Below are 72,089 nucleotides of genomic sequence, written 5' to 3' on the forward strand. Positions count from 1 at the left end.
AATTTTTTAAAAAATTTAATTCAATTAGTCGTTTGCTTTCTTCTTCTTTAAATGACTTCGATACCGAAATGTTGATTTCGATTATTAGCAAAAATTTGTGTGAGATGGTCTCACGAGTTGTATTTTGGGAGACAGACCTCTTATTTAGATCATCCATGAAAAATTATTATTTTTGTATAATAAGATTACTTTTTATTGTGAATATATGTAGATTTGACCCGTCTTATTGATAAAGATATCAGAGACCGTCTCACAACTCTTGATTATTTGGATAAATTTTATATTGGGTGAATCTCAAAGCTATCCATTTATGCAGAAGTAAATGATATTTACGGGTGAGCATAAATCAAACCAATCTGCTGATTTAGATGGATTTTCAATCGATCACGTTTTGGATTGGTTTTAAATTTAGTCAAACGGAAACATTGGTTTGATTCAAAGTTTTGATTTAAAAACCCAGACCCAATCGAAAACCTGATTTTATAAATATAAACTATTTTAAATTTCGTCCAAACCATATGTTAATTTCGAATTCATTTTTAACTTTGAACATTAAATTTAAATTTTCATTATCCCCTAAACATTAGATTGTATTGAAGAGTGATGTAACATGTCCGAAAAATGATTTAAAAATATTTTAAAATGAATCTAGGTAGATGAGATCATACTTATGTGGACACTGCCTTTACTTCATTTCAACGGGTAAGATCTTGTAACACATACAATTTCAAAATAAAAAGTGGATCCTATATATGCTTGTAAGAAAAACATACAAAAAAATTAAATTCGTTTAAATAAAAAATGACTCAAAGACAACAAATTTATAAATAATCACCCACAAAGACCAAACTCAAACTAACAATTCTAACCGGACATAAACTAAATATGTACTTTTCTGGTAAAATGAGATTTTTTAAGGTAATCTCTAACCCAAAACTCTATTTTAAAGCAACTCTATTTTAAAATAGTAAAACTCTATTTTAAAGCAACTCTATTTTAAAATAGTACAGTTTCTGCACCAAACATAATATTCATCCCCAACCCATTTACTTCAAATCTTACCCTAAAAAAATATTCTTTTTTATTTGATTTATTTAATCATTTTAAATATATTATTGAATATATCATTATTTAAAGATATCTAATTATTAAAATAATATATTATTATTATATAAATAATATTTATAATTTTTAATATTAATATTTATAATTGAAAAAAAAATAGAGCTCATCACCAAATTGGCGCGCGCTATGCGCCAGCCAGGAACGTAGTCAGAAATTTTTTTGATGTAGAGCTGAATGACTCGATAAACAATAGTGACATTAACTAGATATAAGCTACTGCTCTGCGGTTTTTCATCGAATAAAACTCATCGATTATTGAATCGGTATCTAACCTTGCACTAAACTTTCTTTCAATGTAAATAATCATATAATCTGCTAATAACTCTTCTTTTATCTTATTCCAGACTGAGGTCTTAAGAAATTTCATAGCTGAGAATGATCGTTCAATTGTTGCCGTAAAAACATGAAGCGTTAAAACAAGACAAATCAAATCTTTAAGAAAAATGCACCGGAGCCGCGAGGTAGGCATGCTAGGGCGGAAGATTTTCCCCGTCATGGGTGAAATTTTCTGCTCGAAACTCGTGTTGGGGCGGAAAATTGAAAAACATCCACTAAAAATATACATCATACGGAAGTTAATCTCAATATCTATACATACCAAAAATCTAATCTTCTATGACTTCATCAATACATAAGCAGAAAAATAACTACAAAATCAACCAAGCCATAGTTTGAATCTTTCTGAATAATAAATGGAATAAACTAATTAAGTAGCAAAAAACAATCATTTCACTTCGTGCAAACTCAATCGAGGCCCTCTCCCGCACAATAAAAATTAATATTTTTAGCATAAAAATAATATTTTTTCATGGATGAACCAAATAAAAAATCTGTCTCATAAAATATGACATGTGAGACTGTCTTACACAAGTTTTAACCTTATTGTTGTATTCAAATGTATTTGTTTCTATATAATTCAACCAGCTGTCTTTGGACATTGGGCCCACTATAGTAGTATCTAATTTTTTTTTCCCTGTGATGATGAGTCGACCAGATATGAACATAGTTTCATCATTCGGGTCGCATAGTTGACTTTGTTATATTTGTTTTTATCAGACGAAAATTAATTGTTCCACCGCTGGCCATGGTAAGTGTAATTTGAAAAAGGACTCAAGAAAGTTAGGCACACCTTGATGGCCACCTCTGACCAAGAATAGAAGCAAAATACGTCAATGATCACTCATAGGTGAATCACACGAGTGAATCTCAACATCTGATCCTGAGAATCTGTCAAACAGATTCCCAGCACTAAACATGCTTTGAAAATTGTGATTCTTGAATTATTGGAAATGGGAATGTGTGCATATAGTCATTTTCATATCCCTTTGGTCAGAACTGCACAATTATTTGATTTTGCTTTATTTATAGTACAATTGGAAACATAGTCTTATCCCTTCCTAACTCCAGGTTTTTCATTGGCAAAAAGGGCAGAGTTCCATTTTTTTCCTCGTTTTTTGCTCAGTTTGTAGGGAATCTTTGGATATAATTGTGAAGTGGACTTCGGTGTTTGTGGATGCATATCTTCAAACCTCTTCTAACTGGTAATGTTCTGTCTTTTCCTAGTTTCTCTAGAGACAGAATTGAATTTGTTTTATGGGTTTCTCGTTTTCAATGATTTGAAGTTTCATCAGATGAACATATTAATACAGTTTGAACTATCGTGTTTTCACTTTCTTCCAATGATTATAGTTAAGGACAAAAGCAAGATATTATAATCTTTCGATATACGTTTCTTGATAGGATTGTTGTGAAATTCTATACTAATATCCATTCCATCCGAGAGATCATTATTGTGGATCCAACATGTATGTGGTGGAGAGTAAAGGAGGTGCAATAGCATGTATGCTTTTAGCATTAACTTTCTTGGGTACATGGCCTGCACTTCTGACCCTTCTCGAAAGGCGTGGCCGTCTCCCTCAACATACTTATCTTGATTACACGATCACTAATTTGTTGGCGGCTGTTATAATCGCTTTCACGTTCGGTGAAATAGGAAAGAACACCATTGAGAAGCCCAATTTTTTGAATCAGCTATCTCAGGTGAACTAGCCCTGCTGATTGTTTAGTCCCTTTTTTAGTTCCATTTGATTACTATCTAGTAAGATTTTTTTGAGTAGACTGGAAATCGATATCTCGATCATTATTGCTTTCTGAGCCTGTTTTCTACCATTTAATGCAGGTTAACTGGCCTAGTGTATTATTTGCAATGGGTGGTGGGATTGTGCTTAGCTTAGGAAACCTGGCGACTCAATATGCTTGGGCATTTGTTGGTTTATCTGTAACTGAGGTGATCACAGCAAGCATAACTGTTGTCATAGGTACTCTGTATTTGATACGGGGCGATGTTTCGATCTTTTTGTGTCTTTAAGGTGCCTTTATACTTGTTTCACTTATTGCCTTACGGATATACGAATCCAGGAACAACGATGAATTACTTCTTAGACGATAGAATTAACAAGGCTGAGATTCTCTTTCCCGGTGTCGCGTGCTTCTTGATCGCTGTCTGTTTGGGCTCTGCTGTTCATTCATCCAATTCTGCAGATAACAAGACTAAGCTCAATAGTTTGTCAAATGATTATAAAGATGGGACAGAGTAAGTTCTTTAGATCAATAACTCGAATTATGGGCTGAAAATAGATAACAAGAGTTGGAAATAGACAGCCCTCCGAGAAATCATATGATTATCAGCATATAATGTTTCTGAGGTAATATGATTTACAACTAAATTCAACTGATGTGAATTTGGATATTTGTTGATTCGGACAGACTGAATGGTTCATATAATGTCTCCGAAGAAACTATTGCGAAAAAGGGTAAGTACCGAGCTTACATATATGTATGTAACAACTCATTCTTTCTGTTTTAAAGTACCGAGCTTACATATATGTAACAGAAGATCTGGAGAATGGAACAAATGGTACAAAGGAGAAGGCGAAATTCGGGACAGCAGATTTTCTCATTGAACTTGAGAATAAAAGGTCGATTAAGGTTTGATGACACAATGGTCCCCCGTTCTGAAATCATAATTTTGTCCATGCATATATGCTCAAAATCTCCTTTTAACGTTCTGCTTGCAGGTGTTGGGGAAGGGGACTTTCATTGGCTTGGCCATAACTTTCTTCGCAGGAATATGTTTCTCTCTATTTTCTCCAGCTTTCAACTTGGCTACTAATGATCAGTGGCATACATTAAAAGATGGTGTTCATCATTTAACTGTATACACTGCCTTTTTCTACTTCTCGGTCTCTTGCTTTGTGATTGCTATTATACTTAACATCAGTTTCTTGTATCGCCCTGTGTTGAATTTGCCCAAATCATCCATAAAAGCTTACTTGTCAGACTGGAACGGTCGCGGTTGGGCGTTTTTAGCCGGACTCTTGTGTGGTTTCGGTAACGGTCTTCAGTTTATGGGAGGTCAGGCTGCAGGATACGCTGCAGCAGATGCTGTTCAGGTTCGTTTTTCGTCAGCAAACATATGAAAAAAAAAAACTTTTCTTTCAAGTGTAAAAACAAGCCTGCCATTAGTAAATCATATACTGATTCTTGTTTGTGCTCCTCTTTCAAATTCATTGGTGATCTGTTGATCGCAGGCACTCCCACTGGTGAGCACTTTTTGGGGTGTACTTCTATTTGGAGAGTATCGAAAATCATCGAAAAGAACGTACATACTTCTTGGAGGCATGTTGTCGATGTTCATTGTGGCAGTTGCTGTCCTTATGGCTTCATCTGGTCACCGCAAGTGATCTTTGTTTCCCGAAATCGACTCGAGGTTTACGGAGGTCCGATGGTCACTGCAGCTACACACACAAGTTGCTGGTAAAATGATGATGAATATCTATCTCTATTGTGGTTCAGCAGATGTTTTAATAAATGCAACTTTCCAATGTTAATAGGCAAATAGATGTATAAATTCAGAAGTCCGATGTATACAATACAAGCCAGGAAATTCTAAAAGATTATGTCGTACTTTCATTTTTGTGTTAACAAGGCGCACATGCGACACATGATAATTAAATTTTAATAAATTAATACATAAAATTGCAATCAAATATTTGATGAGATTAGATCACTAAAATAATCTGATTAGATCATATCAAACAAACCAAATATAATCTTTAGATATTATTAATATATTAATGTATCAATCTACTAATATATTTTTTGATAACATAAAAAATTATGTTATACTTTGATGATTATTACACATGATTGGCTTGCGATTACAAAAATTTCTTCACTATATTTATATCTCAAATGGCGACATGATGGTCATAGCTTGCGGTAAGCTATTTATTTTTGTCAACTAATAAGGCACGTCACGCACATATGTTGCACGATAGTTAAAATTTTAACCAAAAAAATTAAAATATTGTTTAACAATTAAACTTGTACTAAATTAGTAAAAATAATAATTTCTTGAATTTCGTTATTTTTTTCATTACTATAACATAATTATTCCTTTAAACATCTTCGTTTTCCGATTGACTTTTTCATTTAAAAAAAACGAACAGTCAAATTTATGAACGCGAACGAGTATAATTTATTTAATCAACTACGTCGATAATCTTATCTCACCGTGATTATGACAAACAAAAATTGAAATATTTGTGTTCTCAGGAATTCAATTCAGATACCCAAAACAGCACAGATTTTGCACTCTCTTTTCATTTTAACGGCTGGTAGACGCCAAACTCCTGCGATGGAAAATCAACACCAGCATCCATCGATGGGCCACTGGATGATCCTTCACCCAAGTTGGGCGTATAAAAGTCATCATTCATTGGACCGCTTAGCCCACCCTGAGGCCCAGGATCCACAGCTTGTTGGGCCAGGGCTTGGTCTTGAGCCTGGACAGAGTCGACGACATTGGGCCAAATCCAAGGCCTGACACGCATGAAGTCTCGCGCCAGGTCTTCCTCCCTCTGCCTCCTCAAGAACTGAGTCAGAGTTTCTGCATAGTTGTGGAACTTGGTCGTCTCCATGGCCTAAAGCAAATCCTCAGGAGTGATGGTCTTCCGATGTTCTCGGTCGCATATCGCGTTGGCCTCTCGAGTGATGTGGTCGATGAACTCCGAGACACATCCTTGAACCGTCTCTTTAGCGTACGATGCTATCTCGTTCACTGACAGCACATTGCGCATGATTTGGTTACTTTAGCCATTGGAAGGTACAGATTAGCGTCACATTTCAACATATTCTTGCGGGTTTTGAATCTGGGCATGGATCGATATATTATTGTTCTAAATATTATCATCTTGAATAACTATACCCGAACAGGAAGTTATAAAACTACCTAGTTCGGATGTTATCTAACAATATTTTATATTTCAAATTCGAATCATATTGATTTTGAAAATATATCTATTTTTGTCTTACTGAAAATTCTAATATGACGTGTTATTTAAAATATAAATTTAAATACAATCAAAAGATTTTATTTTATCTAGATTTCTAATTTATAAAATTCCAAAAACTTTCATTCATTATATTCTTATATAATTTTTAGTCTTCATGATACGATGCATCTAAAATATCGAGTTACAAATTATGGGAGATATACATTGCGGTCACGTGCATTGGACCGCATGTACGACTTGGATCTAAGGTTGGGCATAAGATCTTTCTATGCACAACACTATTTTTAGATCAACTGGAACACATATGACGTCAACATGATCCGACGACTCTACTGTGCACGATATATGCACAGTGATGTGCACAGTAGAAGATCTCTATTATGTTACTTAAAACTATTAAAGCTTACTATACATAAATCTCAACATATTTTAGTGTTAAATACGGTCCAGATCTATTAGCCAAAAATAAAAAAAATTATATTTCAAAATTTGTAATGTAAACCTTATCCTTTTAAACACAATATTTTTATTTAATTCTTTCAGTACAAATTGTGCCTTTAAAAAACTCTATTTCCTAATCATAAAAAAACATCTTTGGTATTTTTTTCAAAAAAGGGAACTTCAATAAAATGACATGAGAAATTCCAACACAAAAAATTTTGTGAGATGGTTCATGATTTAATTTTGTGAGACGAAACTCCTATTTGAGCCACCTATGAAAAAATATTATTTTTTATGTCAAAAATATTGTTTATTATTATAAATATGAACATGATTGACTCGTCCATGTAACCATCTCACAAAAGACTTACTATAAAATTAAATCGACCCTTCGACGCCGATGATTTATAACTAATATGACATCAATGCTCCAAATTTAAGATGAAGTTTGGGTTCAAAACTCAATTATAACAAGTATCTCTCCCAATTTTTTTCTTCAAAAATCCTTCACCGGAATTTTGTGGCGGTTTTGTGGAGTATCGAATTTGAGACTGAGATCTTAAAGCATGTTCCATCTACGTATCTTATTTTTCGCTCTATAATTTTTTTTCCAAATCTACGTAAAATATAAAAATTTAAGTTGTATTTATAAACGCAAAAAAGACTCCGAGAAACGCCGTCGGTGGCAAAATAGGACAATGTAGATTTTAGGCATTCCTTTATTGTACATTTGGCATGTAAATTTAATTCTTTTGTTAAGTAAAATAGTAGGTAATAATGTTCAAAAAATAATTGGTGATAAAAATTTTCCTGCGAATTATGATAATATTTATGCGGGTCGCAAATTTTATAGTGAGAATATGAGGAACAATCATTGTGTACTTGCTAAATAAAAACAAAAACTTATCATGCCAATATCCATCAATAAATAAATAAATAAAACTTATAGTGGAAGCAAATAGTGAATATTAACCTGCTAAAATTTGAATTATTTTGAATAAGTTATGAATATTTATTAAATTGTTGAGAAAACTAAGAAAAATATTAAATATAAAATATATTAAACATTATAGAAAAAATAACAAAATATAAAAACAATTTATTCTAATGTAATTATCCTACAAAAGTAGCATCAACTCTATACTAATAAATTTTTTATTTTGCATTCAATTAATATTATTCAACAAAAGCATATTAAAATTAACATCATAACCAAACAATTATATATTTATACTATTATATACATGTATATTAATATATTTGGGCTTCAGAATATAATTTATTTTGGTTTCGAATCGAGTATTGGTATGATTCTTTAACACAAGCCTCTATCTTGATACCCAAAAATCCACATATGTCGTTACTCATTTATTTAATCGGGTAAAAAATATTCTACATTCATTCTTTCATCCGGGCAATTATCCGTTGGGTTTGAAGGAAATTGTCATCACTTCTTCTGTTCGCTTATTATTGAAAATTGATTTTCTTATTTTTTAAAAAAAATATTAATGAAAATTTCTTTTTAAATTTGTCTCGGTAATTAATTTTTTAAAATGATAGCTCAGCTATTATATATATTGTGGCTGGTGCACACGTATTGCATGTGTAAAATATAGTTTTTTAATATTATTTGTTGTACACATATAACATAATTTGAATAAATTATAATTCTTCATAAGAAGTTTTAACTAATATGCTTAAATTAAAATTCAATGATTATAAATATTTCATTTCGAATGTAAATTCATATCCATAAATTATTAAACAAAACTTAGAACAATGATTTTCTTATGATGATATTGCATGGTGAAATAAAAAAAAATTGTGATTTTATTTAAGGACTAAGAAACAATACCATATATTGGCAAATAATTGGAAGGAAAACAACATGCTGCATATCTTGTTTAATGTTAATGATTTTATTTTCTAATGATAATGATATGTATTTCTATTATTTAGAAATAGGGAAAATTGCAATATGGAATTTTAGCACACTCAACTATGAAGCAATGAAAATTTAATAAATAAAATTAAATTTGCCAGAAAAAAAGTAATTGTTATCAATAAATGCGTCAGCGATCTGGAATCCAAATCTGTCAATTTAAAATCGATCTCGAATTGAGAAAACTCTTAAGTTAGAATCTCATAAACGTTCAAAGTATTTGATAGGTAATTGTACACAAGTTATGTCTATGTAATAAAGATCATAATAACACAGAGTTGGTGAATATTTTACTAATATTATGAGTTCGATTATCTATATCAACAATTTATCAGATGCTATAATTTACCTAAGTTTGCAAGTTATTATATTAACCCGAGAGTTTACATAATACACACAAAAAAAAACAACTGCGAGTTCCATTATCATAAAAAAATAAAGATCATAGCATAACAAAAAAAAATATTATTCTCAATAATATATAAAAATATATTATATTGCTTACATTCCATTTTATATATAAATAAAATGTTAATGGTTTTGTAAACGTAAATAATAATTAGAGTGTAAATTATATTATCATATAATATATAAATGTGATATTGAGAATTTTTTTACCTTTGTCCCAAATTTTAGAAAAAAGATTTAAAAAGGATTACAATAATTTATTATATAATTTTATAACAATTTAGATTAACCAATATCCTTAAGTAGAGAATGAATACAAAACCGTCGCTACAAGAATTAATTGTGCATTTGTGCTTGAGCGGGCCTAGACTCGGAGCATGATAAAATGATATCAGAACTATAAGTAATATCGAAAAATAAGTTCTATGCAGAGCGAATAGTTACGTGTCAGCTAGCTACCTTTCGAATCTATGGAACACAATGCGACATCAACGAGAGTCCTTTCTAGGCTCTCAATGTTAGTGGATTAAGAGATTATGCCACGACCAGATATCCTTATCTTATTGAAAAAAATAAGCTTAATGTATATTGAGTTAACTATTTTCGTAAAACAAAAACAGAAAAGTAGTTAGAAAAGTAATAATGAGTTAACTATCAAGTTGAAATGATTATAAATATATATAAAAAAAAAATCGATTTGCTTCAGTTTGCTATCGTTGTTAGATACCATTTAATCATGAAGTACATAAAAATTAAATATGCCGTTTAACCGAATATATCATAAACCCAAAAAAAAAGTAAAAACAAATATGCTCTTCAAATAATAAGATTAAAAAAATCATAAATAAGTTAACATCTTGGAACATCATTATTAATTTTAAAAAAATATAGATATAAACTTCGTTATTTTTACTCATAACTATGTAAAATCAAATTTTAAATTTTATGGAATAGATAAATATGTATGTGTGTTCGAGTTATGAAAAACTGCGGTTAATTTAATTTTAGAAAAAACTAAAACATAAAAAGATCTTATTAAAATTACAAGTTTTGAAATTTCACTCTTTTTTCCTTTTTCTTTTTTTCTCGTTGCAATTTTTTAGCCACCTTCGAATATCAAGTGAGATTAGACCACCAGTGTCTTGTTTTCCATCGCATGAGTAGCAAACTAGAGTTAGATATCGTTCTACAACCAGGACATGTCAATATAGTTATTTTAACACAGAAACTCGTACAAAACTCGTTCAATTTTTTAAATCTTGAAACTGAAGAACTCAAATTGGAAATCTCCAGCCACTATCTAGAAGGGTAGGTGCAGCCATTGGAGAATTCTTCAATGGCTGCCACCGTCCACCGTCCACCGTTCACATGTGCAGAATATTCTCTATAAATAGAGGCTTTAGCTTGTTGTTTAAAGCATCTCATTCCCAGTTGAGGAATCCCAATCCCAAGTAGAGGAGAGCCTTGAGAGTGCTTGAGAGTTTTTTTCTTCTGTAAATTAAATCTATTAATTGAATAGATTGATTTTTCTCTCAAATTAGTTTGATCTTTGATGGTTTAATTCCCAACAGAAACTTGGTTTCGACGCTATGCATGTTTTTGAATCTGACTTATACTAATGGCACAATTATTCATCTGAACGTTTTTTCTTCTAATCAACCGTTTTCTTTTAAAAAAACGAAAGAAACGAGCAGACGAATATAGTTTTGTTTAATCGAGCATCCCAAAAGTCTTATTCCGCCATTATTATTAGAAATAAAACATGAAATTTTTTGATACAGCAGCAACTTTCTTTCATTTAAACGTCTGGTAGACATCAAACTCCTCCAATGGAAAGTCAGCACCAGCATTCATCGGTGGGCCACTGGATGGTCCTTCACCCAAGTTGGGCGTATAAAAGTCATCATTCATTGGACAGGTTAGCCCACCCTGAGGCCCAGGATCCACAGCTTGCTGGGCCAGTGCTTGGTCTTGAGCCTGGACAGCTTCGACGGCATTGGGCCAAACCAAAGGCCTGTCACGCATAAAGTTGCGCGCCAGGTCTTCCTCCCTCTGCCTCCTCAAGAAATGAGTCAGAGTTTCTGCATACTCATGGAACTTGGCCGTATCCATGGCATAAAGCAAATCCTCAGGAGTGATGGTCTTCCGATGGTCTCGGTTACATATCGCGTTGGCCTCACGAGTGATGTGGTCGATGAACTCCGACGCACATTCTTGAACGGTCTCTTTAGCGTCGTCCGCGATCTTCGCGTTTTCTGGCAGCACGCTACGCATGATTTTGGTTACGTTGGACATCGGAAGGTAGAGATTGGCGTCACGCTTGAATGACTCTTGCGGGGCATGGATGAATCTGTTGTTTGAGACGTTGCCATCATCTACAATAATCACATATGAGAAGGAAAATTATAAATATAATATTTTAGATCTCAATTTCTACTTATGTTAATTTTCAATTTTTTTAAAAAAAAATTCACCAAAAGCAACATTTCAGCTCTATTTGATCGATGCATCTAAAATATCGAGTTACAAATTATGGGAGACATGCATTACTTCAAAGTGAATCGGACCTGCATGTAAATTACAAGTAACCAAAGCTTTACAATACATAAACTCAATTCTCAACATATTCTAGGTTAAATAACGAGCAGATCTGTAATAAATAAAAAAAATTATATATTGTTTTATGCAAACATTATCCTTTTAAACACGATATTTGTATTTAATTATTTCAATACAAATTTTATACTTTTAAAAAATACTCTATTTTCTCATAATAAATTATATTTCATATTACTTTTTTATATATATAAAAAGGAAACTTCAATCCAATGATATGAAAAATTCATATGGCTACTGAGATGAAACAGATCCATCAATGCAGATGATTTATAACTCATCTGAGACCGATGTTTCAAATTTAAAACGAGATCTTAGGTTTGAGTTTCAATTGTAACAAACTCCTCCCTCAGTTTAAAAAAAAAACAAAATCATTCACCGGAATTCTGTGGCGGTCTTGCGACGTATCCGATTTGCGAGTTGAATCTTAGAGCACGTTCCATTTGCGATCTCTGATTTATATTTATATTAAATTTTATTCAAATCTATGTAAAATATAAAAATTTAAGTCATATTTATAAACGCGAAAAGACTCCGATAAACACCCATGAGGGGCAAAATGGGCAAGGATTGGACAATTTATGTGTTCCATTTTAATCCTTTCATTACATTTGGCATGAAAATTTAATTGTTTTGGTAAGTAAAATGATTGGTAATAATAATTTTTAAAAAATTGGTAATGAAATTTTCCAATAGATTGTGATAATAGTCATGCGAATCACAAATTTTAGAGTGGGGCAATCATTATGTTACTGACCGTGTTTAACACAATGTAATTGTATGGAATTTGATGGGATTTGGAATTGCAAATACTATTTATTATTTGATAAAATAAAATTTCAAAATGAGATTGGTATTTGATGAGATTTTATTTAATTAAGCGAAATTCTTACAAAATCGGTAGGATTTAATGGGATTTAAGTTTTAAAAACAATAAAAATATGTTGGCAAAGACTTGTGTGAGACGGTCTCACGGGTCGTGTTTTGTGAGACGGATATTTTATTTGGTCATCCATAAAAAAATTATTAGTTTTTATGCTAAGAGTATTACTTTTTATTGTGAATATCGGTAAGGCTGTGAGGCCCGGGGCCGAGGGGCCATCCGGTAAGGTGCTTTAGCCGGGGCCGTGCACCTGGAACCAACTCAAATGGGTGATCGCCAGTGCCATGAAGTTTGCACGAACAATGAGCGGTTACTGGCATACTTCTAGGTGGAGGGAACATGAATGAACTGATCCCACACCGGAATGAGAGGATTCCGAGACTGTTCAATGTAATGGATTGTACAGTTGAAAAAGAGCTTAAAAGATTTGATATATATTACTCATATCAAGAAAGTGCATATTCTTTTTGGTAGCTCATTACATAAGAACTCCAAAGTTAAGCGTGCTTGACTTGTGGCAATTTTGGGATGGGTGTACCTCTGGGAAGTTTCCCAGGGTGCGTGTGAGTGAGAACATATGCACGCTGGAAAGACTCGTCTTGGTACAGTGAGGAGAGTCGTCGAATTTGGGGCGTTACAAAGGCTGATCCGTCTCACAGATAAAGTTTCGTGAGACCGTATAACAGATAAAGACTCGTGAGACCGTCTCACAAAAGACCTACTCAAATATGTTTTATTAAATTTGTATAACTTACATATAAATCTTCAAGTGTTTTTAAAAATATTACAAAATATCATTTATTTAAAAGTTATATTATCAATTCATATTATTATATTACATATATATATGTTTGAGACAATCAAATAATTTTTTATATTTTAAAATTTATATAATTTTTTTTCTCTTAAAAAAATTTCCATTCCTTTTATCTTAACATTTAATTTATCAAAGATGATAACTTTATTTTTAACTTCAGCTTGATAAACTTTATATTTTTTTCATTTCTTAAAAAGATATTTAATAAACATATTTGTCATATGCTAAATTTTTTTTTTCGTTTTTGATAATAAAAAAAATGAGTTTTTATAGAAATAATTTTAAAAATATGAATTACGTATTTTTTTAATATAAGAAATATTAATTTTTAATTTTCAAATTAAATTTCAAATTACATTATAAATTTTAGCCAAATATCAAAATGAAATTTTAATTTCATGAACTTCAAATCCAAATCCAGTTACAAATCCAAATCTCATTTTTTTTTATTATAAACCCAAACACAATGTCCCAATTTTCGTTTATCTTCCTTTTATTCACTTACATTTAAAATTGAAAATTTCTTATTTTAAAAATTCTCCAACTAATGCTAAGAACTCAAACCGTGATTACCAACATCCCACGAAATATCAAAAAGTTGAGTGTATTAGTGGTTATGTTCAACTAGATCCTGTATGACGGCGGTTTCCGATTGGAGAAGCCTCGTCTTACAGGTTCCTCCTCCCATCGTAGCTTCTGAGCTTTTCTCGGTACTTTTCATGGGGAGAATCAGAGTCATGCCTATTAAGAGGCAAATGAGTCCAATGAATTAGGCCCATCTCTTTTTTGGGGCCCAAAAATTTTAAAAAAAATTATTATATGTAATACTAGTTATTAGATGGCCCAAAATCAAATATTTATTAAATGGAATTAGCCTGTTATCGATTTATTCCCAACCTTCTCCAATATTCATCTGCAGACAAGCCTTAATCGACTCCAGTCGCTGCGTCGTCTCTAGGTTTGATTGAAAGACGTGTGAGGAGCCGTAAGTCTATTTTCTTGTATTTGCTTTGTTCGGGCTTTTAATTTTTTATTTTAGTTTTTTACTTTCTTCGGGGCTTTATGTTATCTATAATCTACGTTTTTTGACTGAAAATTTGGTGGATGTAATGCTTATCCGGCTTTCAAATGCTCATATTGCTTATAAAATCTTGTTGAATGTCCCGGTCACAGTAGCAAGTGCAGAGCGAAGTTTCTCAAAGATAAAGCTCATCAAAACTTTTCTCCGATCAACCATATCGCGAGAAAGATTGAATGGATTGACAATCTTATCGATTGAGAAAGAAATTACTGAACAACTTGATTATACAGACTTCATTAGTATTTTTAGATCTAAAACTGTGAGGCAAGTTGTTTTTTAGTGATCATTTTGGACATGTTTGATATTTTTATTCCTTTTAGTTTTTTCTATTGTCTTTGACGTATTGATTTAATTTGAAAAATTGCTATGGAAGTAAAAAAATATGAACATGCATTATGATTCGGAGGCCTCTTTTTAAAAGTTAGACTCAGACCCAAAGATTATTAGGATCGGCCCTAGGTAGAATTGGAAAATCCAAGTCCCGTCGACTTTGTTCATTTCATCCGATCGAGTCCTTAAACTTATGTTTATTTCTTTATCAGTCATTGAAAGGTGGGGCAAATTACAATTATTAACCCTATGATCAGGTCTGAATTATCGAAAGCATAAAACATTTACGACCCTTTATTTTTTTTAAAAAAAAAGCAAATATATTTATCTCATTTGTGAAGAATTTCTGTGAAAAAAATTAGCTAGATAGAATATATGTGATAGTTTGAGGAGGAAAGAAATGGGGTTTTTTACAAAAATAATTTAATTTTTAAAATTTTTTTCAAAAATAATGTAAAAAAAAAAAAACATTTCAAAACTACCCTAATCCGCTCTCACGGAGCGCGGACGCTGCACACGTGGAGCAGCGTCCGCGCTCCGTAAGAACGGACGCTGAGCTAAGTAGGCATCAGAAAATATTAGCGACGGATAATATAACACACCGTCTGTCACGCCCCGAGACCGGGCTTAGACACCGGCGTCGCTCATCAATCACAAAATCGAAAAAACGACAAGCCTCGTAGCACAGTATAAACCGAAACCAGTTTATTTCATAAATTCGCAAAAAACCATTGTCTTTACAACTGAATAAATAATTAAATTGCGGAAGCGTTTACAAATAAAATAAACCAACTAAAATCCTTAAATCTTGCAGCATAATTCGAATATAATAATTTCACCAGCCCCAAAACTGGTCCGACTCTTCTTCCTCGACCTGTTCCTCTGATTTATCTTCAGTTTTATCTGGGGAGGTGTAAGGGGGGGTGAGTATTTTTGGGAAATACTCAGCAAGTGGGGGCCGTTCGAGTACACAACAACATGCATATAACAATTCGAAATTTACACACACACACCATGCATAATCTGACTCATATCACATTCGTATACTTGACCTGACACTGAGATTCCTCTACTTTCAATGGTTTACTGACGTCAGTCCCTAATTTTTATTCCTCTAAGGGGGCGAGGCCGAATCGGTTATATCCCCACCGTATGAGGGTCATGTCATAGTTGGGATTCCCTCCCATATCCAGTTGGGTCCTCACAGTGTCAACATAAAACTTATGCACAAATCATAACCAGAAGGGGTAGAAAAGAGTTGTACTCGACCGAAATTTAATAAAACCGAAAATTACATGCACCGAAATACATGCACCGAAAAATACAACAATTTAAAACAAGCCCACTTACCTTAAGCTTCTTGAAGAAAAACGTAAAACTCCGGTGGCTGGACTGCGGCAGCGCTTCGCCGTGCACGAAAAAAATCCTAAGAAACTAGGTGTGTTTCTCGAAAATTTGAGAGAAAAGTGGTGTGAATTTTCGAGATCCATGCCCTCCTATTTATAGGGGTTGGCTGCTATCCTGATCGTGTATCAAATCGCGTTGATTCTGAATCAAATCTTCATCTAAAATCGTGATCAAATCTATATCTAAATCGTGATCAAATCTTTATTATTCTTATCCTAAATTTCGAAAATATATATCTATATCCAAGCTAATTTTCGAAATTAAGCCTTGACCAGTCTGTGAAATTTCGACTTTTGTGTCTAATTCCCAATTTTCGGTATATTTTTGATTTCCTAAAATAATAAAAATTATATTTCTAAAATCCCACAAATTTGCTTACTAAATCCGAAATTATTGGTATTTTTCCACAAATAATATTTGGATTATTTTTATTCTGTCACGCCCCGAGCCCGAGCCCGCGCCTGCGTGACTGCACAATGGGCCTCTATAGCAACTACTTCGTATTCGTCCTCGCTTTACGAAAATGATTAATCCAAGTTGCTATAGAAGTCCATTGTAAGCCATTATAAACTCATTTTAAATCTTTGTTTTTTTCGATGTGGGACAAGGGTATCACACCGTCGCTAATTTGCGACGGTTAAAGAAACCGTCGCCAAACCGTCGCTAATATTATCGACGCTTTATAAACCGTCGCTAAAATGTACCTAGCGACGGGTTATAAAACCGTCGCAAATGAGCGACGGTTTAAAACCGTCGCTAAAGGCGCCCTTAACCGTCGCTAAATGCGCATTTGAAACTTTATTAAATTTGCATGATGGGCTTATACTCTTGCAAGCCCACGATCCATGCCCCCATTATATTAATATCATCATAATCTCGATCGACGATCCAATATCATTGATTGACAATTTCAACTTGTTTGTTTATATGACGCACACTTTAATTTCGAGATACCTAACTCTACGCGTAATTGTATCAACATCGTGCACATATACGCCGCGGATAATTTTGAACTTTCAACGGCTTGCAAGTTTGCAGTCTTCAATATACGCTGCGGTAAGAGAATTTACGCGCTGCGAAAATCCATTTTTGTTGTAGTGAATATTGTGGGTGTTCAAACTTCGGATAAAAATCCATTTCGGTTGAACACCCACAATATTAACTACAACAAAAATGGATTTTGGCAGCGCGCAAATTCTCTTACCGCAGCGTATATTGAAGGCTGCAAACTTGCAAGCCGTTGAAAGTTCAAAATTATCCGCGGCGCATATGTGCACGCTGTTGATACAATTACGCGTAGCGTGCGTAGAGGTAAGTATCTCGAAATTAAAGTGTGCGTCATATAAACAAACAAGTTGAAATTGTCAATCAATGATATTGGATCGTCGATCGAGATTATGATGATATTAATATAATGGGGGCATGGATCGTGGGCTTACAAGAGTATAAGCCCATCATGCAAATTTATTAAAGTTTCAAATGCGCATTTAGCGACGGTTAAGGGCGCCTTTAGTGACGGTTTAAAACCGTCGCTCATTTGCGACGGTTTTATAACCCGTCGCTGGGTACATTTTAGCGACGGTTTATAAAGCGTCGATAATATTAGCGACGGTTTGGCGACGGTTTCTTTAACCGTCGCAAATTAGCGACGGTGTGGTTATATTATTCGTCGCTAATATTTTCTGATGCCTACTTGGCTCAGCGTCCGTTCTGACGGAGCGCGGACGCTGCTCCACGTGTGCAGCATCCGCGCTCCGTGAGAGCGGATTAGGGTAGTTTTGAAATGTTTTTTTTTTTACATTATTTTTGAAAAAAGTTTTAAAAATTAAATTATTTTTGTAAAAAACCCAAGAAATGGAGATGGTGAGAAAGAAAACAGGGTATTGTCAGGGAATTTAAGTTTAAAATATATTGTTAATATTACAATAATGTTATTCTCTATATTTTAATAATAAATGAAATTGAGAGTATTTATGTTCATTCCTTAAAATGACTAAAGTGATTTTTCTAATAGGTTCATGTCTTATCGTAAAAATATTAATACATCGATCTAATAATATTTTTTATTACATAAAAAATATGTTATATTTTGATGATTATTACGTATGCAACATGAAAATATTACTCACTATCTTTTGCCTCAAATGAAGTCATGTGCGCACCGCGCACATGTGTTGCACGATAATTAAAATTTTATTTAAAAAAATTAGAACGTTGTTTAATGTTTAAACTCATAGTAATCTAGCTAGTAATAAACAATTTCATCTTTGCTTGCAATTGACCGTTTAAATGTGACGCTAACCTACCTTTCAATGGCTAACGTAACCATAATATCATGCATGCGCTGCAAATGAACGAGATCGCATTATATGCGAAAGAGACGTCACTCGAGAAGCCAACACAATATGCCATCGAGACCGTCGGAAGACCATCGCTCCTGAGGATTTGCTTTACGCCATGGAGACGACCAAGTTCCACAACCATGCAGAAACTCTGACTCAGTTCTTGAGGAGGCAGAGGGAGGAAACCATGAGTGACAGGCCTTTGATTAGGCCCAATGTCGTCGACTCTGTCCAGGCTTAGACCAAGTAATGGCTCAGCAAGTGGTGGATCATGGACCTCACGATGGGCTAACCGGTCCAGTGAATGATGACTTTTATACACCCCAGTCCCAACTCATCCAGTGGCCCATCAATGGATGCTGGTGTTGAGTTTCCATTGGAGGAGTTTGACGTCTACCAGCCGTTTAAATGAAAAGATAGTGCAAAATCTGTGCTTTTTTGGGTATCTGAATTGAATTCCTGACAACATAAAATATTTCAAGTTTCGTTTGTCATAATCACGGTGAGATAAGATTTTCGGGGTAGTCGAATAAATAAAATTATATTCGTTCGCATTCATAAATTTGACACACCCCGTTTCCTTTTTTTTTTTAAAGAAAAAGTCAATCGAAAACGAAGACGTTTAAATGAATAATTATGCGAGAGTGATATTAATGACAAGAAAATAACAAAATTTAAGAGATTATTATTTATTACTAATTTAGTACAAGTTTAATTGTTAAACAGTATTTTAATTTTTTTTGTTAAAATTTTAACTATCGTGCAACACACGTGCGTGGTGTGCCACTTGAGACAAAATATAGTGAAGATATTTTTGTAATCGCGTGCCAATCATGTGTAATAATTATCAAACTATAACATAGTTTTTTATGTTATCAAAAAATATATTAGTAGATGACAAAAACTTGTGTGAGACGGTCTCACGGGTCGTAGTTGTGAGACGGATCTCTTATTTGGGTCATCCATGAAAAAGTATTATTTTTTATGCTAAGAGTATTAATTTTTATTGTGAATATGAGTATGGTTGACCGGTCTCACAGATAAGATCCGTGAGACGGTCTCACATGAGACTCACTCTCAGTAGATTGATATTAGTAAATTTTTTTAAGGTTATATTTGGTTTGTTTGATAGGATCTAATCAGATTATATTTTTGTTTGCAAAATTTTATGTAATGATTTATTAAAATTTTAATTTTCGTGCATTGCACGTGCACCGTACTTATTGACAAAAAATAAAGAGCCTTACTTATTGACAAAAATATATAGCAAGGATATTTTTGTAATAGCATGTTAAGCATGTGTAATAATAATAATCAAAATATAACATAATCTTTCATGTAATAAAAAAAATATTAGTATATTGATACATTAATATATTAATAATTAGTAAGATTCTCTGTTGGGACAAGTATTTTAAAAACGTTTTTAGTGTTTCATAAATTGTAATGTCCGAGATTTTATTTCCTGTAATATGAGATTAATCTGAAATGATTTCTTGATTAATTGATGTGATTATGGACGGAAGGAAGTAGACCGAGAAAGACGAGAACAGACACGAAATATGTGCGAAGGGATGTCATACGCGCACATGCGCGAGTTGGTACGCACACATGCGCGGTTTTGGCAGAAGACTTCGCGCCTATGCGCGGCGTGAGGGCGCCCATATGCGCGAGGTGTCCAGCAGTCTAGGGGAGCGCTTGGCGCATATGCACGACGTGAACGGGCGCATATGCGCGAGCAGGGCAGTGAAGTTGGCGCACATGCACGGCGTGGAGGCGCGCATCTGCGCGAGTTGCATTGCACGAGACAGTAGGTCTCGCGCATGTGCGCCAAGGAGGGTCGCGCATATGCGCGAGACGTGCAATACAAAGACGCGAGCCACGTTTCTAGCCATGCATGAAGTATATATATATACAAACGTTTATTCATTAAGAAAAGAAAGAAATCGAGGAAGGAGAGAATCATTTCAATTCTTGATTTTAGAATTCGACTTGTGCAAAATCTATCCGTCCGATTTTGAATCCGACTGCAGTACTAAGTTCCTAGCGACGACAGCTATAACTGGACGTAAGTTTTGTTACGTTTAGACATGATTTGAAATTATACTATTGTCAGAATTGAATAGGAATCAGATATGATGTTTATGGTACAGTAGACATCGTATAATTGAAGTCAGAATGAAGAACAGACTGTTTATGTAATTATTATGATTTTCGGAGTCGATTTGATTGATAATCGATATCATATTGTATTATCTGTTATGGTTGAGATTATAATTATACTGATATCGATTATGAGTTGGGATATTATATTTGGGATATTGAGATTGACAGGGTTACTGAGATTGTATTGTTATGCCATCGAAATATCGGTAGATTGGTATTGATCAGATTCAGCAGTGATTATGATTGTATCGTTCTGTCGTGATATTGATCAGATTATGTTTGATTTGATATGGATCGGAACAGGTTCTGAATTGAATTGTATATTGATATTGTGCATATCCGATATTATCATTTCAGATTTGATATGGACAGATTTGACTTCGAGACTTCGACTTCGTCAGATCGGGAAGACAAAGGTATAAGTCAATGTGGTATTGGGAGATCGACTTGAGTCGGTTTGGACTTGAGTTTCCCTAAATCACATACTATTTGTTATTATTTGCATTAACTTGATTTGATATGCTTGTTCTATGGATTTATAGAGAGCATGTGTTAGACGAGTCTCGACGAGTGATCTTGTGACAGAAGTGCCTGATAGTAGCGGGATCGCCACGGGCACATTGCACGATGTCATAAGATAGTATAAAAATCTTGGGACAGATGTGCCTGATAGTGGAGGGATTGCCACGGGCACATTGCACGATGTCACAAGATAGGATATTGGCGATAGGGCCATAGTCCATGACGGTTAGGTTAGGACACTGGATGTTTTGTTATATCGACGTGGATAGAATTGGAGTATCTTCTATTACTGTTAGTCGATATAGGAATACTAACATATGGAAACCGGGATCCCTAGACTAGGATTGAGTCTAGTCTGAGTTGTGGAGTTACGAGCGTTGTCGACAGTTTTATATTGATTATGTTTCAGAATTTGATATATATTACTGTTACTTGTTCATGCTTTTATGTTTATCATATGATTGCATGTTTCATTGATTTATACTGGGATATCTTTCTCACCGGTATTATCCGGCTGTTGTCTTGTTTGTATGTGTACATGACAGCAGGTGGGACATGTTCAGGGTCGAGGAGATGAAGATAAATCGAGATTAGAGTGGAGACTACGGACCTGGATTAGAGATAGGGTTTGGACACTTGACATTTAACTGTTAAACCTTAGTTGAATAAATGTATGCGGTACATGACTTGTACTTTATTTTATACTGATATGTATAATAAATAATTTCCATTACGTTCCGCATTTGAAAAAAAAAAATAGACCCTGTTTATTTTAATTGATTATATTGTCCTAATAACTAATTAAGAGTATGATTAGCGTCCGGGTCCACAAATAAATGAAAAAAAACTTAAAATATGCGTTTTTATAAAACATTTTTGAAAAATATTTTTAATAAAACGTTATCTAAGTATATCTTTTAAGAACGATTGAGAAGTGTTTCTTGATATTTCTATAAATGAAGGCAATGATAGAAATCAAAACATACTACTTTTTAATTGTAAATATGTTTTTATAGCATATTTGTCCAAACAATTTTTTTCTTAAAACAAAGTTTAAAACATTTTATACATTTTTCGGTAAAAAAATGTTTTTATAAAAAAACTTTTATAAATAATTCTCTAAATAGAGTAGATCTTTTGTGAGATTATTTCACGGATTTATATATATGAGAATACTTGATCTGGTCCATATCTAAAAGAAAAAGTAATATTTTTTACGTAAAAAAAATAATTATTTTTTGAGTTAGGTCGTATAAGATGTACATGTCTCACAAAATTGATCTGTGAGACAGTTTCATAAATTTTTTTGTGATTAATAATAGATTAAGGGTGTGTTTGGTTGAGTGGATTAAATAAGGATGAATTAATAGTCAAATATTTATTGTTAAAATTTTAAGATGTTTTAATAATCATTTTGACCCGGTTTAAGATCCAATTTTATTAATCAAATAGTTATCCATAAAATTATATCTAAAAGAAAAAGTAATATTTTTGACATAAAAAAATAATTATTTTTTGAGTTAGGTCGTATAAGATGTACATGTTTCACAAAATTGATCTGTGAAACAGTTTCATAAATTTTTTTGTGATTAATAATAGATTAAGGTTATGTTTGATGGGGTGATAAGATTGATTCATTTTAATAATCTAATCTCATTAAATATTTGATTTCAATTTTATGTATTGATTTATTAAAATTTTAATTACCATATATCGCATGTGCGCTTCTTAACTTACCGCAAGCCATGAGCACATGTCGCCCTTTGAGACAAAATATAGTGAGGATATTTTTGTAATTGCGTGTCAAGCATGCGTTATAATCATCAAAATATAACATAATCTTTTATATAATAAAAAAATATATTAGTAGATTGATAAATTAATAATATGTCAATGTTATATTTAGTTAGGTTGATAGGATTCAATTATTTTAATAATATAAACTCGTTAGTTTTTTTTTTTGTTTTTTTTTTGTTTTTTTGTTTTTTGTTTTTTTGCAATTTTATGTATTGATTATAATCACAGATAATCCTATATCAATCGAACAGTTGATTATAAAATTATAATATTATCGTTCGTATCTTTTTTCTTATTTATTAATTATCGACAACGATAAAATTGTGATTTTTTTTATCTCATCTTTATTCTAATCAATAAAACCAATCACACTATTATTTATATTGTGATTTTTTTTATCTCATCTTTATTCTAATCAATAAAACCAATCACACTATTATTTATGGGTAGGTTTTATGTGAGACCGTCTCACGGATATTAATCTGTGAGACTGATCAACCCTATCCATATTCACAATAAAAAGTAATACTTTTAGCATAAAAAATAATACATTTTCATGGATGACCCAAATAAGAGATCTGTCTCACAAATTCGACTTTTGAGGCCGTCTCACACAAGTTTTTGCCATTATTTTTATTCAACAGTATTCAATATCATACTTAAATATTTAAATAACACAAAAATTTTGGCAAACTGTCTTACATTTCAATTTTGTGAGACTGATCTTGTTAGGATCATGTTAGAGCTTAGAGTGGGGTGTGAATAAACTCTTTTAATTTTTTTTCTAAACTATGTCAAATAGTGCGACCGATCTTGATGATGTTGAATATAAAGACCATAATTTCTCAATTATTAAGAAACTGTCAGACAACAGATTGTGCGGAAATGGTCCGATGAATCTTATGACTAATTTATACTCAAATAAAACAATATAAATAAGATAAATAAATACAGTAAAGAAATAACACAAGTATTTTTTTGGATGTTCGAAGAGTCAAGCTCCTACGTCACTCCTTAATCTACTCATGGAAAGATTTCACTAGAAGACTTTAGTTTTACAAAACTTGTAACAACCCGCTTTACCTTAAGACTTACCAACTGTCTAAATTAAAACCCTAGTAACTTCTTACAACGATTGAGACTCACAGGCTAACAATCAATATATAAATAATTATTTCCTCTCTGTGCAAACAACAATATATATTAAATTCCAACCATATGCCCGAATCAATGGGAAATCTCAAAAGAGTTAAGAGTGGGTCTCATGGATCATAATCTGTGAGACGGGTCAACTCTACTCATATTCACAATAAAAAGTAATACTATTAGCATAAAAAGTAATAATTTTTCATGGGTGACCCAAATAAGATATCCGTCTCACAAATACGATCAGAGACCGTTTCACACAAGTTTTTGCCAATAGTTAATAATCCTTTATGAAAAATAAATTGAGGTTTAATCACTTATGTTTATTTAAAAAATGCTTAGAGACTTCCTACAAAAATGATTAATATGATTGTAACATCTTTTGTTGTATACAAAATAATTATTCATCATATTTTATGCTTATAATTCAAAATCTAATTAATACAAAATAATATAAATTACATTATTTTTTTAATCAAGTTGTTACATATATATTTTTTGATAATTTTTGTATTGTCATGTTGTAAAATAATATTACATTTTAACTATGAAAACATTTGTTACATGATTTTAATGACAATTTTAATACATTCAAACATATAAAACATGCGTGCACATATAAAATTATGAAGTTGAAGTTATTTGAGCTTTTTTTTTTTTTTGTTTAAAAAGGAGTTAAGCTCCTATTTTATCTTTCATAATGGGTTATTAACATTTTTGATATTTCACAAGAGTATTATATTAAATTTACCGAATAAAAAATCGATAAGAACTCATCAGATAACATAAAATAAAATATTTGGTTATACGCTATTCCAATAAAAATCGAAGTAGCTAACAATCGATTGGTATCAAGAGATCTCAGTGTAATCCCATCAATTAATCGGATGGGAAAAAAATATCATAATATTTTTAAACGTAACAGTTTGTTTCTTTTCGGTGAAAAAGACCACAACGAACAGTTATCTATGTCATTTTGACTTCTCATCCCCATAGTGCATGCAAACTTGTATTTTTTAATGATGACAATAGATCGAGTCTAAAACCGACACCGTATTAAACTCGTTTCCAACGTGATGGATTTAGGCTCGGTCAAGTGGGTCCATAGCGGGGTAAATTATAAGTATATGAATGAATGTAGCTATGGTAAATTATAAGTATATGAATGAATGTATGCATATATATATATATATATATATATATATATATATATATATATATACATTCATTCATATACTTATAATTTAGAACTGAAATAATTTATTTAATAACGATGTTTTTAAAATGAAAGTATATAATTATAAAAATTAGCACAAAGTTAGACGCATAGAGACAAAAGACAAAATCTAACTAATTCTAGAATATACATACATGCGTACATAGATACATATATATAGTTAGTTGAAAATACTGGCGCCAAAGGGACCCTGATGTCAGTTTGTTCTTATCATTTCTTGAATTTGCACCCGAAAAATTCGTTTCTCCTTCCATTACCATTCCACGGACCCATGCCCAAATTCCTCTCCCCCAAAACCCTAATACATTTCCTTGTTTTCTTGCCATCTTTGAGGAATTTTCATAACCCCATTTCTTCTTTCACGAAGAAGAAATGCTAGATTTTTATTTTTATTTAAAAGGTATGTGTCAGAAATCAAGAAACAGAGGAGCGCCTCAACATTTTGCATCTTTTGAATCATCGGATTGAGGTTATGTCCCTTTATCGATAATCGGTTGTAATCCTTTTCTATTAGTCACGGGTTCTTATGTTTTAGCTTGATCTTGGAAGAGGTGGTTCCATTTGGTTGAGAAACATGGGTCGATTTGTTTTTGTTTTTTTTTAACATGGGTCGATTTGTTGATGATGACTTATTTTCAGATTCTGAGATTGGTGACGGCCGATAATTCTCCATTGGGAAAACCGATGCTGGGCTGCCAGTTAGCTGCATTAACTTGGACATCTTTTGAGCAAAGGTGTTTACTTCCTCTATACTAATGTCAATTTAGTGGTTCACTTGTTGCGATTTTCGTTTTCTGCTATCGCATTGTGTTTCTATTAATGTTAGTTTTAGACCATGAAAAGATTGCAATGGTATTTTTATTTGTAATTGTGGGTTGGGTGAAAAGACTAATGGATGATTTCATGAAGAAGCAGATTAAGTATTATGTACTATCAATCTAAAAAAATTCCCCGTGTTCGTTGGTTTTTTTTTTTTTTTTGGACCCTAGAGTATTATTAAGAGGAGGATTAACAGTTTTCTGAAGAAATTTATGTAGTTTGGTCAGAAGTTATTTATACTTCATGTATTGGAAATTCGAGGCTACTTTCTCATCTGTTGCAAACTATAATGCAAGAATTAGAAATAGCATAAACAAATTAAAATCTGAATTTTTTTTGGTTGCAGTAGCATTTTGTTTCTGTTTCTGGGGAAGTGGTCCAGATTTATTTTGAACATAGTTTGTAGCTAGTTCAGGTGACTTCCGATTGATCCTCTGCTTAATCAATTACAAGGTCTATAATAGGACAAGACTTTTCATCGTCCATGCTTAGTTAATGAAATTCATGAATACTTTCTGTAGTTTCATGACTTCTTGATCTCAACATTGTTTCTGGATATTTACTCTATGTTAATTGACATCGGACGGATTACCTGTGTGATGATGATAAAGAATTTATATGCTTTGAAGACGTTTACTCCATTTCAGGCATGGATCATGGACGTGAAAGCAAAAATGATTTAAAGGCAAGCACTAATGCTTCTCATAATAAACGTGATTCATGGGCACCCCTGATTTCACTCGTTGATTCGGACAATGGAAGTGGCAGCCTACCAGAGTCAGAGATTAATCTAGAAGAAATAGAAATTGGGCGTGACTCGGTGCAAAGTTTAGATTCTTCGGGAAGGTCTTCAACCTCATCAAACTCCTCATCCGGTGATTTCTTCCAAGTTATTCCTCATACGCTTCCCAGGTCCCATCCATCAATTGGCATTCCCAAACCTAATGGGGGTATCAAACAGTTGTATAAAAATGACAGGGTTGATGTTTCAAATGAGGCCTTGTACAGGTTAGAAGAATCTATCACCGGCTCTCCAGAATCCACTTCACGATTTTCAGACATTACCCATGAATCTTTACAGCCACAAATGTCACCAACTCAATCTCCTTTCATCCAAGTGATGGAAAGGCCTGGAAATTTTGATCCTGGCAGGATTCCGTCTTCTATTTTCTCTAAACCCTTATCACCAATGGAGTGGAGTGTTGCTTCAAATGAATCATTGTTCAGCATTCATATTGGGAACCACAGTTTCAGGGGCCGTGCTTCAAAGATGGGTAAAGACATGTACAGATCAGGAGAACTACTCAAATCCGAAGAACCTTTTAACTCGAAGCAAATATACCAATCTGGAGAACTTTACATGTCTCAAGAATTATATCAATCTGAAGAACCTTTTAAATCTGGTGATCCGAAAAGAACTAGTGAGTTAAGTGGCTCTGCGCTAAATTCTTCAGCTTCTAAGGAAGTGCAACCTGACGAAAATGTAGACATGGAAAAGAATTTGATTCAGAATTGGAAGCCTGGTGCTAAAGGGGCAATTGATGTACCAGTTATTTCCGAGGCTCATATCGATCAAGGTGGCATAAATCTCGGAGAACCTGAGGATTCTTTCAGCGCCAACCAACTCCCCGATAGAAGTGAAGCTATTGTCCAATCAAATAGTTTTATCAAGTTAGTGTTATTTTCGTGCTAACTCAATTAAATTACTTTTGTGTTCAAGTTACTCATTAATCATTCGTATTTTGAATTGCTAATTCTCTATAATTGGGACAATACCCTTTTGTGTGTTGCAGAAAGAAGAAGTCTGCATGCTCCTTTTGTCATTGTTCCCATTGTAGACGGCTCTTCTGCTCCTGTAATTGGCCTAGCTGTAGCTATAAATGGTCAGATTTCTCTTGCGAATGGTGGTCGTGTTGCTCCTGTAGGTCGTTTGGCTGTCCAAGCTGCTCCAATAGTTGTTTAAACTGCTCAAGGTGCCACCGGAAATTGTGCTGGCCGAGCTGCATTTGCAAGTGTCCCTCTTGCCCAAGTTGTCACTGTAAGGTTCCAACCTTTTCAAGCTGCTGTTGGTGTTCATCATGGCCAAGCTGCTGCTGTAACTGCCCTTCTTGGCCTAGCTGTAAATGCCACTGTCTTGATAGCAGTTGGTTGTGCTGTTGCTGTTGGAGTAAACCGAAAACATCAAGTCTTGATTCTTCTTACACGTATGCTTCGGTCAATATCTTGGGGTGTTTGGCTAGCAAACATGCAACTTTAATTCTTATATTTATGCTGTTGCTTTATATATAGGCATGCTGAAATATTTGTTTCTCAATGCAGTTTAGCTGGTTCTAGAATGGCGTATCCAATTTCGGTGAAGGCATCATCCAGTAAACGTTGCTATTGTTTTTCATGTCTTTCATGCCATTCCTGCTCACACTGCTGTTGAGAAAGTTTGAGCTTTACTTGGCCTTCTCGTTTATGAGATGTTATCTGGTTTTATAGTTTAAAACCGTAATGATTCATACAACAAAGCAAGAAGATTTGGATTTAAATCTAATAGAAAAATGGAACAACTTTTAATCGTAAATTAAGAACCCACAGCTCAGGTAAAACTCCGTTAATCAGTTGCATTCGGTGCCAGTCTCGGGTCCCGGAGAGGAATCAAACGTTGTTTCAGTATTTCGTTCCAAAAACGGTTTGTTACATGATCCGGGACAGTTTTAGAAAATAGGATAGTACAATTTTCCACTTATTGGTCGTAACAAATTGAAGCATGCCTCTATGGACGTGTTTATTTGGATTTATGACCTTGCTCGCCTAGTTGAATTCACTATAAAACATGTTGCCATATTCGTCTAAAGAACGCTTGTTGCACATAATGGTTTTTTTAGAGATCGTCTTTGTTTGACATTCCTTGATTATTTTGGATAAACTCTTCCGTTTGACGAACTCGTGGATCCGCAAGCATGCTAAGTGTTGTTATAGCCATCGTAGAAATACTTTGGAAATTTAGTGATAACTATCTAGATCGAGTTAAGGTACTCGCATTAGGGTGTGCGATCGGTCTATTCGGTTACCGTCTGAACTGAATAAACCTATAACCGATTTAACCGATTTTATTTCTGAGTAACCAAACCGACCGAAATATTCATACAAATCGATGTCCATGTATATGGTCAAACAAACTCTTTGTGATGAATTTTTCAAGAAGCTTTTTAAACTTTCTCTCAATTTTATATAAATCAACAATATCACGTGCAACTGTCCATCTTGAAGAGATTCGAAACTTTGGACATGTTATAGCCATAAACAGTTTAAATTCATCACCTTCTACAAATTTAAAAGGGAGTTCATCAACCACAATCATTCTAGCCAAACCTTTCATACATACTTCATGACCAAATTTCCAAGTAGTTAATCACGTCTCACCGTCTTTTGCACCTTGTTGTATTCTCAATTGCACCTGATTTGTTTAACTAACATGTGGGTTTTTTCTACACGAATTCATATGAGCCCTCAAACTCGCAGTTCCATTTTTATATGGATCATAATAAAATCCCTTCTCACAATACATGCATTTAGCTTTAGTTTCATTTTCAGAACTGAAATTTTTTGTGAAATGCTCCATACCTCACTTGGCTTCATTACTTTTCATTTGGTTGTCTTCACTTTAGAATTTGCACATGTTTATATTCCAGTTGAAGTTTGTGGAATTTGCTTTATAGAATTTGCACATGTTTATATTCCAATTGAAGTTTGTGGAATGAAACAACTATCATCAATATCCATAATAGATATGTCTTCTCGCCTTATCACATAAGAGTAAAGCATACAATTTTCATCAAAAATGCATATAAAAAATATATATTGTGAATAATTCAATATTTAAAATAAAGCATATATAAGAAAACTATTTATATTATTTATCAAATTTCAAATAAATTACCAAACACAGAAATTGAATTATTGCATTATAGCTTGGTTGCTAACTTCAGCTTATAAATATATTATTCCCAACTAATCTCCCTAAACATTTTTCCCATGTCTCTCGTGAAATTGGCAACATCTAGGTAATTGAAATAAGAGCGAAATATGAAATTATTTCGTAACATTTACTTTCTCAAACATATTCTTAATCTGTGTGAAAACACGTACAAGCTTATATGAGTTGGACATAGTCGAAAAATAAAAGAAAAATTATATAATTGGAATAAATGAAGTAATAAACTAGCTTTACACAATGACGTCATGAGAACTTTGTAATTATTGTGGAATGGAAAAAAGCACTGGAAAAGCAATGCATTTATGAGTAGATTTCTAGATTACGAAGGGTCTCGCTTTTCACAATGACGTCATGAGAACTTTGTAATTATTGTGGGAACTCACACACATTTCATGTGTTGCAATTGTCTCATGAGTAGATTTTTTGTGAGATGGTTTCACGAATCTTTATCTGTGAGACGGATCAAACCTACCGATATTCAGAATAAAAATTAATACTTTTAGTATAAAAAGTAATAATTTTTCATGCATGACCCAAATAAGATATTTGTCTCACAAATTACGACCCATGAAACCGTCTCACACAAGTTTTTGTCTTGTCCAATTTGTATTTCCCAATTGTTACCGTTTCAATATTTACAAAATCTTTACTCTTCTTTTGAGGGTTAAAATTTGTCATTAAAATTGGATACAATTATAAAATATTAAAAAAAATTACATTTTTGGTTTTCTTTGCAATTTTGATAATCTATCTTCAATATGCATCTTCCGATTTTCTACAATTATATTATCTTTTTTATTAAGAGTGCTGATGTATCACTACACACGTCAACAATATATCAGTGTCTCATTGGTACCACGTTGGAAACACGACTAAATTTATCGCAAAAAACAAAAATAACGAACTAAAAATAAAATTTGACAACATAAACTATCAAAATCGGAAAAAATCAGACATGTACAACCAAAAAATGTAATTTTTTCTAAAATATTTACCACTGAGCCACCTTATTTTTTCTTTTTACCTCACTAATTGTTTCTCTCTTAAATTTTGTAATCTGGCCAGATTTATGCAATCTCGCGCTATTAGAAAAATAAATGCTTTAAACATTTTCCCATTCTCACTTTTTCATTTGTTTTCTTGTGCCCATCGACTTTATTATATATATATATATTATATTAAAGTAACTCAATTCTTGTTTTGCATTAATTTTCAGTAAATAATAATTATCTACATATGATTAACATAATTTCACTGTAAATTCTAAGGTTACGCGCTTGATCCCCAAGTGAATACACATCAAATTGTCGAAATAAACTAAAATTACACAAAATCTTAACTAAATTGTTTGTATATGTCATAGGCACACCCCCACCCCATCCCCCCGGGGTGGGCTTTTTTCTGTGGGTCCCACGAAATCGAAAGATTTTCGGTAGGCCACACGACGTCGTGTTCTGTACAAAATTCAAACAATCAGCCGTTATATTTCGCAGAGACGCTCCACGTGTGAGATGTGTCCGTGGGTCCCTGGGCCCCACAGAGTGGTCGTCACTTCACGTAAGCATGGCTCCACCTCCGACAATGGCCCCCGCCTAACGTTGTACACTTTTGGTCCCCATGGAACCCACATTATCGAGATGTTCCCAAAATATTAATTTTTTATTATTTATTTTCATAATATATTTGCCTCACTTATAATAATAAATTAATGTTTATGTAATTTCTACAAATTTTCATATCATATAATATGAAATATATACGAGAAAAAAAATAAATTTTCAGAAAATAAAAAAGTTTAATTTTGGGTGGTGATTAAATTTGTATATTTTTTAAATTTTTTTTTATTTTTTTATTAAATATGTAGATTGATTGTAGTTGCCTAAATCTAGTTGGGGCCCTGCTTGTTTCACATTATAAAAAACCTACAGGCTTAAAGGGCGTTTGTGATTGAGACATAGTATTGAACATAGCAAACAAGTAAACACAAGCAAATCTGCGGCAGGAGGAGAAGAAGCTTTAAAAATCTTCTCTTTTTCTGAACCCATTGAGTCTGCTGCTTCCATATACCAGAAAATTCTCTAGTTTTCTGCAAGAACTGAAAGATCTTGTTTGAAAACTTTGTCTCAAGACTCCATTTTTTGGTGTTCCTTTTTAAGATTCTTGGGCCGTGCTTCCTCTCCTCTTGCTTTCCCTTTTCGGTCCTTTCCCATTTCAAATTTCAAGGTTTTGTTTTGAGGAGCACAGCAACGAAATTCGTCTCAATCTTCGTTTCTGGGTATTTTTTCATTTTTTTTTCTGACAAGTGTTCTGTTTTAGTTCCTGAAAAGTGGGAAAAATGGTGTCATTGGGTGCAATGGGGAGGGAGAACTCCGTGTTTTCTGCAACCAAGGGTTTGGTTTCTTGTTTTATTCTTCTGTGCATTTTTTTGTCCGTTTATGGGCAAATTCTTGATGACAAAATGGCTCTACTTGAATTCAAGAAATCGATTTCTGACCCAAATGGGATTCTTGCAAGCTGGAATGATGATTCTCCCAACCACTGCTCTTGGTTTGGAGTTTCCTGTGATTCAAATTTCAGAGTCACAGGGCTGTCTTTAGGAGGTAACTTTTCCTTTGCTCCTCATTGTTTTCACGGATTTGATATCAGGAGAAATTGTTCTCAAGTAAATGGAAAGTTGATGGGAAAAATCTCACCTGTTATTGGAAACCTTACAGAACTTAGGATTCTATCACTTCCATTCAATGAACTTTATGGGGAAATCCCTGTTGAAATGTGGGGATTGAATAATCTTGAAGTGATAGATCTTGAGGGGAATTTCATTGTTGGGAACTTTTCTGGATTTGACTTCTCGGTTCTGAGGAGTTTGAGGGTTCTTAATCTAGCTTTCAACAAGATATTTGGGAAGTTTCCACCTTCCTTTTCGGAATGTAAGGGTTTAATGATTTTGAATTTGGCGCGAAATGAGATAAATGGGGATATTCCTGGATTCGTTGGCTGTTTATGGTCGTTAAGAACGTTGAATTTGTCCTTTAATCGGTTCGTTGGATATGTTCCGAGTACTTTAGGATACGATTGTGCGAATCTTGAGCATTTGGACTTCTCATTTAATTTCCTCAAGGGAGAAATTCCGCGCGCTTTGGGAAATTGTATCCGTTTAAAGACACTTTTGCTTTCCTCGAATGTGTTACATGGCGTTATCCCCAACGAGCTTGGTAGACTTCAAAGCCTTGAAGTTTTAGATGTTTCGAGAAACAACCTAACCGGTCCTTTAACCATGAATCTTCATAACTGTGTCAATCTAAAGGTTCTTGTCCTCTCAAGTCACTTTAATGTTCTTCCGAGCAAGAGATGTCCACGTGGCGAGGCGTCTCCGGATCTATCTTGCATAGAATGGAATGATAACAACGTTTTCGAAGGTTTTATTACTGATGACATTACAAAGCTTCCAAAGCTGACGATTATTCAGGCCCCCTGTGCCAATTTCAAAGGCAGTTTTCCAAGAAGTCCGAGCAGTTGTCAGAGCCTCAAGATGGTAAATATCAAAGGCAGCTTTTTTACCGCTGAGATCTTTGATCTTCATTACCTTAACCTACACCCTTACAGACTTGGTCGAGCGTTGGTCCATGTCTTCGTTAAGAATGGAATTTCTGAATCAGTGGCGAAATCTGTTGGCAATGAAAATACTTTGTTTGTGCTTGATTTGAAAGATAGCAACTTCACCTGTCAGTGTTTGCTGAATTGTGACAGAGTATCGGGAAAAATACCATTGATCCACTCGCGAAATCTTCTGTTTTTGGAAACATCAGCTGTCGACAAAAGGATACTATGTAGCATTCATCAGGAAAACCATTTTTATCCCTTAACTTCAGCCTATTCATCTGCACCACCACCACATCAGCACAAAGGTGGTCACAGGCCAAAAAAACATGTTCCTAAAGCAGGACGCCATTTGAAAAGTGAAAGAAACGGGCTTTCCCCCCGTATTTTGGGAGCCATTATATCTTCAGCAGTCGTTTGTGTACTTTCTCTCGTGTTTGTTGCTGTATTATGTTGTTGTATGAAAAAGAATCAACAGAATTCGAGGGTCGAGATTTCTGCATCACCTGAGTCAAGGAAAATCATACTTTTCAATCCCATTGGGGTACGTTTAACATACGAGAACATTGTTCAGGCAACCTGGAATTTTAGCCAAAGCAAGTGTATCGGAACTGGTGGATTTGGTGCAACATACAGGGCCGACATTTCACCTGGAAATACGGTGGCGGTCAAAAGGCTCACTGCCGAACGGCACCAAGGCGCTCCACAGTTTCATGCAGAAATCCAAACCCTTGGTCGAATCAGACATCCGAATCTTATTACTTTGATCGGGTACTGTTCCAGCGACGACGAGATGTTCTTGATATATAATTACCTTCCCGGAGGAAATCTACGTAAATTCATCAGAGAACGAGCAAATAGACCGTTTGATTGGAGCATACTTCACAAGATCGCTCTGAACATAGCCTCTGCACTTTCCTATCTTCACGATCAATGTATTCCCCGGATCATACACCGAGATATCAAGCCAAGTAACATCTTACTGGATGATGAATATAACGCTTATCTGTCAGATTTCGGGCTGTCAAAAATTCTTGCTAACGCCGAAACTCACGCCACCACCCGTGTAGCTGGAACGTACGGCTATATATCGCCAGAGTACGCCTTGACTGGCCGTGTATCGAATAAGGCAGACGTCTATAGCTATGGTGTGGTGCTGCTGGAACTAATGTCAGATAAGACCGTTCTCGATCCTTCATTTTACTCACATGAAGATGGCTTCAACATCGTTTCATGGGCATGCCTGCTGATGAATCAAGGTCGGATCAAGGATGTATTTCTGGAAACTTTATGGGATTCTGGTCCTCAGGACAAACTTGGAGAAATGTTGCATTTGGCCATTTTTTGTACGGTTGAATCACTTTCTTCAAGACCGACGATGAAGCAAGTCGTCGAACGATTGAAGGCGCTTCAATCTCCTGCCCCTGGCTAGTTCCAAGAAGGTGGGAATTCTCTGAACTGATTAATTGTTGTGACATAAGGAATAAAACATAAGTTTAGATTTCTGATCATGTAGCTTTTAAAAGTAAAGATGACATAGAATAGGTTGATTTCATAATAATGATCCTATTCTGTTGCCTCTGTCAAGTTTTGGAAAACTACATACATTTAAAGTTTACATATAAATGTATACATGATTCTTGATTTATATTCAAATGGTCAAGAAAATCTTGCATTATCTAATGGAATTCACATACATATATTTTGCGATTTAAAACTAATTCAATTTGACTCTAAACCATTTGAAGAATCCCGAGATTATTTTTAAGTCATGGAGAAGTTTTGGTGTTCTTTCATCGAATAATAGTAATTCATCCAAACATCTATTATAAGGGAAAGAAATAAAAAGAAATTAACATAATAATAGATTTTACCAATGCCCAAAACACATTTTTATGTAAATAGAGCACAAATATTGAAAAATCATGGATCAACTAAGCCCTCTCGGGATTTTTTTTTTTACAGAGGGACCTCATGGAAATATCATTGAAGAATAAGGTTTGATATTGATCATATTTCATTCCAAAAAATGGAAAGTTCGACACGATTGAGATTTTGATTATCCACTAAAATTTTGTTAATTAACAAAAATTATTCTGCTGATTTTAAAATACAAACATTAAAATTCTATTTAATTATGCATTTGTTAAATTTTTAACCACTTCTATATATATATATATATATAATTAATTTGTCTTTCTCTATTTTTTTTTAGAATTATATATTACAGTTAGTTAATTTTATATCAAAATACATCATTTATAAATTAATATTGTTGATTATTAATTTCAAGTGATTAAAATTTTAAAATATTGTGAACCAATTAAATATATGTAATCAACAAATATTTAAATAAGATGTGCAAAATAATCAGATAAAAATATCGTTTGTAAAACCTTTAATCTCTAATAAATTTTCATAAATGATCACTATAATTCATATTTTTATAAAGAATGTTTTGTACATTGAATTCAAAAGTAGAAATTAATCTTTATTTTTTTCCTCCTTTTATAAATAAAAATTAAAATAAATCAAACTAATCAAATCTTACTGTAATAATATAATGAGCATAATTGAGTGCATGAATTAATTGTTAATGATAAAGAATTTGTGTTTGAACTCCAAGTAAAAATGAATGAAAGACTCTTGAAAAATGAAGTTATTAAAATAGATGTATATAATAATAGTTTCAAAATGTTTATTAAATACTTGATATAAAAAATTAGCGAAGATACATAACAATTCCAGAGAAATTAATATATTTAATTAATAAGCGATAGAGCTAGACATTTTTATGAGGGGAAACAAAAAATATCATATTTATCATCATAAAAAAGTTCAAAAAAATAACTATAATTTTTTCCTCTAAACAAAATATCATAGGTAACACATATTCAGATTTCAATAGTTAGTAAAACATAAATTTTACAAACATAAATACAATTAAACATTACATGTAAAACCAAGCTAAAATAAATTTTACTAAACTAGTTCAGATAATTACCAAGATAACCTCGGAAAGATGTCTGAGACGACAACTAACCCCATGAATACAATAAATTTCTTGAGAAACACAAGGACACAAACTCACAAATGAAACTCATACTTTTAGACGATGATGATGTATATACATGTAATTTCAATTTTTAAAATGAAAACTTTTAATATCATTTACGGTGATTGTGGGGACCCGGGCTCTAAATCTTTTTCTTGGGATTAAATGGATTGTTATTCTAAAATGTGGGTCAATTTTTCGCTTTTATATTTAAATCAAAATGTAACTAGACAAGCACAAGTTCTTTATTTAATTTACAACATACAAACATAAAATCTATGTCCTGTTCCGTATATCCTCAACTAACCAGTAATAAAATACAGCACATAACAAAAGACAACTACTGGTCCGTCTGCTAGGCCCGAGATCTCCACGCTAACACGATCATCTCTGTCTCGACCCAAATCCTGCCCCACCTGTTGTTATGCACACATACAGACATAACAACAGCCGGAAAACCGGTGAGAACACATCCCAGTATAAACATGTGAACATGCATATAAATACTATAAAACATGAAACATGCTGATATGAATGTCATTCATATAAAATCATGAAATGCGAGCCTAATCATGTCTAGATGCGACTCGACTAAAACTCTAGGGATCCCGGTGTGAATAAGACGATCTATCACCTACCCTCCCAATCGGGGTGACGGTACGTCTTATTCCTAGACTTCGGCCTGATCTGTATCCACGTCTACAAAGGGGCGGTGATCTTCCCCTAAGCTGGGATAGAACCGAACATCTAGAAGTCTGCCTGATCTCCAGACTGTCCTATCTTAATGCATGAATACAAAATCTGTAAACAAGCATAATCATCTAATGCAATGTAACATGATCTGTAAACAAAGCATAATAAGAATTGAATACAAGTTCTAATAAACATCTAATGCAATGTAACATGATCTGTAAACAAAGCATAGCGAGATTTGCATACAAGATCTATAAACAAATCTATAATAATAATACCTATATCAAGATATAAACAATAAAACTCGTATGTGGTTTTGGTTGGGAAACTCAAATGTGATCTCATTTGAGTCGTGATTCCCCAAAACAAAACATGTATTATACCTTTCGTCGTAGAATTGCTGTTACAGTCGTGAAGATGAATCTGCAATAGAATGTCTAACACTTTCTAGGAAATGTTTCTTTAACACTTACTAATCAAATGAAATCTCGCGCCTCTATTTATAGACAATGATCGGAAGATCCGATCCACTTCGGACGCTCCGATCTGACACACTTCGGACGCTCCGAACTCACTTCGGACGTTCCGAATCCTGCATGTCTTCCACGTCTCTAGCCAACTGTCTCGGATGATCCGAACTACGATCGGTCGATCCGAACTCTGCATGCCATCCATGTGTCCAGCCACCTGGCTCGGACGCTCCGAACGCCGAACGGACGATCCGAACGCATCGGACGATCCGATCCTGGTTCGGTCCTTCCGGTCTCACCGAAATATAAATAATCCAACATTCTCGATATCGGTCAATCTAATCTCAATAGATATCATTTCTTATTTCTTATGGTTATGTACAATCTTCACAACATATCTATGAATTCGTACATGTCAATCATTGCTCTGGGCATTACATTTCTCCCCCTCTAAGACAGAAGTTCGTCCTCGAACTGAAGTAACCATACAAAGTATCTAAAACAGTTTGATAATCTAAAACTGAATACATACTCATATCATATAAATAACTCGGGGTGTTTCTGCCTCATGTTTTCTTCCGTTTCCCACGTCGCTTCCTCAATGCCATGTCGACTCCACTGAACTTTCACAAGTGGAATGGTCTTCGTTCTGAGCTGTTTGTCCTTTCGATCAAGAATCTGTATCGGTCGTTCTATATAGCTCAAGGTTTGATCAAGTTCAGCTTCGTTCGGTTGAATAACATGAGAAACATCTGGCATATATCTGCGTAACATTGATACATGAAATACGTCATGTATTCCGGATAAAGAAGGAGGAAGAGCAAGTCGATAAGCTCGATCGCCAATCTTTTCAAGAATCTCGTACGGACCAATGTATCGAGGAGATAGCTTCCCACGTTTGCCAAATCGCACAACGCCTCTAAAAGGAGAAATTTTCAAGAATACCCTATCTCCTACCTCAAATACTAACGGTCTACGTCTGATATTGGCGTACTTTGCTTGCCTATCCTGTGCTGTCTTCATTCTTTTCTGAATAACCTTTACCTTCTCAGTCATGTCACGAATCATATCTGGCCCAAGTTCTGGTACTTCTGAAACATCATCCCAATATAGCGGAGATCTGCACCTCTTGCCATACAAAGCTTCAAACGGTGCCATCTCAATGCTTGTTTGATAGCTATTATTGTACGAGAATTCGCAAAGAGGTAGGGAATCTTGCCAACTAATGCCAAAATCTAGCACGACGGCTCTCAACATATCCTCTAATGTCTGGATAGTCCGTTCTGACTGTCCGTCTGTCTGAGGATGGTAAGCAGTGCTAAGGTGTAAGGTCGTACCTAATGCCTGCTGTAAACTGTGCCAGAAGTGTGAAGTGAATCGTGGATCACGATCTGATACGATAGACTTCGGCACTCCATGCAATCTGACTACCTCACGAATATAAATCTCCGCCATCTGATCCTGTCTATACGTCATTCTATAAGGGATGAAACAAGCAGATTTGGTCAATCTGTCAATAATGACCCAAATCGCATCGCAACCTCTGGATGATCGAGGTAACTTCGTCACGAAATCCATGGAAATGTGGTCCCATTTCCATTCTGGAATGGATAAACTCTGAAGTAAACCCCCCGGCTTCTTCCTCTCGGCCTTCACCTGTTGGCAGTTCAAGCATTTAGACACAAATTCGGCAATGTCTGACTTCATTTGCTTCCACCAGAACTGTGTCTTCAAGTCATTGTACATCTTTCTGCCACCAGGATGGATGCTGAACCGACTACAATGTGCCTCCGTCAGAATCTGCTGTCTCAAATCTGCAACATCTGGCACAACTAGACGGTTATTCACGTACAACACATGATCTCGTACCTGATATTCTGATACATGCCCTGATCTGACCATTTGGATTGATCTTTGCACATTCTGATCAGTTCTTTGTGCTTCCTTAATCCTCATAATCAAATTGGGCTCAACTTGGATCGTAAAGAGTCGTAGTGGCTTACTATCTGTATCAAATTCTAATCCAGATGTACAGCAATTTTCAACTAACTTGTTAACACCTATCGTCGATAAGGACAAAGAACATACCTTACGACTCAAGGCATCGGCTGCTGCATTTGACTTTCCTGGATAATATTTGATTTCACAGTCAAAGTCTTTCAGAAGATCTAGCCATCTACGTTGCCTCATATTCAATTCTGATTGAGAAAATAGGTACTTTAAGCTCTTGTGATCGGAAAAGATCTCAAATTTCTCGCCATAGAGATAATGACGCCAAATCTTTAATGCAAACACGATAGCCGCCAATTCAAGATCATGAATGGGGTATCGAACTTCATGTGGCTTCAATTGTCTCGAGGCGTATGCGATCACATGACCTCGCTGCATAAGAACACATCCCAAACCTCTATGAGAAGCATCACAATATACAACAAAATCACCTGTACCTGAAGGTATCGTCAATACTGGAGCACTGGTCAGCCTTTTCTTCAATTCAACAAAGCTAGACTCACACTCCTCTGACCAAACAAATGGTGCATTCTTTTGTGTTAATTGAGTTATTGGTTTTGCAATACTGGAGAAATCTTTGATAAATCTTCTGTAGTATCCGGCTAAGCCCATGAAACTGCGTATTTCTGGTACAGAAGTCGGTCTCGACCAACTAATCACAGCTTCCACTTTACTCGGATCAACAGAAATACCATCTCCAGAAATGATATGTCCTAAGAAGACAACTCTATTCAACCAAAACTCACACTTTGACAATTTAGCATACAGTCGCTCGTTTCTCAACGTCTGCAAAACAATTCTGAGATGCTCTGCATGCTCATTTCTGTTCTTCGAATACACCAAAATGTCATCAATGAAGACAATCACAAATTCATCTAGATATCTCTGAAACACTTGGTTCATCAAGCCCATAAATACCGCAGGAGCATTTGTTAAACCAAAAGGCATGACAATAAATTCGTAATGTCCATACCTGGTTCGAAACGCTGTCTTTGGTATGTCTATATCTCGAACTCTGAGCTGATGATAACCAGAACGTAAATCAATCTTAGAATAGACCGAGGATCCCTGCAACTGATCAAATAGGTCATCGATCCTAGGCAAAGGATATTTATTCTTGATCGTTGCCTTGTTCAACTGCCGGTAATCGATACACAACCGCATCGACCCATCTTTCTTTCGCACGAACAGCACCGGAGCGCCCCAAGGAGATACACTAGGTCTGATATATCCCTTGGCTAGAAGATCTTTTAATTGTGCTTTCAATTCTTTGAGTTCGATGGGTGCCATCCTATATGGAGCTCTTGAAATAGGTACGGTACCTGGCGCAAGTTCAATGCTGAAATCTACCTCACGAACCGGAGGTAATCCTGGGATCTCATCTGGAAAAATATCTGGAAATTCCCGTACTACTGGCAGATCTGCCAATGCCGGGCTCGACTTCTGCATATCTACAGCATAAACAAAGAAACCATCCGCTCCTTTCTGTAACAGTCTGTTCATAGTAAGAGCCGAAATCAAGGGAATCCGAGATCTGGAACCCTTCCCGTAGAATTTCCACTCGTTTGTCATCTCGGGTCTGAATCTGACAATCTTGTGGAAACAATCCACGGTGGCTCTGTACTTCGTTAGCATGTCAATACCGACTATACAATCAAAATCAGCTAGACCCAACACTATACAATCTAGGTCAATCTCATGCCCCTCAAACTGTAGAATGCAATGTCTAACCGTAGTTACAGATATTAATCCACTTCCCAACGGAGAATTAATAGACACAACGTCTAACAAAGACTCAACAGGCAATGAATGCAACAATGCAAATCGTTCTGAGATGAATGTATGCGATGCACCTGTATCTATCAAGATATAAGCAGGATAACCATAAAGGAGACAGTTACCTGCTATAACATCATCTGGTGCATCTTGTGCTTGCTCCTCTGTCAACGCAAACACTTGGGCCTATTGCCTCGGAGGTTGAGTCACAGTCTGACTACCTCGGCCTCTGGGTGGAGTCGGTGCTGGTGGAGGCTGAAAAGAGTGAACCGACGATGCCTGCCGCTCAAACTGAGGTACTGAACCGGATGCTCTTCCACTCTGGCCTTGCTGTACACCTCTCTGTGGACAGACTTTGGCAAAATGCCCCGGTTGCCTACAAATGTTGCATCGGCCTGTAACTCCTTGGCACTGTTCAGTCGCATGCCTACCTCCACAATTATTGCAATATACACCTGAAGTCCTTGAACTTTGATCAAAACCAGTCTGTCTTGATCCGCTGGAGCTGGATGAACTGCTCCCAGGTCGCTTAAACTGCTTCCCCTTCGCCTTCAACTGTTCTTTGCGTCCACTACCACTACCACCACTTTCGAATCGAGGAGGAGGAACTTGGGATGGAGGTAGTGGCGGTCTCGGACTCGGTGCAACATACGGAGCACTCCGTTGTCTAAGCAATCCTGCTTCAGCTCCTTTGGCACGATTCAATGCATCCGAGAAGTTATCGGGTCTCCCAGTATTGACCAACGTAAAGATATCTGGATTCAGGCCATTTATAAACTGATCCGCCATGGCCTCGTCATTTCCTGAAACATGGGGTGCAAAACGAAGCAAAGAAGAGAATTTAGCAACGTACTCCTCAATGTTCAATGGCCCTTGCCTCAGGTTTGCGAATTCAGCGCCTTTATCTTTACGGTAGGATACAGGGAAGAATCGCTGATAAAACTCGGTCTTGAATACCTTCCAAGAAATTTCGGTACCCCGCTGCTCTAAAGCTCTCCTAATGTTCAACCACCAATTCTTTGCTATATCTTGCAATTGATGGCCAATTAGCTTGATCCTCTTCTCATCACTGTACTCCAACGAGTCGAATAGCATCTCAATATCTTCAAGCCAACTTTCGCACTCGATGGCATTCTCGGTACCTTTTAAAGTGGGAGGTCGAAAGGATTGGAATCGCTTCAGCAACGTCTCCATAGGGGTCGCCGTAACATCCATAGGATCTCCGGATGTACTCCCCTGCTCTGGCGCTGCTGGTCGTAGAGGTACGGCTGCTCTTCTAGGAGGCATATCTAATAATCCAACTGATTAGTAAACAAGATATACAACTGTCTCAGCCATCATCTAGTCAGTTACCTCTGATCTAGAATCGGTTCTGATTCAGTCAATCACATGCTGAAATTAATCAAATACCAAACAACATGTAATAAGAAATCAATAATCATGCTAGCACATCATCAAGCAAGGAAGAAGACTCGATCTACCCCGCTCATTCTATCCTATTTCAGTCTAACGGAACTATCGGCTCTGATACCACCTGTTGTGGGGACCCGGGCTCTAAATCTTTTTCTTGGGATTAAATGGATTGTTATTCTAAAATGTGGGTCAATTTTTCGCTTTTATATTTAAATCAAAATGTAACTAGACAAGCACAAGTTCTTTATTTAATTTACAACATACAAACATAAAATCTATGTCCTGTTCCGTATATCCTCAACTAACCAGTAATAAAATACAGCACATAACAAAAGACAACTACTGGTCCGTCTGCTAGGCCCGAGATCTCCACGCTAACACGATCATCTCTGTCTCGACCCAAATCCTGCCCCACCTGTTGTTATGCACACATACAGACATAACAACAGCCGGAAAACCGGTGAGAACACATCCCAGTATAAACATGTGAACATGCATATAAATACTATAAAACATGAAACATGCTGATATGAATGTCATTCATATAAAATCATGAAATGCGAGCCTAATCATGTCTAGATGCGACTCGACTAAAACTCTAGGGATCCCGGTGTGAATAAGACGATCTATCACCTACCCTCCCAATCGGGGTGACGGTACGTCTTATTCCTAGACTTCGGCCTGATCTGTATCCACGTCTACAAAGGGGCGGTGATCTTCCCCTAAGCTGGGATAGAACCGAACATCTAGAAGTCTGCCTGATCTCCAGACTGTCCTATCTTAATGCATGAATACAAAATCTGTAAACAAGCATAATCATCTAATGCAATGTAACATGATCTGTAAACAAAGCATAATAAGAATTGAATACAAGTTCTAATAAACATCTAATGCAATGTAACATGATCTGTAAACAAAGCATAGCGAGATTTGCATACAAGATCTATAAACAAATCTATAATAATAATACCTATATCAAGATATAAACAATAAAACTCGTATGTGGTTTTGGTTGGGAAACTCAAATGTGATCTCATTTGAGTCGTGATTCCCCAAAACAAAACATGTATTATACCTTTCGTCGTAGAATTGCTGTTACAGTCGTGAAGATGAATCTGCAATAGAATGTCTAACACTTTCTAGGAAATGTTTCTTTAACACTTACTAATCAAATGAAATCTCGCGCCTCTATTTATAGACAATGATCGGAAGATCCGATCCACTTCGGACGCTCCGATCTGACACACTTCGGACGCTCCGAACTCACTTCGGACGTTCCGAATCCTGCATGTCTTCCACGTCTCTAGCCAACTGTCTCGGATGATCCGAACTACGATCGGTCGATCCGAACTCTGCATGCCATCCATGTGTCCAGCCACCTGGCTCGGACGCTCCGAACGCCGAACGGACGATCCGAACGCATCGGACGATCCGATCCTGGTTCGGTCCTTCCGGTCTCACCGAAATATAAATAATCCAACATTCTCGATATCGGTCAATCTAATCTCAATAGATATCATTTCTTATTTCTTATGGTTATGTACAATCTTCACAACATATCTATGAATTCGTACATGTCAATCATTGCTCTGGGCATTACAGTGATGTTAGAATCAAACATTTATTATTAGGCCAAACGTTAAAGTTGTTAGTCAGGACACAATTTTATCTCTTTATACTTGTGGTACTTGTGGCAACGTAGAATCATCTATTTGATTGCTAATGGGCCGGACTGTTAGGCCCATGAGTCTGATGAGGTGTGTTGGATGCAATAATTGTCCTTGCTTGATAGAATGATCGAACCGTGGTTTTTGATCTGGTGTGTATTTAAAAAGTTCTGAGTTGCACAATTACCATCAGCTATAGCTTTTGGTAAAACGGTAAGCACTCAGTTCTATAATTGATATCACAGCCAAGTTCACGGGTACGATTCTCATTTTGCAAAGAGGCAATTATTGGGAAAGAGATTTTTGGGTGCAAGATCGAACTATAGTGCTTGAGCTGCTGTGCGATTTAAAAGATTTGAGTTGTACCATTACCACTAGCTACAACTTTTGGTAAAGCGCTAAGCACTAGGTCTTACAAGGTGCATGTCTATCCGCCGGTGGTATATCATATCTCTTAGAGATCAGTCTTACCATTTTCCCTATAGTCAACTTTGTCTCGATCATAGACAATATTACCTGTAAAGATCTGACCCCACTCTTTTACGACTCACCTAACCAACCATATCAAGTGACACAACGTCAGTAGTTTGACGCACAAAAATTTCTCATAGGATAGTTCATCTCAGTATCACTTTCACTCATTTACGATTAAGCCATCATCCCCCAAAAAGTATAAAAATATGATTTTTGGGAGACTTGAACCATGACCTCACTCTGCTACCAATTGTTGGGATCAAACGCTCACCACTAAGTCAAAATTTATAGTTGTTAAACAAGACACAACTTTATTTTCTTGTACTTGTGACAGCGCAGAGTGCACATACTTAAGTGCTAATGAGTCGGGCTGTTAGATCCATGATTTCGAGGAGGTGCGTGTCTATCTGCTGATGATGTCTCGTATCTCATAGAAATTAGTCTTACATTTCTCTGCCGTTAGTCCGGTCTCTAGCAGAAACACTAGTACCCATTAAGATCTGACTCACTCTTTTAAGTCTCACTTAGCTAACCAAATCAAGTAGCGCAACATAAACAATTTGATGCGCGAGAACTTCCCAGAAATTATCAATAATGGATATTCAAACACATTAGTAAAAATAAGGATTAATCACAATTTTTTTATTAGATTATATAGCTTGATGTTCGAAACAAAAAATGAAAGTGAATATACTTCTCTTTATCGGTGTTGTTTTCTAGTTCTGTTGGCTATAATTTTTCATTTTTCCAAACAAAGTTTAAATATAATGAATAAATGAAACCAGAATAATTAATTAAAAAAATCCATACATTCAAATTAATGCACCGTGTATTATGGTCGAACTATGAAGGATTTAACGACTAACGCTTAAACAAATGGAGGGCACAGCCGAATAAATATATGCATAGCACAAATTAAAATTACGGAGGGAGTCAAAAGTAAATCCGAATTGAATTAATAGACAATTTTAATCACCGATAGAGCTAACGACTTGGCAGATGATATCCATATGAATAGTGCTTTCATCTATGATTGAATAGACGACTATAATTTCATACGTATCACATGCGGAGTGGATGAGAGCACTACAATAACATGAATATAACTGGAACTAACAAATTAAATGACGGAAAATACAACGGATATATCCCGCGAATATCAACAAACCACGTACACCAAAAACAAATTCAAAAGGAACAAGGACGCCCTATTAACTCTGGTCCGTTTCTTATAATAATTTGAGGGCGTGTCTCAATTATTATTTTTTTTTGTCACCATAAAACCATTTAGAACAACATAACTAATTACCTTTTAAGAAGATTAGTAATTTTTAGTTAATTGATTAATAACGACCATTAATCATTAGGGTAAATTTTTGGTTATCTATATTGTCAAAATCTTATATCTTTTTAATCGGCAATTTAATCTTTCTTTTTGAAGTGTTGATGTGATTTAAATATATTAACGTCACATTAATATCAAGTCATAATTAATAAAATTGAAAAAACATTGATTGATAGACAGATATTTGACTGCATATGGAACAAAAAATTTAGAAAAATAAAATAAATGTATTATACTAAAATTTCAGTTTTTCTTTGTAATATAATAGTTTAATTGAAGGTTATCTAAAGAGAGAAATTGATTTTGTAAAAAAATTAAAAACAACTTTTTCCTATACAAATAATGTAGAAATAAAAACTTTATCCATGGTGTATACTTGTGCGAGTGTTTCCTTTTTCAATTCATAATGGTATTTTAAAAATCATTTTATTATATATATATATATATATATATATATATATATATATGGGTTTTTATTAAAAATAATTTAAATTTTAAATTTTTTTTCAAAAATACTTTAAAAAAAAACATGTATCAAAACTACCTCAATCCGCTGATGAGAAGAGCGGACGCTCCTACGTGGAGCAGCGTCCGCGCTTTGTAAGCGCGGACGCTGCTATTTTATATATATATTTTTTGTTTACAATTTTATCGATTTTTCTACACCAATCGTTTCGTCTGATTATGTACGAACGAACATAATGTACGAACGATTCCTGAACAATTCACGTGAAAGTTGAGAAATCAAGACTCTGCAAATTTCACGTGAAAGTCAATACTCTGAAAATTTCACGTGAAGACCAATAATAAAGAAACGAGTCTTATATAATTGAAAACTTTTCGATTGAATCAGATAACAATTCTCATAAATTTTCCCTCACTTCTCTTTGAATTTTTCTCCAATCTCAGTGAAAAATGTCTAACATCGACGTACTCTTATATTTTGGTGGTCATGTAGTTAGCGATAATGAATCGATTGAATATAGCATTCCATTTGTTAGACCGATACGAGTATCACGATCCATTAATTTGATGGATTTAGTTGAAGTTGTGCATAAAATGTTAGCAATCGATCCAGCGAATTTTGTTTTGAAGATGTCAACCAAGTATTCATTCATGGAGAGAGCATCTTGGCATGAAATTGAAGTCAATCTCGTTGATGACGATGCTTTACAGTTCATAATGCAATGTGACAACATGCATGTGTTGCATCTGTACGTGGAATCAAATTCAATTGAGCATAATGTTGGATTTGATGATCCTGAATCTTACGTTCCACATGCATCCGATTCAGGTTTTTATAACCAACCCGGTATGTCTACATATGGTGGTTTCCAGGAGCAAGAATCTTATGTTCCACAGGTTACTGAAGGACTCGGTAATATGAGTTTCGATGATGTATGTGGGCCTTGAGATCAATTTATAAATGTCTCGTCGGAACAAAATAATGTTCCATATTGGCCGAATTCAACATTAGATACGAGTGATCGTTGTCCGGATGAGGCCAATAATGATTATATTTGGAGGACTGATTCTGAACCCGATATATCATACAGCGAGTCTGAAGAAGACGATGCGAATGTTGATGATGAAGTGAATATTTTTACGAATCCTGATGAGGGGACATCATGTCGACAACCACCACGTGACACATTGCAGAGGCAGACCGTACCTTTTTTGTCAAACACTTCTGAAATACCATCAATTTTCAATAAATTTTTTGGGGAAGAGCATCCTGATTCTATCGATGTTCCTTGTGGAGAGCAATCAAGCTATTACAATCCGGATAGAGGTGAATTACGCGTCAACATGTTATTTAAAGATAAGAATGATCTTATTGCATCTGTAAAGGATTATTCTGTCAGAGTTGTTAGGCGTGAGTACCGTGTCGAGGATAGCACACGCAGTTTGTTGAAGTTACGTTGTAAAAATAATTCTTCTACGGTCATTTGTCGATGGGGACTGCGGGCTTCATTCAAGGCCAAGACAGGTTATTGGAAAATAACAAAATATGGCGGGCCTCACACATGTATATCTACGTCTGTTGGTATAGACCATAAGAACTTGAGTAGTGAGATGGTGGCACATACGCTATTGGGAGTTGTTCGTTGTGATCCTTCGTACGAGATTAAGTACATCATTGAAAATGTGAAAGATAAATATGGTTATCAAATCTCGTACCTGAAGGCATGGCGAAGTTTGAAACGTGCTATGGAAATTAACGCAACACAACGAGTAAATTTCACAACATCTACCTCTGAAGTTTCATCATTGACAAGGTTAGATATACAATGATCATGTAGTGCTGTCATAGACAGATGACCACCTTTCAAATATTTTGATTCTGGCACAAATCCTAACATATCCAAACATATGTGTTGCCATTCCTCCACTTTATGCGACACGTCTACTCCGGTTACTGCTTCACCATCAATTGTCAGACCCCAAATTATTGAAACATCTTGTAGTGTAACTGTTGCTTCACCACATGTAAAGTGAAACGTGTGTGTCTCACGTCTCCAACGTTCAACAAGCGCAGTAATCAAATGATTATCAATAACTTGCGAGCCACATTCTAAAACTCCATAAAAACCCATATGATTTAAATATGACAATACACGCCTGTGTAAGTAATTATTGGTATATAACTTCCAAATCAAATTGTCTGACCTTTTCACTTTGACAATATCATCAACGGTTAACGAAGATACTCTTGATGATATATGGGTCGCCTGTAAATATAGGACACTAAGATCTTCTGGATTTCTATTATCTGCCATTTTTGCAAAATGCTGTAGATCTTCTCAACTTCAAAAAATATTGCAGGTAGGAAATGATAAACGAGAGCACCACTGAAGAAGATAAATGGATGAAGAAGATAAATGGATGAAAGAAGAGGACGAGAAGAAGATAAGAATCGAATTGGACGAATCAATAAGGGCCACGTATTGAGTGGACGCTCCACGTAGGAGCGTCCGCGCTTCTCATCAGCGGATTGAGGTAGTTTTGATACATGTTTTTTTTTAAAGTATTTTTGAAATAAAATTTAAAATTTAAATTAGTTTTAATAAAAACCCATATATATATATATATATATATATATATATATATATATATTTATATATCCTAAATTATATAGTATTTTTTTTTTGAAAGACTAAATTATATAGTATTGATATCCATTAAACCTAAGAATTAAACATTAATTACCATTTCTCTTTTTTGAAAAAAAAAATTTATTACGACGCGAGTGTGAGATTTCCTACGTATAAACTACCTACAAAAGTGTATGTAGAGAATTTTTAAACTTGTGCGTGTGTTTTTTGTTTCTTTTTCAATTAAAATGGCAATAAAAAATCATTTATTATGTTAAGTGCAATAATTGTCACTGTTTAGTAGAGCGATCGAATCGTGGTGCTTGAGCTGCTGTGCGATTTAAAAGATTTGATTTGCACCATTACCACCAAGTATAACTTTTGATAAAACGACAAACGCTTGGTCCTATATATTATATAAATTTCGTAAACTATATTGCATTGATATTATTATTAATTTTGAAATTATTGCACTGGTATCATTTAAACTCAAGAGATAACATTAAAATTAATTTGTTTTTTCTTGATACATTGAGGGTGAGATATTTCCTATCTAAACTACCTACACTAACCAAAAACTGAGAACTGAAACCAATACCACATGAGGATTTAACTTATTTAATTATAATATTTTGAAACATGGAATTTATATTTTCAAAATATATTTTATGTTATCAAAAATATTTTTTCCATTAATAAATATGGTAAGAATTAAACTACACAGAGTTTGCTACACTAATGATTTTTGGATGCACTGCTGATTTTTTTTTCTTTCTTTTTTTGTGGCTACTAGAACTACTTAGCATGTGGAGATTCATGTGATAGGCTTTGCAGAGCAACTATTTATTTAGGAAAATGTATTTTTTGGTTTACATACAAGTGAAGTAGTGGTGAACTCGAGGATTTTTGTTGCATTACAGGTGGATAAACATGAAGGATAACTAAAAATTTGTTAGCACAAAGGTCCTTACGAACCACATAAGAAAACCGTTGCGCGCTCTGATCTCGACTCCATCATTACAGCAGGGACGAAGCGTAGGAATTTACGACTATATGTTTGAGGGGATGATCCAGATCCGTGCCTCCTGCATGCCCGACGAACTCAGAAGGCGAATGAAACTTTCCACAGCAGATGCACATTATTCTAACTTCTCCTTTCCCGTATTTGTACAGTATTCCATCGACTCTTTTTCCGTTGGGACCGTCTCCCACTGTGAAAACACAAGGCATGTCCTCTATTGCATTTGTCCCGACTTTTCTTCCTCCGGTTCTTGAGGTATGAGACTTCTTAGATGGACTCGCAGATATGTCTGATCCGGTGGTTTTACTTGTATTTTCTTGAGATTTCGAGCCGGAAGAACAAACATCTTGGTTATGTACTTTCCACGGTCGAGTGCTGGTGGGACTTGGCTCGTCGCTCGCTCCTACGATAGATATTTAATGTAGAAAAAACATGTCAACAAAAAAAAATTTACATTAAAGTCTTAATAGTAGTCATGGAGATCAGTGTGTTCAAGTTATAATATCATATCAGGTACCTGAACTGAAATTTTCAAATGAAGGAATGTATTAACAACTTGTGCTATATAAGTTATCTAATAACAAATTCTGATCCCGTACGCAACATTCCTTAATTTTAGCAGAAACCATGAAATGATTTTTTGCCAGATACAAGCACCTCATCACCTCCAGATAAGTGTAGGGCAGTTTAAACGCGAACACTAGAGCGCAAAACGAAAAAATTTGAGATCATTGGTGCCACAAGGATAATACGGGGACATGTTCATGAAAAATGAGAGACAGAGAAACTAAATGTAATGTAACCAATCTTCAAACCTCAGAAACATATGCAAGAAACTGAATGGGAAGGAGATTGTTCATGTAGACAACTATCAAGAACTTAATCCAACCAATGTGGGACATCTAACATATCCCTCGCGTCCACGTAAAGTTTTACAAGATATTAGCGAGATATCATAAGTACGGTCCAACACATACTAAACACTTAATCCAACCGATATGAGACATCTTTCAGTTACTATGATCTTTTAGCATCTACATTTGATATCATATTAACTCTACGAAAACAAATCCATGCCTATGGATGAAGAAGTGAGAGATCTTTAAAATTTTATGCCTGATCTTTCTTATCATTCGTATTTCGAAGTATCCCCTTGGGATCACAAAAACACTCGGTGCGGCAAGAGAAACAAAGACTATGAATGATGAGAATCTGGAAAAAATCCATGATTTGGGACAGAACATGGAATCTAAGATATATACAAAAACACAACACAATATACTTGAGAGGCTACAGTTGATGATAATTCATTTCTTCAAACTTCTACACAACAGGATCCTACCCATGGTTTAGCTACGCACAAAAAACAAAAAAACAAAAAACAAAAAACAAAAAAAAAAACTCTACCATCAAACATATGCAATCAGATCAAGAAATATATAGCCAGATAAATATCTTCAAAAGATCAAATTACCTTGTCGAAATTTACCCTCCGAATCCGAGACACACGATGAGCTTCCCGACCCCGGGGACGCCACTTTAGCCATAGCCACATCAGTTCCACCTCCACAAATGGCTCGTCTGGCCGCCCGAGAAATCGAACCAAAACTTTTGACTGCCGATTTGGCTTCCGAGCTCAAACTTCCACCACCAACACCGCCGCCAACATAAATTCCACCTGCTTCTTTATCACCCCTTAAAATCCTCTGCTTCTCAGACCTCCTCCTCTTAGCCTCCATCCTTCTCAATGTCTGCAATCCCTTCCTCTTCCTCCACTCTTCCTCAGTCTCCACAGGCAGTGAAGACGTCCTCACCAGACCCGTAATTGGTGTCGATTTCACATTATCACTATCATCTCTAACAACATGTGAACAAACTGCTATTGAAGAAGACCGCACCAAGCTCTTGCAACTCTTGTCTACTCCAAATCTCCCCCCCAATGAAAGCCCAAGATTCAATTCAATATCCTCACCCTTCTCTTCCAATACCTCGAATTGACTCACACTACCCCTAAACCTCTGCAACAAGTCCCTTGAATACTTGCTTACCGAAACATCCAAAGAAAGATTCTCCATATCACTTGTTGTCAATATTTTCGTGATAACATCACCATCCCCCATGGACAAGCATTGAAAAATACACAAGAAAAAACTATAGAAGCATATTTTCAACCATCAGGGTATATAGACACATGTTGAAGTTTCTCACGACATGATTCGCACAAGCTCACATGGAATAATCTTATTTCTAACACCATGTTAGCCCCCGGAAGCTCCAAGATTCGATTTTTATGCAAAAAGTTAAAGTAAGAATTGAGTTACGAACACAAGATTCCACTTCACCAATGCTTCCCTTAAAAAGATCAGATTAGAAAACAAGAACAACTACTTCAATACAAGGAAGAAAAACAATGAATCAACTATGAAAATCAAGAAATGACATAGATGAAGGAGATGGAAAGCTTGTACGTGTGACAACCACAACAAAACCAATGCGGGGAGAGAGGAGGGAGATGGAATGACGAAAATGCCTGTGGCTCTGGGAGGTTAGTGTTCGAGGTACTAGGTAAAAACAAGTGGCCGGAATCGATAGATGTGGAAATGCGACACGTGGGTGTGGATGAATGAGCCCTTGCAGGTGGCGTCGCTAGCGAAGTGGCGTAGAGAAAGTGTCTGAAAGATGGGAGATTGTAGCCTGTGTGGGATGATGGAAGGTTGGGTTAAAATCGGAACTTGAATCTATCTCAATCTCAAAAGTTAGTTCAAGAGAGGAGGATTGTTCAAGTCTATATATATAACTCTCAAGTTATTTATTCAACCAATGTGGGACATTTAACACACTTCTCTCACGCCCAGGAATGAACATATGGAGCGTGGATTTTACAACCCGATTATGGACCGAAAGGATGCTTAATTATAGACAGTCCAACAAATAACGATAGAACTCGGGCTCTGATACTATGTTAAGAAAAGAATTTGGACCTAACTCAACTCAAAAGGTAGCCCAAGAGGAGAGAATTGTCCAACGCCATATATACAACTCTCAAGTTATTTATCCAACTAATATGAGACAATTAACAGATTGCGTGCGCGCAACTTTATTTGATGTGGTGTTCAACTTTGTATCGAAATATAATAATGGCGGATTTTACATACGGGTAGGGGTGGGTGTGGGGGTTAGGGGTAGGATATGTGTCAATGCAAGATTGTGTTTCTTTTTCATTTCTCATATCTGTCAAAACCCAATGCGTGTGTTACAAAAGTTGGGGCGCCAAGTTGTCGGCTCACAACATCATGAAAAATATAATATTATTATGTAAATGTCAAATAAATTGTATTTTTCTGTTATATAATCTTATAATAGATATATTTATAAGACGAATTGAAGTGATTTATAATTGAACTGAAAAATTTATTTGTAAGACAAATTGATCTGATATATACATGAAGTGAACAATTAAAATTTTCACACAAAAAATAGCATTTCTCATGGTCGAATGAGAGATATGTCTTAAAAAATTGATTTTTGAGACGATCTCACATGAGTTTTTGTTTTAAATAAAAGTTTTTTATTAAGCGTGCAAAACAAGGATTAAGCCCCACGTGAAAAAAAAAAACATTTTGATTCGGACAATAATTTTGTCTGAGATTTGAAACCTTGATGATGGATGAATTGTAAATTATAGACAGAATTTTCGACAAAACACAATTGTCACAAATAAACGAAACGAGTGAATTGGTTGTTACGGTTTCAAAATTCTTTGTGTTAAATCTTCAATCCAAATGCAGTTTTATTTAATTATAATATCACAAAAATTCTAATGAAATCGTTTCATATGTCAATTTTATGAGATATATCTCACACTCGACCAATATATAAAGTTGTAATACATTTCATATAAAAAATATTATTTATTATTACAAATATATTACGAAATATATAAAACATCTGATCACAAAAATATATATCACACACACTTAAATTCTAAGAAATACTTTTTTTGCTCATATTATCATACATAGAAAATAAATTAAAAAACACAAAAATTGGTTGATAAACATGGTGAGATGCAGATTGGACAGAGTTTCACTTCTCACAGCTGATAACTTTTTCAAGATAAATTTTACACGTGTCGATAATTGTATCAACTATCATTCTCGACAGACACGTGTCAGTGTACAAATAATTCCGGTCCCCGCTCAAAAGATTGCGTTCTTCCACGTGCTGGCTCGTTTCTCGATGCTTGTGTTGTTGATTCCATTTAATTCAGCGATGATATATTTTTTAATTATTTATTTTTATTTGTGAGACAGATATATTATATTTATAATAAAAATTAATATATTTAATATAAAAAAATAATATATTTTTTTATGTATGATTTAAATAATAGATATGTCTTATAAAATCGACTTATAAAACTATCTCAAAAGAGTTTTTGTATTTTTTTATCCATAATAATTGATTTTCTAGAAGGCAATGTTTCTATGTATCGATATAGTATTTAAGTTGCGTTTGGTTTGGAGGATAAAATAAACTAATGATTAGTAAGTAAATGGTTGTTGTAGGAATGTAATATATGATGTTATGTTTGGTATGATTTTTAAGGGTAGGATAATTTTGAATTTTTTGATGAAAGGACAAAATTGCTCTTTCTTCTTTTGTTTTTCTTATTCCACTCCGGCGGCGACGGCGACGGCGGAGGTTCTGCGACGGCGACGGTCCGGTGATGGCGACGGCGGTCCGACGACGGCGGCAGCGGTCGGTGGTGGCGGCGGTCCGGCGGCGGCGATCGTGGCGGGAAATGGTGGTGAGTTTGAATATAAGAGAAGGGTAAAATTGAAAAAATAAGAAGGATTAAGAGTTGGATAAATAATCTTAGGGGGGTGAGGATGTATTATTTTAACCCACCTAATATAAAATAATCATTTATAAGAGGTATTGACTTGGTTAAATAATGACGCGTACCAAACGAGGGATAAGAAGGGTTAAAAAAATAAACCCACCTTATCCACCAAATCAAACACTCCCTTATTCTTAAAGTTAAACATCCATTTATCCCTTATTTTAAGGTTTTTGCGGTTAAATCTCTTTTGTTTATTTCATGTCAAAATGTCCTTTGATATAACGATTTTTCACCAAATTTTGTACCTAGCGTTATTGCTATGTTAGTAACTCAAGATTTTGGGCACATTAGTGTTACCTATTGGATATTTATCCTCAATTTTGTGTATTTGTTAATTTTTGCATTAAAAAAAATTAAATCTAAACCAATTAAGTCCAAGCCCATAAATTTAAGAAGAATGAGAATTATCATAAAAATTCCATTGGTGTATTTGAATAAATAAGATAACGTACAAACCAAGGAGCTCGTGGGAGCAAGTCATGACTGATGGTAGAAGTGGAAGAGACAATAATCCTCAAACAAGAGAAAATTAAGAAGTTGAAAAGAATAAACTATTGTAAGTATCAATGTATCATCATGAATTTAACCATACTACTAAGACTTATTGGGTTTTCAAAAATATTTTGGTGGAAAGAATATATATATATATATATATATATATATATATATATATATATATATATATATATATATATATTATATACCTATAAAAGTGTGGATCACCATTTGTTTTCCAGTTGTGAAAAGACACAAATGTCTTCTTTGCTAATATGAATTCAAAAAAATCATATAAGGATATATATGTCAAATTGTAACAAATGCTAATAAATTGTCATTACAACATACATTGATTGTAGTAATTTATGAATTTATATTATCATATTTTTGTAATTTAAAAAATCTTTAATAGAAAATTGTAAAATAAGAAATTTTCAAAATAATATTAAATACAAATTGAATAGATATTCGATAATAAAAAATACATTAACAAAATAATATTTTCTTCATACATAATTCTTAAAAAAAATATTACAAGAATATATTTTTTAATAAAAATATATATATTTTTATTAAAAATATTAAATGAATATATATTTAACTATTATACTTATAAAAGTGTAAAAAGAATAACAAAGTTTTTCATTGTAAATTTTCTACTACTCTCATAAATTGTGTGTTGTTAGATTAATTGCATGAATTTTTTTTACACAATCATTAAATTCATGAAGATCATAATAGTGTTTTTTTTAATATAAAATTTCAACATAAGAAACTTTGAAAATAATTTTACATAAAAATTGAATTAATACTAGATAATAAAAATACATTAGAGAAATAACATTTTCTTGATACATAATTCTTAGAAAAAATATTAAAAAATAGATTTTTTAATTTAAAAAATTATTAAAATATTAAAAGAATATATATTTAACTATTATACTTATAAAAGTGTAAAAAGGATAACAAAGTTTTACATTGTAAATTTTTTACTATCCCTTTAAATTGTGTGTTTTAGATTAATTGCATGGAAATTTTCTACACAATTTATGGGAAATCTATGCATTAAGAATGAATATATATCTGATAATAAAAATAATTTTTATCTATATTCCTCTAAAAGTGTAGATCATTGGCCATGTTTTTCAATTGTCAAAAGATAAAAATGACCTCCCCATCAATACAAATCTTAGATTCAATAAAGATATATTGGTAAATTTCTAATTGTTTTAAGTGTAAAAATGAAATATCAAAATTTTTTATTTATTCCACCTAATATATAATTAATTAGTAGTCTAATTTTTCCATATAATATATAATTAATAGTGTAAGGCCCGAGATGTTATTACTGTAATCTAAGATTACTCTGAAATGATTTAGTTATTAATCGAGAAGATTATAAACGGAACGGATCAGATCGGGAGAGCCGAAAGAAGAATTCACATGATGTGTGAAGAATATGATCGGCGCATATGCGCGACTTGAATGCGCGCACATGCGCGGAACGTCCAGAATGATCGGCGTATATGCGCGACGTATATGGCGCACATGCGCGGGCTGGGCAGAATGATCAGCGCATATGCGCGACATAGTTGGCGCATATGCGCGAGAGGCAGAAATGCGAAAGATGCCGAGCAGAACTACCGGCGCATATGCGCGGCTTTGTGCGCGGCATGCAAAAGGGAAAAGTGCCACTTGCCTTAACTCTTGCAACGTGTATTTATATAAGTATATATATATATATATATACATAAATATATATATATATATATATATATATATATATATATATATATATATATATATATATATATATAAACTATTCAATTCTTTCATAATTGATAAGAAGAAAACACGGAGGAATAGAGAAACATCCGTACAACTTTTCCTTAGATTTTGATTTCTAAAAGATTTGTTCGTCCAATTTTAAATCCGACTTCAGTACCGAGTTCCTATCACCACAGGCTACAACTAGACATAAGTTTTGTTACGTTTAGACATGATTTGAATTTATGATATTGTCAGAATTGAATACGAATCAGATATGATGTTCCTGCTGCAGTAGACATCGTATAATTGAAGTCAGATTAAAGAACAGACTGTTTCTGTAATTGTTATGATTTTCTGAAGTAATATGACTGAGATTGTATAGATTGGTATCATGATCTGTTATTATTGAAGACTATGATTAGTACTAATATCGATTATGAGTTGTGGTATTATATCAGTGATATTGAGATTGACGGGATTATCGAGACTGTATTGTTATGCCGTCGAAACATCAGTTGATTTAGATTGATCAAACTGAGGAATGATTTCGATTGTATTGTGATATCGTTGATATGAATTAGATTGTACTTTGTTCAGATATGGATGAGATTATATACTGATTTGAGTATTGATCAGAGCAGGTTTTGAATTGAGTTATATACTGATATTGTAATTATGCTATTGTCATTGCCAGACTGGGTATGGACAGATTAGAATACAAGACTTCGTCTTCGTCAGATCGAGAAGATAAATGTATAAATAAATGTTGATTCGGGATCGCACAACTCGAGTTAGGTTTGACTTGAGTTTCCCAAAATCACATACTTTATTTTATTATATTGATATTTGCAATTATCAGATTGATATGTTTAATTTATTGAATTATAGCAGAGCAAGAGTTTGGGTTAGGACAGATCAGCCTAGCTAGAGCAGAACCGCCAAGTCTTGGACAGAACTGCTAAGACCTTAGACTTGTGGTATATCGATGAGCATAGATGTAGATCGACGTCTATTGTAGACACTCGATATAGCATGCTCAAGTCTAAGTCTTTGTCAGAACTGCTCAGACTCTAGACTTACGGTGTATCGATGAGCTTAGATGTAGAACGACTTCTATTGTAGACATTCGATACAGCATGCCGAATTCTAAATTAGATCGGGATCCCTAAATTAGAATGAGAGATGAGTCGAGTCTTAGATATTGAGACTAGAATTTGATTTACAGATCCGTATTAATTTGTATTTCGTAGATTACGATTCATGTTTTATTTACAGACTGGTATTGATACATGTTGTTTGATTTTGCTACATGTGATAAGATATAAATCATGCTTTTATGTTAATTCAGTTAACTGCATGTATACATTATTTATACTGGGATATTTATATCTCACCGGAGTTAGACTGTTGTCTTGTTTTGTATGTGTGCATGACAACAGGTGGGGCAGGATCATGGTCCAGAAGATGATGAGAGATCGAGATTAGAGTGGTGATCACAGACTTAGATGTAGACAGGTTTTATTACTTGATTGTAGTAGTTGAACCCAGTTTTAAATTAGATGCATGTTATACAGGATTTGTATTATTATACTGGTTTGTATAATAGAATGATTCCATTACCTTCCGCAGTTATATTTTAAAAGGAAAAATTTTTAGACCTTGTTTATCTTAATTTATAATTAAACCCCAAAGATGATTAAGAAGATGATTAGCGTCCGGATCTCCACAACAGGTCTAACAAATGCTAATGAATTATCACTACAATATACATTGATTGTAATAATTTATATCACTTCAAGAATAAAATGTAACTCCTATATTAATTTTCTCAAATATTTCAACTTCATACCAAGTTTATATATTTTATCCTTTTAATTTTCTTTTTACATGTTATTTTATGATTTTAATGCAATTTTGTAATATTACTTTAGTGTAGTTTCTAATTAATAATAAATCATAGTATCATAAGAAGATATAAGAAAAAAATAATTATATATGCAATAGTACAATAACATGATAAGTATATAATAATATTAAATTTAATAATAATATATTTTATGATTTTTTAACTAAGAATTGATAGTAAATAAATTATTTAGTATAATTTATATCAATAATCATGAATGTTAATATACTAATAATATCATAAAATATGGATCTGATAGAAAAATTAAGAGAGATAGCTATATAATAAGAATTTAAAATATTTTAGTAGTAATTTTCTTAAAAAATATATATATCAGACAAGTCTTTTAGTGGAATCCTTCCTACAGAAGAAGAAAGGGGTATGAGTGTTTTTCTCCGAACATCCATAAAATTCCCATGTCTTTAGTACTTTTCACAAGTTTTTACATTTCAAACTATATCTTGTTGTTTAGATTGCCAACGTGTTGAAAATATCATTAGAAATATTGAATCGTCTTCTACAATTTTCACGTGGTTCATATTCTAACCGTTTGAGAAAATCTCTCAACCACCTAAACACAATTGAAGACAAATTTTAAAAACAAATATTTTTAGAAGAATAATGTATTTTTTTCTGATCCCAACAATATACAATCACTACACATACAAATACATAATATATATATATATATATATTTATATATATATAATTGTAATTGATGGTTTAATGAAAAATATAAATTATATAATTTTTAAAAAATTAGTCATTAACTAATGTATATGAAAATTAATTTATCTATTATATATATTTCTAAAGCAAAAAGTAAAAAAGTTATGTAGGAGATTAAATAATATTTAAATTGAATATTATATGTTATATTTTATTATCAATATTATTATTTCATTAGTTTTGATAATATTTTGATGAGTTAGTCACAAATATTTTAAATTGATAATTATTTGTCCTTAGTGTGCTTCATTTATATAAATTATTATTTATGCATTTATAATTCCATAATTTGGTTGATTTTTATGTTATTATAACTTATACGTGGTGCTTAGATATATATATTTTCAAAAAAAAATTCAATTGAATTCGCTCAATATATTATGCTCATTATAATTTATTATATAACATAAAATCAATTGCTTGAATTTTAATTTGAGAAACAATTTTGAAAGTAAGGTATATAAGTTCTTAATTAATTTATTCGTCTAATATAATAAAATATTAAACCAATATGTTAAAACTCATAAGAACTTTTCTTAGAAAATGGAGATGTTTCATTGTTCGGCTTACAGCGAGAAATGAGCTTCTAAAATATTATCCAAAGGAAGAAAAGAAACAATTTATACTAAAGTAAAAATAAGAAAAATGTGTTTTACTAAAAACGTGTTTTGTGAATCTTATTTTACCAACACAATATAAATAAAAAAAATGATTCAAATTATTTTTTAAAAATATCAAAGTTTAATTTTTATTAAATAATTAATATAGGAAACTTGGAGAGTGGTACCACATAAAAAATTACCTAGGTCACTCACCAGGACTCAAAAAAGAAGGTTGACAAGGAAAATGGCAATTGCTAGAAGAGAGGATATGATAACTTACGCAGTGAAGATGAAGTGAAGCAAAAAAAAATTAAAACTCTTGGTTTTAATGTGGGAAAGTTTCATACATCAATAGATTGCGCTACATGATTAGTAATATTGCCAGAAACATTCAAACTTAGGAAGGTGGAGCTTGCGGAGCCAGTACACAGGGAAACAATGCAAGAACAGTATTACCACAATAAACTCCTTGATGGTGATTCGGCTTTAGTAAGCAAAGAAGAACTTCTAAATATGACAAAAAAGGTAATTATTGAAGTTGTGTTCTAGGAGTTTTAGTGGTCATAAGTAAGTCTTGCAAAATTGGTTTTTACAAAGTACTGTACAAATCAAAGTCTTCTGATAATACCTTCTGGAAACAAAAGAAAAAAAGACGTAAAAGAAATTTATCCTTTGAACTTCCAAAACAAAACTCTTCGTGTCTTTATAGGTTGGCTTATCATGTTTAAATACATAGTTAAATTATGAGAAGTAATATATATTCTCCAAGAAATGGAAGAACTCGTGTTAAAATAGATGTAAAGATTTAACACAAGGACTAGATAATACAAGAACTCTATAATTCTGTGTATCATCTACATCATCAAGTGCAAGAACTGGAAATATTACGCGAATATTTGTTTATCAGTATGTCTAACAATTGGCATCTCAAAACAAGAAGAACTCAATTTTTTCGAGGAATACCGAGCCTCTCACGAAAATCGCCCTCCATGAGAGGGATGCCTTCACGCAACTTGATCTTTGGCTCCCAGCCTAGTAACTGGTTTGCCTTGGTTATGTCTGGCTTTCTCTGCCGAGGGTCATCTGGTGTATTCTCCGTGGTTATGATTTTCACTTCTGGATTTATCATCTGCAACATCCAGACAACCGTGTGTTAGTTTCAGAAACATGTAAACTGGCTGGCTAGTTCTGAATTTACGCCAAAAAATTACGTCGAAAATATTTTAGCAGGATAGAGCTTGTCCCGGATTCAAATTTACCTCTTTCACAGTCTCGGCAAGCTCAAGCATAGTAAATTCACCTGAACACATACAAATCAGTTAGTTCTTTTAATTGAACCGAAAGTTGTGTTTTTAAGTGCCGGAATCTTGGTGTGACAATGAGTATTGCTGTAAACCTGGATTGCCAATGTTGATCGGCCCTGTGTTATCTCCTTCCATTAACCGAATAAGTCCATCGACCTTAACAAAAGAGATACATGCAAAGAGCGCGTTCAAATAATCTCATAAGCATCAATGATTGAATGGGCAAAATCTCATAAGCATCAATGATTGAATGGGCAAAACAAGGAGATATTCTATGTTACCATATCTGAGACATAACAAAAGCTTCTTGTCTGCGTTCCGGGCAACTGAACAGTCAAAGATTCGTTACTGCGAAGAGTTGCATGAATATCAAATAATTAGCAAATACACTTAGCAGTATGTGGATGAAGAATATTCACGTTTATTTATCTTTATTCTTTATTCTTTATCAATCTTGGAATGTTTTGAAGACCAAAAAAAAGTACGGAGTAAGGTTACCGTATTGCTTGAGCTATGAAATTACTGACAACCCGACCATCGTCAATATTCATACGGGGTCCATACGTGTTAAAGATTCTTGCAATCCTTATTTCTGTGTAAATTTGAAATTTCAATATGATTATTCCGATTCAAGACGTTGAAGGTCAACTATACAGCGGCAGAGAGGTAAATACCAATTCCATGCTGCCTGTGATAATCAAACATCAAAGTTTCCGCTACCCTTTTTCCCTCATCGTAACAACTCCTAACTCCTGCAATGACACACGATAAATGGTAAATATGGTGCTTCAAGAAGAATGTAAGTATTCTTACTAAAGTTATAATACCAATAGGGTTAACATTGCCCCAGTAATCCTCAGTCTGGGGATGCACAAGCGGATCGCCATAAACTTCGGATGTTGATGTCAACAAAATCCTACGGGGAAGGTGAATAAATTAAATTAACAGATCCATAATAAGTAACACCAAAGTAACACGGACAGTTGTCGAACCTCGCTCCTACTCGTTTGGCGAGTCCCAACATGTTAAGTGTACCAATAACATTAGTCTTTATTGTCTGTTGAGCATCACCAAAAGTAAAACAAAGAATATCAATGACAATTTCCACATTTTTCTCAATTTCTTATAAACGGTGATATTCCAAATTTGGTAATAAATCTATTCTAATCTGCATTATTCCTCCAAGAAGAAAGGTTTAAGTGTCTAATGCAGCAGCTGCAGAGCCAGAAGTTTTGTGTGGGGCCAGTATTAAAACTCGAAAAACTTAGAAAAGGTAAAATCTCTGTACACATGATACATCACATGATACAAAAAATGCACAAGTCTGATTTGGCTCCGCCACTAGTCTAAAATAGAACAAGACTTTATCCAAGTAACTAACCTTCACAGGATTGTATTTGTAAAAAATTGGGGAAGCGGGACAAGCAAGATGGTATATTTGATCGACTTCAATTAACAATGGCTCTGTCACATCTGAAAAGGAAAAGAAAAAGAACAAGAAAAGATAAAGGAAAAGGAAAAGCGAATAAAGAACAGTAATCAAGTAATTCATATTGAACTTTATAGCATCAAAGGATGGAGAAATACCAAAATTTTCGGTATACCGAAGTTACAATACCAAAAATTTCGATACTTTATTGGAATAATTTTTCCAACACCGAAAATTTCGATGCGGTATACATAATGAGTGAAATTTTTCACTCCTAATAACATCTGAAACAGGATATATGATAACTAATGAACTCAAAAGAACTCCCACCATGCCGAATCAGCTCAAATCGAGGGTGACCAATCCATTGCTTTAAGTTGTCCTTAGAGCCAGTGAAGTGGTTATCCATGACAATCACCTGAATTAAAGAAGTACAACTCGGGTAAAGCATGCACATTTAGGAAATGATCTTTGTCAGGGAGAGTCTAAAGACTAAACTACGTGGTTCTTACCTCATTCTTCTCATTTTCCATAAGCTTGTCAACCAAGTGAGAGCCAATGAATCCAGCTCCACCAGTAACCAAAATTCTCATATTTGCCTGTCGTTAATACGTTAATTGAGAATGTTTCGCATATCTAGCAACATTGACAAATCATTGCCAAACATGCGAAATACAAGGTAGACAATGGCAGAACCACGCGATCTTGAAAATTTCTAATGCTCCAATAAATGTCAAACATAAAGCCCTTTATTTTCTCTTCCTTTTTCAGCAATACATTTTGACAAGAATATGTAACATATAGGAGCAAATATCCCGAACGATCCAAAACAACGCAATATATTTTTATTCAGCTTATGCTCCCTGCGGAAGTTTGATCCACATATAAAATCTATTTTTCATCGGTTTTCATTTATTCTTGTTTGAAACCATAGTAGTACAATTCAAGAAAGCACCTGAAAAAATTTAGCTTTCCTCAAAGGGGAAGGCTCGGGAGGAGCCTTGGTGGTTCCGTTGTTTTCTCCATGAGATATTTGATGGGCCATTAGTACTAAGATCCTTACTCGAATAGCTGAAATTCAATGCCAATTAAACAAAATAGCAATCTCCAAGGTAATCCCACATACCAATAACAAATTACAAACTAAGCAAGCATTATCAACAGGATTAATTGTTTGTTCAATAAAATCTAGAATTAAATGCATCATCAATCAAATGTTAATCAATAACATAAACCTTAATCGCAATTCGAAATCACATAATGAAAAAGACAATTGGTTAGTCGAAAGCAAAGCCAATTCCATCATCTTCGTAAAATTCCAATGCCACAAAAAATTTGGATATTATATATAATTAAAAAAAAAAAGAAGAGCTATGAAGCAAATCTTTTTCAAATTATCAAAACAGATCCATTAATCATAAGGAAAAAACCCAGCTTCCTCATCATTGAAACACTAAAAACCAAATCTTTGAGATAAAATAAGATCAAATCAACTCCAAATCAGATCACACAACGAAACTGATAACAATAAATCCTCTACAATACTGATGCGAGTCAACCCATCGATCATCATATCACAAAACCCAGAATTTTTAAAATGCAGTTATAGTTTTTTTTAAAAAAATTCACAGATCCATTCAATTTAACGAATCAACACATAAAAAAATATGATCATTTTTTCAGGACCGAGTCTCGTACTCCAATGCCCACGATTTAAAAATAATGAACCCAGAAAGTATAATAAAAACAAAATCAAGAAATTTAGAAGAAAGATATAATGCGGGCAAATAATTCCATCTCCACCGAGCTTACCAGAAAAATAAAAAATGGAAGAGAAAGATCTTGAAGATTACGCAAGAAAAAGTTCCATGTACATGTAATAAATAGGCAGTAGAGATTGATACGGATGCGTGGTTCGATTCAGTTGCTTTGGATGAAATTATCTTTAAAAGATTTCGAAATTATTAAATCATTAAAGTAAATTTGTTTAGTTATAAGTTTATATTATTATTTTTTCAATCATATATTATATGATAATTCTATTACACTATATACAAATAAATTATCGAAAATTGAATTAAATTTGAATATATCTAAACTTTTTTTAAAACTCTATGTGAAAACTCACATATTTTCACAATAATATAATAGATTTATTTTCGGACTTTAAATATTTTTTCATCTTATTAAATAATAAAATTTTATGAATTTAATCTAACACAAACTTCCTCTTTTAACCGAAATTAAAACTTGCTACGTGAGGTTTTTTAATTTAAAAATGTAAAAAAAACCAAATAATCCAGATATCATCGTAAGGACATATTTTTTCTCAATATCAGCGAAAAAAAAGGATAAAAAAAGTTATGACACCAAGTAAACCAGAAATAAGGTCTAAAAGCCGCATGGTAAAGAATTGTGTCCATCAATCTTCCGTGTAAATGAACATTATGCCCCGAAAACATCAACCTAAGAAAGGCCAACACTTTCTTGAAATTGAAGCCTCTTGCGAAAATCCTCCTCCATCAGACGAATGCCGTCGCACAACTTAATCTTCGGTTCCCAGCCCAACTCCTCCTTCGCCTTCCCTATATCCGGTTTCCGTTGGCGAGGATCATCAGGTGTGTTCTCCTTGGATATGATCCTCACTCGTGGATTGATCAGCTGCAGCACACAAACAAGTTAATTATACTAATTAAATATCACTTTCATAAAGATTTGCTGATCAGATGTAGCATTACTGCTACTAAGAGCATGCCATATGAAAAAGGTTTTTTGACATCTGAATGAGGCTTTCAAACAAATGTAGCCACAAGGACTTAGATTTCATGTTTATTACCTCCTTCACGGTCTCAGCAAGCTCGAGCATCGTGAATTCACCTGCCGATCACATCGTCAGGGTCACGCAGTGGAGTGAAAGAGATGATAACAAGGCGGACTCATACAAAGTTGTCTGAAAATCAAGAAAATATGTCAACCTGGATTGCCAATGTTAATCGGACCGGTGTTGTCTCCTTCCATGAGTCGCATAAGACCATCAACCTTCAAGAAAGAATTCCATAATCAGCTCGTAACAAACATGAAAAATAAGACGCTACTCTAGTTCTCTTATACCATATCAGAAACATAACAAAAGCTCCTCGTTTGAGTTCCAGGCAACTGAACTGTCAGATCTTCGTCACTGCGAGTTCATAAAAAGCAACAGAAGAAAATATTATCCTCATACAGAACAGGGTGATGGATGGTGTTTAGGACCAAGATCTGTCTTCTTTTTTTTCTTTTTTTTTTTTTGGCGAGAGATGAGTACCGTATTGCTTGAGCTATGAAGTTACTCACAACTCGACCATCATCGATATTCATCCGAGGTCCATAGGTGTTGAAGATCCTTGCAATCCGTATTTCTGTAGACCAGATCATTATTTCATACAAGTTCGGAGTGTATGTATTGTATGCATATGCCCTGTTGCCTTAATCTGTCATGTAAGAGTGAATCTGTTACCGATTCCATGCTGCCTATGATAATCAAACATCAAGGTTTCAGCTACTCTTTTTCCCTCGTCATAACAACTCCGGACTCCTGCAATACATCTCTAAGAATCATGAAAAATAATAAAAAAAAAAATCCCTTTCAAGCAAGAAAAAAGCTCGAAATGTAATAGTTGGTCCAGTTAACTGATACCTATAGGGTTCACATTGCCCCAGTAAGTCTCCATCTGAGGATGCTCGAGCGGATCTCCGTAGACCTCTGATGTTGATGTCAGCAAAATCCTAGATACATAGCACATGTTAGAAAATCGATAAATTTATCAAGAAACAAAATGGAAAACCAGTAGAAAAATTGAATGAGTTGAAGAACCTTGCTCCTACACGCTTGGCAAGTCCCAACATGTTCATCGTCCCAATAACGTTCGTTTTTATAGTCTGTTCATTATAGAGAAAGGAAAGAAAATCACCGCTTAAATATTTCATTTAGTCGATATTATCAATAAGAAAAACGAAATAACCAATAAAAGAAGAGTTTCATCTCAATGACAGGCCTTCACAGGATTGTGTTTGTAGAAAATTGGGGAAGCAGGACAAGCAAGATGGTATATCCGATCAACTTCAACAAATAACGGCTCGGTGACATCTGCAGTTAGAAAGATTTGCTAATCGAAAACCCAGATTGAGGTAAGCAACGCATTATACATGTGAAACAAATCCGCCGTTGTTCCAACATATGAACCAACATTAGCAAAGAATACTAACCATGCCGAATAAGCTCAAATCGTGGATGACCAATCCAATGCCTCAGATTGTCCTTCGAGCCCGTAAAGTAGTTGTCCACAACGACCACCTAAAAAAGAACAAATACGAAAATCATCAAACCTGTGTTATAAACACAGGCTCTGACTGCTGGTACTGGAACAAGTTGTAAACATGCAATACCAGATACCTCGTTTTTCTCATTTTCCATCAGCTTATCGACCAAGTGAGAGCCAATGAATCCAGCGCCACCAGTGACTAAAATTCTCATGTTTGCCTGATATCAAGATTCATGTACCAGGTATTGATCTAGTGACTTGAAACAAAACATTAACAGAAGAAAATAATGTCTTTTAAGCTCGCCAATTCCGGGAGATCTTGAACGACACCCTGCCCATTAGGCATTACCGGTTTGAAAGACATGGTAAAGCAAGAAAATCCTAATACTACACTAAAACTTGATCGATGTACACATTTCCTTCATAGATTTTCGTGGAATTTTGTTCAAGGCATGTGTTAAAGGTGTTTCTTCCAAATCAAATATAAGTAAAAATCATGCTGTTTTAACAAGCATAATTGTTGAACCTTAAAGAATTTTGCTCTCCTCAGTGGTGAAGGCTCCGGTGGTGGCTTCTTCGTAACATGGTTTACTCCATTCTCCGCACCATCGGCCATTTCCGCGATCTGGTTTTTAGCTTCTGAGTTCTGTGTTAATATGTCAAAATAAGCATAAAACGCACACACAAAAGTTCAGGATGAATTATAACATAGAAAGTTCAATAGGATTACCCCACCCAAATCTTCCAAGCCTGACAGAATAATTTGTCAAAACATGTTGATCAAAGATTACGAAAAATTAACTTCTTTTAAGTAACAAACATCAACTTCTTTATATGATTCCAATGTAACAGATTTTTCTTTTCAAACTCATGAATTCGGACCAGTATGGGTTCGGAAACCGCTGGCCGCTGCTATTCACCAACTACCAGGGAACCTTTCTTCCATCTTTGGCCGGGGACAAAGAGAAGGAGGTCATCGTTAAGGTTCCCAGAGAGGGGCGTAGGAAAAGAGGGTTCAAAATCAAATCTTCACGGCAAATGGAGAGAGAGTTTTACTCTAATCCATATGCGAAGTTAATAAATTAAAAATCACTCTTTCAACAATCACAGAAGAGAAAATAAATATAGAATTCCATACAGAATCATCAAACGAGGCACAGAAACAGATCTCAAACCCAAAACAAGAGACGAAATCTCTCACAAACATAACAATGATCAAACTGTTACTTATCTTTCAATCCACGCAAATCTTTCTTATTAACAGATACTTGTTTTTCAAGAATTCCCCGTTCAGAAATCATGATAATATACATTAAATAAACGCGAAACTAAAAGGATTACAAGTACTTGTCCAAGTATATTCTAGAATCAAATCCCACCTTCAAGATTTATAGAACTAAACAAATATGAAAGTGAAGAGGAAATATAACTTGATCAAACAATAATAAAAATAATGCTTAAAACATTGTTAGGACACAGAAAATCGTGAAGATTACTCAAAAGACAAGAGGACATGGAGATTTTGATGTTTCATCGTACCTTAAAGTTATGTCCGCGCAAAATCCTGGGACAGTTGGAGTTGTGGCAGAGACTTGAATACTAGTACGCCTTATTTATAACAAAAAATAATGATATATTTAATAATATTACACCGATTTTTTAGGACAAAAAAAATCGAATTTGATATATGATCACGGAGTATCTTAATTATTGCCCTTTTATACAGTTACACGTAAATTTGAAGATCCAAGTTAAGCCGTACGGGTTTTTTTTTGCCCCAGATATCATTATAAATAAAATATAATATATTGAAATTTTAAATTTAATGATGTTTAGAGTCCTGGATGTGCATTAATTATGTATAATTGTAATTTTATAATTTTTAGTCTAATTATTTTGTTTAAACAGTTAATGAGATCCTACAATTGGATCTAATATCTCTACTATAAGTCTAAGAGCAGGTCTAACATATTTTTATTCATTAGATGATTATTCATGCTCATATTAACAATAAAAGTAATATTTTTTTGCATACAACATAATTTTTTTTATTTCATGAGTGACTCAAGTAGAAGATTTATCTCACAAAATTGACTCATGAGACCGTCTCACGTGAGTTTTTATATGAGGTTAGTGGTTCAATGGTAATTATTAATCTGAACTAGGGTTCGGGTCCATGCATGGTGTGTTTTTGAAATCGTGTTTTGTTTTTCGTTTTTTTAGTTTTATCGTGTTCTTTTATATATAATTTCATCAATTTTTATAATTAGTTTGTGGGATAAGGATAATTGTGCAATTTAGATAAAATAAAGATAGGTTGAACATGTTTAAAATTAACATGGCAATATGATAATTTCAAAATTGGTCATACTAGGGACCAATTTTGTGTATATTATCTCTCAAATTTAAGAGAAAATGATTTTTTAGTACCTTGTTCAATTTTAAATTTTGTAATATTAATTAGTCAAAATTTGGTTTTGATTCACTAAATTTTAATTTTTTGACTATTTTAGTATAACTAGGAAAAGACACGTGCGTTGCACGTGGAAACACACTTCTATTATTGATAAATGGTGTTAAAGAAATGAGTTAAGAAGATATTATAAGTTTGCATATAATTAATAATTTTCATCTATTTTATTTAGTCAAACACTAAAATTAAATGTACGTAATATAATTTATACAACATGTATTATAAAGTGAAAATCTTATTTGTTAAAAAAATGTTATATATTTCAAACATAAATGAATTTATAATTGTTGCAAAATATATTAGTAATCAATCAAAAAGTATAACATAGAATTGATGTCATAACAAAAGTATTAAAATAAATATGAGATAAAGAAAAAATATAATCTATAGTGTTGATCACATTATTTTATCACATTATTTTACCATTATTTATTTAATTCAAGAAAAATAAAAATATAACGTAGATAATGCATTCTAAAACTTAAATCAAATAATTGTGTCAACCTTTTCTTCTTTTATATTTTGGAATTTTCTATCTTTCACAAGTTTTTCCTTTTTCATTCGCCCTTTCTTCTTCATGAAAGAAGCAATATTATCATCATCTTCAATAACTATTCTTGTGGTCTTATCGTCATCAATCATTTGCATTTTCATATCTTTATTCTTTAATGATTCTTTTCTTGGACGATCTCTCTTTTTTCTGTATTTTTTTATGCTGAAAATCTTTCCTTGTAGGAGAAGCTATAATTTCATCATCCTTAATCTCCATATTTGTATTGTCGTGATCTTCTATTATTTGTATGCCAATATCATTAATGATATTTGTTGGAGATCCTCTTTTCTTTTTAATATCTTCTTTTTCGAAATCTACAGATCTCTTTTTGCTTGCAACATTTTTGTTGTTGAAATTTGTGCTTGGATTTTGAATGCCTTCAATTACAAATGCTAATGTTCCGTCTTTTATTTCAACCGACTTGTCCATTTTGAGAAGAAATGTATATTCTTCTCTATTTGGTGTCTCTAAAAGCTTTTAGTATATTGAAGTGTTGTCATCCTATAGAAAAAGAATATTTTTATTAGTAAATGGTAATTACATATATTCTTTGGAAAAAAAATCATTATTTGTATACCTTA

The 72,089-nt window shown here is 34.0% G+C and overlaps 7 protein-coding genes across 9 annotated transcripts; 3 read left to right on the plus strand and 4 right to left on the minus strand.

Annotated features, from left to right (window-relative positions):
• The first annotated feature begins 2,152 nt into the window (after nt 1–2,152).
• Nucleotides 2,153–5,106, plus strand: LOC140834205 (ureide permease 1-like). 2 transcript variants are annotated; one of them, XM_073198916.1, is made up of 8 exons: nt 2,153–2,666; nt 2,866–3,165; nt 3,305–3,443; nt 3,544–3,718; nt 3,892–3,938; nt 4,022–4,113; nt 4,203–4,577; nt 4,716–5,106. In XM_073198916.1, exons 2-8 carry the CDS (start codon nt 2,929–2,931, stop codon nt 4,866–4,868), a joined length of 1,218 nt encoding a protein of 405 aa, XP_073055017.1. In that variant the 5' UTR covers nt 2,153–2,666; nt 2,866–2,928; the 3' UTR covers nt 4,869–5,106. The 2 variants fall into 2 exon arrangements, with proteins under 2 accessions (XP_073055017.1, XP_073055016.1); XM_073198915.1 differs by having other exon boundaries at nt 2,154–2,666; nt 4,019–4,113.
• Nucleotides 5,107–11,067: 5,961 nt separating this feature from the next.
• On the minus strand, nt 11,068–11,547 carry LOC140835467 (nuclear transcription factor Y subunit B-4-like). Its single transcript, XM_073200961.1, has one exon. The coding sequence runs from the start codon at nt 11,545–11,547 to the stop codon at nt 11,068–11,070; it is 480 nt and encodes a 159-aa protein (XP_073057062.1).
• A 14,266-nt stretch (nt 11,548–25,813) lies between these two features.
• On the plus strand, nt 25,814–29,291 carry LOC140834206 (uncharacterized). Of its 2 annotated transcripts, XM_073198918.1 has the most exons (6): nt 25,814–26,086; nt 26,257–26,351; nt 26,783–26,851; nt 27,084–28,107; nt 28,230–28,640; nt 28,756–29,291. In XM_073198918.1, the coding sequence occupies exons 4-6, from the start codon at nt 27,086–27,088 to the stop codon at nt 28,862–28,864; spliced, it is 1,542 nt and encodes a 513-aa protein (XP_073055019.1). In that variant the 5' UTR covers nt 25,814–26,086; nt 26,257–26,351; nt 26,783–26,851; nt 27,084–27,085; the 3' UTR covers nt 28,865–29,291. The 2 variants fall into 2 exon arrangements, with proteins under 2 accessions (XP_073055019.1, XP_073055018.1); XM_073198917.1 differs by lacking the exon at nt 26,783–26,851.
• Nucleotides 29,292–32,391: 3,100 nt separating this feature from the next.
• On the plus strand, nt 32,392–35,588 carry LOC140834207 (LRR receptor-like serine/threonine-protein kinase RPK2). The gene has a single exon (XM_073198919.1). The coding sequence runs from the start codon at nt 32,757–32,759 to the stop codon at nt 35,448–35,450; it is 2,694 nt and encodes an 897-aa protein (XP_073055020.1). The 5' UTR covers nt 32,392–32,756; the 3' UTR covers nt 35,451–35,588.
• A 15,241-nt stretch (nt 35,589–50,829) lies between these two features.
• LOC140834208 (ninja-family protein AFP3-like) lies at nt 50,830–53,732 on the minus strand. The gene is made up of 2 exons (XM_073198920.1): nt 52,512–53,732; nt 50,830–51,440 (listed from the first exon to the last, which is right to left on the minus strand). Exons 1-2 carry the CDS (start codon nt 53,155–53,157, stop codon nt 51,034–51,036), a joined length of 1,053 nt encoding a protein of 350 aa, XP_073055021.1. The 5' UTR covers nt 53,158–53,732; the 3' UTR covers nt 50,830–51,033.
• An 8,488-nt stretch (nt 53,733–62,220) lies between these two features.
• Nucleotides 62,221–66,140, minus strand: LOC140834209 (UDP-glucuronic acid decarboxylase 6-like). Its single transcript, XM_073198921.1, has 13 exons — nt 65,994–66,140; nt 65,137–65,252; nt 64,694–64,780; nt 64,512–64,599; nt 64,134–64,225; nt 63,745–63,809; nt 63,580–63,668; nt 63,427–63,504; nt 63,251–63,344; nt 63,034–63,100; nt 62,845–62,908; nt 62,708–62,748; nt 62,221–62,577 (listed from the first exon to the last, which is right to left on the minus strand). Exons 2-13 carry the CDS (start codon nt 65,224–65,226, stop codon nt 62,392–62,394), a joined length of 1,041 nt encoding a protein of 346 aa, XP_073055022.1. The 5' UTR covers nt 65,227–65,252; nt 65,994–66,140; the 3' UTR covers nt 62,221–62,391.
• A 284-nt stretch (nt 66,141–66,424) lies between these two features.
• Nucleotides 66,425–69,840, minus strand: LOC140834210 (UDP-glucuronic acid decarboxylase 6-like). The gene is made up of 13 exons (XM_073198923.1): nt 69,213–69,840; nt 69,009–69,128; nt 68,614–68,700; nt 68,427–68,514; nt 68,216–68,307; nt 68,035–68,099; nt 67,858–67,946; nt 67,678–67,755; nt 67,486–67,579; nt 67,293–67,359; nt 67,157–67,220; nt 67,018–67,058; nt 66,425–66,842 (listed from the first exon to the last, which is right to left on the minus strand). Exons 2-13 carry the CDS (start codon nt 69,096–69,098, stop codon nt 66,648–66,650), a joined length of 1,050 nt encoding a protein of 349 aa, XP_073055024.1. The 5' UTR covers nt 69,099–69,128; nt 69,213–69,840; the 3' UTR covers nt 66,425–66,647.
• Between the last annotated feature and the right edge of the window lie 2,249 nt (nt 69,841–72,089).

This window comes from Primulina eburnea, chromosome 6, assembly GCF_022965805.1.
Source record: "Primulina eburnea isolate SZY01 chromosome 6, ASM2296580v1, whole genome shotgun sequence".
NCBI lineage: Eukaryota > Viridiplantae > Streptophyta > Magnoliopsida > Lamiales > Gesneriaceae > Primulina > Primulina eburnea.

Excerpts from the sequence above, each read along its gene's own strand:
- LOC140834205 (XM_073198915.1), top strand. The coding sequence starts at position 2,929 with ATGTATGTGGTGGAGAGTAAAGGAGGTGCAATAGCATGTATGCTTTTA. Across the intron at positions 3,444-3,543 it reads AAGCATAACTGTTGTCATAG|GAACAACGATGAATTACTTC; the intron begins GTACTCTGTATT and ends ATACGAATCCAG. Across the intron at positions 3,939-4,018 it reads AGAAACTATTGCGAAAAAGG|AAGATCTGGAGAATGGAACA; the intron begins GTAAGTACCGAG and ends TATATGTAACAG.
- LOC140835467 (XM_073200961.1), bottom strand. The coding sequence starts at position 11,547 with ATGCGTAGCGTGCTGCCAGAAAACGCGAAGATCGCGGACGACGCTAAA.
- LOC140834206 (XM_073198918.1), top strand. The coding sequence starts at position 27,086 with ATGGATCATGGACGTGAAAGCAAAAATGATTTAAAGGCAAGCACTAAT. Across the intron at positions 28,108-28,229 it reads CAATCAAATAGTTTTATCAA|AAAGAAGAAGTCTGCATGCT; the intron begins GTTAGTGTTATT and ends TGTGTGTTGCAG. Across the intron at positions 28,641-28,755 it reads AGTCTTGATTCTTCTTACAC|TTTAGCTGGTTCTAGAATGG; the intron begins GTATGCTTCGGT and ends TTCTCAATGCAG.
- LOC140834207 (XM_073198919.1), top strand. The coding sequence starts at position 32,757 with ATGGTGTCATTGGGTGCAATGGGGAGGGAGAACTCCGTGTTTTCTGCA.
- LOC140834208 (XM_073198920.1), bottom strand. The coding sequence starts at position 53,157 with ATGGGGGATGGTGATGTTATCACGAAAATATTGACAACAAGTGATATG. Across the intron at positions 51,441-52,511 it reads GGAGGGTAAATTTCGACAAG|GAGCGAGCGACGAGCCAAGT; the intron begins GTAATTTGATCT and ends TATCTATCGTAG.
- LOC140834209 (XM_073198921.1), bottom strand. The coding sequence starts at position 65,226 with ATGGCCCATCAAATATCTCATGGAGAAAACAACGGAACCACCAAGGCT. Across the intron at positions 64,781-65,136 it reads GGAAAGCTAAATTTTTTCAG|GCAAATATGAGAATTTTGGT; the intron begins GTGCTTTCTTGA and ends TATTAACGACAG. Across the intron at positions 63,101-63,250 it reads TTCATAGCTCAAGCAATACG|TAACGAATCTTTGACTGTTC; the intron begins GTAACCTTACTC and ends AACTCTTCGCAG.
- LOC140834210 (XM_073198923.1), bottom strand. The coding sequence starts at position 69,098 with ATGGCCGATGGTGCGGAGAATGGAGTAAACCATGTTACGAAGAAGCCA. Across the intron at positions 68,701-69,008 it reads GGAGAGCAAAATTCTTTAAG|GCAAACATGAGAATTTTAGT; the intron begins GTTCAACAATTA and ends TCTTGATATCAG. Across the intron at positions 67,221-67,292 it reads TTTGTTATGTTTCTGATATG|GTTGATGGTCTTATGCGACT; the intron begins GTATAAGAGAAC and ends TCTTTCTTGAAG.